At 39.6% G+C, this 60948-nt stretch overlaps 3 protein-coding genes and 1 pseudogene across 6 annotated transcripts in view; 3 read left to right on the top strand and 1 right to left on the bottom strand.

The window, feature by feature from the left end:
- The first annotated feature begins 716 nt into the window (after positions 1-716).
- Positions 717-51814, top strand: acoxl (acyl-CoA oxidase-like). Its single transcript, XM_060871954.1, has 19 exons — positions 717-1073; positions 1351-1447; positions 1541-1627; positions 2730-2816; positions 7950-8048; positions 8717-8831; positions 9294-9380; positions 9474-9546; positions 14406-14538; positions 17160-17194; positions 20945-21061; positions 22164-22317; positions 23100-23189; positions 31764-31873; positions 32769-32880; positions 33095-33182; positions 38440-38510; positions 43206-43307; positions 51052-51814. The coding sequence occupies exons 1-19, from the start codon at positions 958-960 to the stop codon at positions 51241-51243; spliced, it is 1965 nt and encodes a 654-aa protein (XP_060727937.1). The 5' UTR covers positions 717-957; the 3' UTR covers positions 51244-51814.
- Positions 12068-13098, top strand: LOC132846649 (uncharacterized; annotated as a pseudogene).
- LOC132846648 (E3 SUMO-protein ligase ZBED1-like) lies at positions 45322-47687 on the bottom strand. The gene is made up of 2 exons (XM_060871343.1): positions 46942-47687; positions 45322-46616 (listed from the first exon to the last, which is right to left on the bottom strand). The coding sequence occupies exons 1-2, from the start codon at positions 47497-47499 to the stop codon at positions 46305-46307; spliced, it is 870 nt and encodes a 289-aa protein (XP_060727326.1). The 5' UTR covers positions 47500-47687; the 3' UTR covers positions 45322-46304.
- Positions 51815-59052: 7238 nt separating the features above from the next.
- Positions 59053-60948, top strand: part of bcl2l11 (BCL2 like 11) — a 13906-nt gene continuing 12010 nt past the window's right edge. For 2 of the 4 annotated variants that reach the window (XM_060871957.1, XM_060871956.1), the window contains exon 1: positions 59785-60590. In XM_060871957.1, coding sequence (XP_060727940.1) covers positions 60286-60590 — 305 coding nt within the window. In that variant the 5' untranslated portion in view covers positions 59785-60285. Of the gene's footprint in view, positions 59558-59784; positions 60591-60948 lie in introns of those variants that run through there. The other 2 variants (XM_060871958.1, XM_060871955.1) reach the window with 2 other exon arrangements.

Below are 60948 nucleotides of genomic sequence, written 5' to 3'. Positions count from 1 at the left end.
TGATGCAGAAATGAAAAAACATCCAGTGAGTAGCAGTTGTCATTGTAGAACATTGTCAAAGTTTTTTTGGTTTGCCACGTGATTGGCTGATTGGAATATTTGCATAAATAAGCATATATATATATATATATATATATTTATATTTATATATATATATATATATATCATTCATTCATCTTCTACCGCTTATCCGAACTATCTCGGGTCACGGGGAGCCTGTGCCTATCTCAGGCGTCATCGGGCATCAAGGCAGGATACACCCTGGACGGAGTGCCAACCCATCGCAGGGCGCACACACACACACTCATTCACTCACACAATCACACACTAGGGACAATTTTTCCAGAGATGCCAATCAACCTACCATGCATGTCTTTGGACCGGGGGAGGAAACCGGAGTACCCGGAGGAAACCCCCGAGGCATGGGGAGAACATGCAAACTCCACACACACAAGGTGGAGGCGGGAATCGAACCCCGACCCTGGAGGTGTGAGGCGAACGTGCTAACCACTAAGCCACCGTGCCCCCCCCATATATATATATATATAAAATATTAACTTACTTAAAGTACATAAAGTACGGCCTGAACAAAATTTTGCACATAAATTGTTAAGAAGTGTGGTCACGTTCAGCTCATAATTTACATAAATTTACATACATTTACATAAATTTACAAGCTGTTCTCTCTTAATAAGTAAATGAGCATAAAGTAAAAAGTAACAGAGGTTTACACAAAGGTAGCTAAAAAAACTACAATTAAACGGTCCACATGGATCCACTAAACATTAAATTGTGTTTCTTCTGAACCTTCTGAATGAATTTCTGGCTCTTTATACGAATCGTTAGGAGTTTGCGCTAAGCTGACATCATCATAAACACGGAAGTAAAACGCAAAAAAAAAACCGTCGGTAAAGTAAAGCGAACATCTCACTGCTATCTTCTCACAAGTCTGTCCACATGACACCGAAATATTTCGCCTCCAGCCTTTCCAGATATCTTGATGGAGATTTCTGGAAGACAAAAGATATCCTCCGGGAGGAAATTTCCGCATGTGATGTGTTCCAGAGAAGCAGGTATGTACGCAAGCAGTGTGTAGAGGAGCAACAGTGTCTTTAGTGTCTTTAATAACAGAACAGTCTCTTACTGACACATGGAGAGTTTGGTCTCAGCTCTATCATACCGTAATGTATGGAAAATGACTATGATCTTTATAAACAACACAACAACTCTGTCATAACAGCTCAGTCACATTAGCTTGCAGCAGTGTAAATGGGACAAATGCTGGATGAATGAATGAATGAATGAATGAAGCCTTTTTCATTAAAATGCCTTGTTTTGCCTTGTATTTAGCTACAACTTGACTCTGGAGCAGATCAGAGAGTTAACTGCACAGAGGTTGCACTTTGTCTTGAAACTACCCCTAATGAAATACCATCTGGATGATCAGGTGAAGGAACAATGGCCATTTATACACCGAACATTATGGACTATAACATGAGCATCAAGTCTGGGTGTACTTTTTTTTTTTTGTTCTTTATAGGTGGCTGGAAGAAAAAAGGGGTTCATAGGCAAGAGTCTGTGCATCACAGAGATGATCTGTTCTGCAGATATGGCCACCGGAGTAAAGGTGATGCTTTTTAACATTTTTAATATACTCTGTCGCAGCGGTTCTTTGTATTGCGTCACACTAATTGCTTCAAACTCTTGATAATTCATCAATTAGTGTTCAGATTAGAAGAAAATGGAAGTCTGCTGGGGTTGAGAACTTATATTGTAGCGCCTACACCATCAGACCTAAATTTGAGACACTTGAGTAAAATGTCTGCATGCTGTAGCATTACAATTTACCAACAATCCTTGTTCTACACCAAGGACACGTAATGGCTAAATGTCAGGGTATGATGTTTGGTGCTCTGTACTACACTTAATATTGCTTCACTAAGTGTTACAAAAAATATGTTGTTATACACAATAAAATGTTGTTCATCAAATTTACATAATCAAATCTGTTTGTACAAAAAAAATCTACCAGTACCTTATCTATACACACAAACTCACATTACTTTTTCTTTACTTTATGTAATATGGATATATAATTACGTTTTGTGGACACACCTAAACATGGTTCCTCCTCAAACAGTTACCACACATTTCTAAAAACACTAAAATTTCCCTTCAATGAAAATAAGAGGCCTGACCCTGTTCCTCTGTGCACAAAACAAGCTCCATGATGACATGATATGCCAATATTGAAGTGGAACTAGACTGTCCTGACCTCAACCACTGAACACATTTAGGACGAACTGGAACACACACTGCACTCTAGACCTCACTAATGCTCTGGAATGGACAGAAAGTTCAAATGCAAACTCTAAAATCTAGGTGAAATCCTTCCTGACAGAGTGGAGGATGATATGGATATAAAAAAAAGCTAACACCTTTTGAATGGCTTTTTTTTGTTTTGAAAGGACATATGGGCATGATGAGGTGTCCACATACATTTGATCATAGAGTGTATCTTTCAGACTACGGCATTAAACCTGAAAAGCAGAATTTAATGTATGGTGGCGTGCATCCACCTTCACCTATTGTAACATACTGTACATGTCTGTCCCAAGCGTTTCTACTGGCATGTTTAGTGGTGGCTTATTCTGAATGTATTTGCATTCCTTTGGTTTGGTGGAAATTCAGCTATGTGATATTACTGTATCTATTCTTCTAACCTACAGATGGGAGTTGTGTGTGGACTATATGGTGGGGCTGTTACCAACCTAGGAAGCCCGGAGCAAGTGAAGAAATTGTATGTGCCTGTCACAGTGAGTGTCAAAACACCTCATATTGTCCTGCTTGATGAGTAAATTGGTTTGTCTGGGTTTCACATTGAAATCTTGGTAGATTACGGACTATAGTCTGTTTTGATCAGGGGTAAAATGGTATTTATGAGATATAGAGACTCCCCTTTCTATTGTGGGATCACAGATGCCAACTTTTCTGGAGCTTTACAATTCTCTTTATATGTTCTTATACATACATCAGTTCTCAACACTGATTATAATAGTCATGCAAGATATTAATTTATTTATGTATGACGAAGGACTTGCGTTTGCAAACTAGAATTTTGTGGACAGACCTTATGATATGAGTAGTTCCTATTTGTCAGGTTTGGTGTGAAAGGATATTCAGATTATTTTAAGTATGCATGTAAATAAACGATAGTGACATTTTAAATAATAGCTCTAGTACTACAATTGCTAATAAATGACAGTTAACATTTTATGTAGCATGAAATGAAATAAAAGCATTTCTTGATTAACAATTATAAACTCTATTACAATAGTAATATTCCATGCCTTTATTTCTATAAAGTTATAACCCCAAAGATCAGCTCCACTTGTAATAAATAAACCAAAGGTGTATCTTTATCAATCTCTTCCTATTTAACCCCTGGACTTCTGTCCTTCCCTCTGTTTTACTTCACTGTATATCTGTTCTTCACAGAGAATTCTATGACAAAAAGATCCTTCAGTAGTGAACTGTGTTTGTTTTGATTGCATACTTCAGAACTTTGAACTCCAGATATTACGGTTACTAAGAAATGCCAATTCTCTGCTCATGTTAAATGTACAGTCAATATTTAAATAGTGACAACGTTATTGTTCACTAAGTTCATCTGTGTACCACAGTACATCACAGCTGGAATAACCGGAATAGACATCGGAATGTAAAAGTAATTGGACAAACTTTCAATTATAAATTAAATTTTCATTTTTAATTCTTGGTTGTGAATCCTTTGTTGCCCTACAGGCATCACCACATGCTGGGATTCTTAACTGATAATACTCTCTAGGCCTTCAGTTCCTGTTTAATTTTAGGACTTTTTGCTTTTAGCGAATAAAATCTAGCTCAGTTTGATTCAGGTCAGGTGATTGCCATCGATGCATCATCTGGGCATTTGAAGTGTACTTCTTCTTGTTCACTACTCACTGTTTATACTACTAAGCATGCAATTTGGGACACTTTTTTGTACTGGGCAAATATTTAAGGATGTTTTTATTTGCCTTGCATAACAATTTTAGAATAATTATCCAACACTTGACTTCTTTTGGTTTATTTGAGTTGCCCAAGGGGCACGGTGGCTTAGTGGTTAGCACGTTCGCCTCAAACCTCCAGGGTTGGGGGTTCGATCCCCTCCTCCGCCTTGTGTGTGTGGAGTTTGCATGTTCTCCCCGTGCCTCGGGGGTTTCCTCCGGGTACTCCGGTTTCCTCCCCCGGTCCAAAGACATGCATGGTAGGTTGATTGGCATCTCTGGAAAATTGTCCGTAGTGTGTGATTGCGTGAGTGAATGAGAGTGTGTGTGTGTGCCCTGTGATGGGTTGGCACTCCGTCCAGGGTGTATCCTGCCTTGATGCCCAATGACGCCTGAGATAGGCACAGGCTCCCCGTGACCTGAGGTAGTTCGGATAAGCGGAAGAAAATGAGTGAGAGTGGACTTTGCTTTTTTGTGTCTGATATTAAGTACAGGCTGTACCTGTTCGGTACGTTATAGTTGTAGTTATACAAACAAAGAGTGGCCATTATCCAACAAATCTACATATGATAGTCCACAGTTTTCTTTTTTCATTGATTTGAGCTTTAACGTATCTGTTTGATCCAAATTTATCAGAGTGTAAAGAGCAAATTAACTATTTGGCTGTTACTTTTCTTTGAATAGAGAACTATTTATATAAAAAGGAATATATACTATTCATTTTTGGACACCTGATCATTACACCAGTATATGGTTCTTTTACAAACTGTTGCCAGAAATTTGGAACACGCACTTGAATTTCACTGGAATTTAGAGGCGCAAACATGTTCTAGCATGACAATGCACCTGTGCACAAAGCAAGCTCCATGAAGACATGCTTTGCCAACGTTGGAGTGGAAGAACTGTGCAGAGGCATGAACTCAACCCCACTGAACACTTTTGGGATGAATTGGAACACTGACTGATCTCCAGACCTCCTTATCCATTGTCAGTTCCTGACCTCAGCTAAATGATCACAAATCTTTACAGTCATGATCCAACATCTAGTGAAAAGCCTTCCCAGAAGAGTAGAGCTTAATATAACAGAAAGTCCCATTTTACTGTCCTCATTTAGTGGATATGCAATGGGGTATTCAAAAAGCACATATAAAGCACATATGCTGGTCACGTGTCCACAAACATTTACCCATATACAGTATTCTTTTAACTGCTTGCAATGAAGTAATCTATGTCAACGTACATATAAGCACATATTGTATCACTTGAATAGGTAATAAGGCAAATAATAGAAAATCCAACTCATAATCATACCATACATACCTTCAGATAAAAAAATAGGAATAATGACTCAAACCACATCCTTTATTTTAGAACTATATTAATTTAATTTGTGTGAAGTGCTGCTTTGGTTTTCGGACCTGGATTTCAAACCACACATCTGAATTATTCAAAGATGGATCTCCAGTAAAATCATTAATCAATTCTCTCTATTGAGGTATTGATGAAATAGCCCTGATCATGTCACAATTCTCTGGAAGATTCTTGGACTGGACTGCCACCAAATGTTACTACATCTGGAGCAGATGTATTCGGAGATGTATTGATCATCCATTGTCTGAAGTGTCTTTTTTTTTTTTTTTTTAACTATAAAAATAGCTTTACAGAAATAATGGTTGTAGATTTGGCAATGAGCAAAGCTGTCAGTGGAAGAACAATTCATGACCTGAGAAGAGAAGGAACCTGAGAAGGAGCCAGGTTTGGTGGAGAAGCCACTATTTGATGGGTGACACCAAATACATCATTACAGTATACTGTTATAGAACATTAATGACAAACAGTACTAAATACTAAGCACTGAATCGAATCAGAACATCAATGTTTTCCAGAACTTTCTATGTCCATGACATCTCAGATCTGCAGATCTGCATCTTATCTAAGAGAGAACTTTTTTAACAAAATGGTTGACTAAACAAATACGTTTTAAACCTAGATATAAGAACCGAGACTGTGTCTGTGTAGTGAAACAAACTCTGCCCTGTTGTAGTAGTTCATTATTGTTGTTCCTGAGTAAAAACCTGCATTATTTGATTGAAAAAGAAATATAAATTCTGTGTTGTGAGACCATTCCGCTTTTTTAAAGTCATTAGTTTGTCAGTGATGAAATTGGTGTAATATGGTCACTATTACTGGTCACTTGTTGAAATAAACCGTGTTCTATTTATGCACCTAATGTAACATCCTCACAGCAGTGTAACAAAGATATTGCGATGAATGGGAGATAATATCCTAGCAACATTATCTTTATGAGCTTTAAACATGATAATCACACCAAGACGTGACGTCGTGACGTGACATACAGCTAAGTATGGTGACCCATACTCAGAATTTGTTCTCTGCATTTAACCCATACAAGGTGCACACACCCAGTCAGAGTTATTACATAACCATAGAGTTTATTTCTAGTTGTTGGCATCCACTGTTGATTGATTTTTATTTTTTTTTTACTTATTCTTCTGTTTGTATTAAACTGGAGTCTGTCATGTAGTTTTACCGAAACCTACAGCGGTGTGTATTCAGTATAGCAATGGAAGCCGATACCATAACACAAGTAGCGTATACAGTATAGAGGAAATGAGCAGTGGGTCTAGAACATGGCCTTATGGAAGACTAAACTAAACAATTATTAACATGACCGAACAGAGAGCAGTCAGTCAAATAAGTCCTGAGTCAGGAAAGAACCATTCCCTTAACTACACCAAGATGTTTTTGTTGGAATAGATAGTTTTAACAATCTTTAGCCTAAACTGGCTATGTGGCTATGTGGCTAAAATGGAAGTATTAGTGTTTGCTTACATTTGTCCCTCTACTTTCCCTACTCCCACTGCTTTAAACAATGGATATTGCCACATAGTAGCTTTATAGAAATATATACATTTAGGATATTAATCCAAATATTGTTATTTTTCTCTAATGAGCAAGCGTGAGGCGATGGTCGCAAAACTAAGTAAAAACTCCCTGGAGTGACATGAGGAACATACCGTGAGAGGAACCAGACTCAAATTGGAACCCATCCACATCTGGGTGACACTAGAGAGTGTGATTATGCAACTGTTGCTCATGGAGACTTGAGACTTGCAAAACTTGTTCATGGCAATTGCAGTCCAAAAGCTCCAGGCTGTCCATGTGAAGGCATTTTCAGTAGCAGTAATCAGTCTCCAAGTGATAAGACTCCAACCAGAAGTAGGGCATCAGGATAGATCAGACAGTCTAGTTAGTAATAATGTCTGATCATGTCTTATACAGTAATCTATGGCTCTAAACTGTCTTTACTTCATGTGACAAGCTAACTGCATTTCATTGAATTCGTACGTGAACACTACAATGACAAAGTTGAATTTGATTTGATTTGATCTGAACTGATCTGATGAACCTAGACATTGTGTACACATGGGGAGTGAAACATATCTTCTAAAAAACCACTTGATTTTCCTTTCTGCTTAATATTTAACATTTTTGCTTTTACAGACATGTAGTGAGCATTGCTGCTTTACAAGGCTTTAACAGATATCCTTGATTGGCCAATCTATTGTTGCCCCCGCTAGGGGCTTTGAAAATCACTTAAAACCACTAGAATATGGAATGACTTGCTATTTACAATAAAAATAATTGACTACATTTCGTACATTAGATTTGTGAAAATTGATATACAAATCTCGATATTTGACATGGGGTCAGCATGTGACATACAGTAATATGTTGTCATCCGGAAAAATGTAATTATACCTGAGTAAACATTATTTGCAGTCAGGGTGGGGAATATACTCTTGCTTTGTTATGACTGATATTTCTATAGCTTACTAATGAGTGTTTTTGTGCAGCTTAGCATATGTTAAGTTAAAATCTGTTTTTTTTAACATGTAGGAGTTGGAATTCACTGGGATGTTTGCCATGACGGAAAGAGGTCATGGGAGTAACGTTCGGGGGATTCTCACGGAGGCTCACTATGACCCTTCAGCGCAGGTAAATTCCTGTTGAAGTTTGTTCATTGCTCTCTGTATTTTCTAAGCTGTTGGACTAAACCTGCCTTCACATGCTGTCAGAATGATCGTAAACAACAGTTTCAGACTAGACATTTGGACCTCTCAAGTTGTAATTACAACTGCGAAACATTTCTATACCTGAGTTTCTGAGATAGGACCAGAGTCCTAAACTTTCAGTGGTGAAGGAGAGTAGAGTTTCTGTTGTACTGTTGTGATTGTTATTCTTGCTTGTTTTGGTTATTTTCATTTATGTAAATCAGCAACAGCGCTTTACATGTTGTACAAGTAGCTTCTATTTGACCAAAATTACAAATAGTGTTAAAAAAAAAAAAAAAAATCAGAAATCTGTCAGAATGAACCTGGCGCCATCCGTTTCATATTCACTGCGTGTACACGGCATACTCATAAATATTACTTCAGGAGAAGGAAGCAGGATCACTCTGAGAACATATAAAGGCAGCATAATAATCAAAATTGATTTTCTTAGAAAGAAAGAAAGAAAGAAAGAAAGAAAGAAAGAAAGAAAGAAATTTTTAAAATAGCAATGATGTTTATAGATATGACCCAGAGTAATCTAGTATAAGTGTGAACAGCTCTGTTTAAGTTTGTCTTTATCATCACTGATTGTTTCTCCTTTCTCTTTAACAGGAGTTCGTTATCCACACACCGTGTGAAAACGCACAAAAGATGTACATTGGAAATGCAATGAAAGGAAACTATGCCGCTGTCTTTGCACAGCTCATGATCAACGGAGAATGCCACGGTACGTACAACTGAAAAAGTGCATTGCATGTAACTTTATTGGAGGATCATTGACACAATCCATTATTATATCCAACTCAGGAATCAGTAGCCACCATTTAAAAAAACTCATGGGTACTCTGGTTTCCTTCCTCAGTACAAAAACATGCATTGTAGGTTGATTGGGGTGTTTAATCATCCGTAGAGTGTGAATGGGGGTGTGAGTGTGTGTATGTGATTGTACCCAGCAATAAACTGGCATCCTGTCCAGTGTGTCCCCTGCCTTGTGCACCAAGTTTCCTTGGATAGACTCCAGTTTCCCCATGACCGAGTAGGATAAGCAGTGTAGAGAATGGATGGATGCAATGGACGGACGGATGGATGGATGGAAAAGAAGCACTGCATTTTGTTATATACCGAGCACTCACATTTTCCATCCATGCAACATATCAAAAGTGCGTTTTTTGTTCTTATTTGCTTTCAGGTCCACACTGCTTCGTTGTACCCATACGAGACCAGAACGGGGTCATGTGTGTAGGAGTGACTGCAGTTGATATGGAACATAAAGAAGGTGGGAGAGATTGATATCATCTAACAAAGAAACACTAACAGTTCTTCTGAGAATGCTCTGAAAATGTTCTGGTGTTTTTGTGCACTTATCAAGGCCTACATGGGGTTGACAATGGTATTTTGATATTTGATCATGTGAGGATACCACGGGAAAACCTGCTACACAAGTGAGTAAATTCAGCCGCATTCTTTATCATGATTATTAACCAAGACTTGGTGTGGATTAGAGTTAGACTATCAAATATAGAGAATACATGATTTGGCTGAAAGTATGTGGACATCAGCCACATTTGCATTTTTATCAGACAAATTTGGAAGCACAGAATCCTCGCGTCCGTGCAGCTGACGCAAAATTTTGAATACATTTATTCCAATAGCAGTTGGAAAAGTATCTACCTGTATTTCTCAGCATTGAGGACATCATTAATCCTGACCAAATTTACAACTCCATTTGCAGAAAAGAAGCCCCAATCTTTCAAGGATTCTTCCCCATGCTTCACTGTTGCTTGGAGACACTCATTAATGTACCACTCTCTAGCCATGTGGTGAACAGCCTTGCTTCTGCTATGGCCAGATAGATCAAATTTTGACTCCTCAGTCCGGAGCATTTTTCTGGATCCCAGATCCTATGTGTTCATTAATATTTGAGTCGCTTAGCCTTGTTTCCCTGTCAGATGTACAGCTTTAAGTCTGCGATTCATTCCATGAAGACCATTTCTGGCCAGACTTCTGGGTGTACCTGGGTCCCACTGGTTTCCACCAGTTCTTTGCTGAAGGGACGTAAGCCTGAAGTGTCTTTCATCTGCTGCATTTAATTTACTTGACCAACCACTGTGTACTGTATGCGGTTCTCAACATTGTCCATTTCTTTGTGAGTTCTTCAAAATAGCTTGAACAGAACATCTTGAAATCTTGAAAATCTTCAAACAGTGGTGGTAGGTGGGCTCTGGAATTGCCAGTCTGCTGTGAAAAAAGCTGATTTTATCTCTGCTTTAACTTCCCATTACTCTGATTTTCTTGCGCTAACAGAGACCTGGATATCCCCACAGAACACTGCTACACCAGCTGCTTTATCCTCTGCCTATGCTTTCTCTCACTCACCACGAGAAACAGGCAGGGGTGGTGGTACAGGTTTATTGCTGTCAAAGAAATGGTGCTTTACACCTCTCCTCTTGTCACACTTAACCATCTCCTCTTTTGAATTCCATGCCATTTCAGTTACTTCTCCAATTAACCTTGTTATCATTGTTGTTTACCGCCCTCCTGGTCCCCTAGGTGACTTCCTGGAAGAAATGGACACACTGCTTAGTGCTTTCCCTTCTGATAGCTCCCCTCTGACGCTGCTTGGTGACTTCAACCTCCCCTCTGACAAGCTACATTCTTCTTCCCTCCTGTCTCTTCTTGACTCATTCACACTCACACTCAACAGCTACATCCCCACACACAAAGGAGGCAATGTCCTGGACCTGGTTTTCACCCGTCCTTCTCCAGCTACAGACGTGACTGCTACCCCACTACACGTCTCTGATCATCACCTGGTATCCTTCACCATCACTCTCCCTACCCTACCTAAAACTACCTCTCACCCCCTCGCTCTTACCCGCCGCAACCTTTACTCTGTCTCCCCTTCTTCTGTAGCTTCTGGCACTCTTTTTTCCCTTCCTGATCCTGAGTCTTTTTCCTCACTGCCCTTGGACTCGGCCACAGATACTTTCCTCTCATCTCTTTCCTCAACTATGGACTTCCTCTGCCCTATGTCCACTAAACCCAAGAAAACTTCTTGTTCTGCTCCTTGGCTTTCAGATGTGCTGCGCAACAATCGAAGAGAGCTAAGATCATCAGAGAGAAAGTGGAAGAAATCCCAACTTGATTCAAGCAGATCTTGATTCTTACCGAACACTCATGGCCAAGTTCTCCTCAGATGTGACTTCTGCCAAGACTGTCCTTCTACAAGGAAAAGCTTGAAGCTTCCTCACATGACCCTCGGAAATTCCACAACATCATCTCTTCTCTGCTCAACCCCCCGGCTCCACCTTCTTCATCCTCCCTGACTGCAGAAGACTTTGCTTCTTTCTACCAGTAGAAGATTGACGAAATCTGCCGGACCTTCACTTCAGCCCCGACTGCACTTACATCTCAGAGTATGGACTCCCCTACACCTTTGTTGTCACATTTCTCAACTGTAACAGCAGAAGAGATTCTAAAACTCATCCAGTCTTGCAATCCTACCACCTGCCCATTGGATCCACTCCCTTCCACTATGCTCCAGACCATCTCGCAAGACCTTCTGCCCTTCATTACAACTATCACCAATAGATCCATAGCATCTGGTCAGGTACCAACTACCTTCAAGAGAGCAAGGGTTATTCCCATCCTGAAGAAACCTGCTCTGGATCCATCAGACATCAGTAACTACAGACCAGTATCACTTCTCTCGTTTCTTTCAAAAATGAACGCATTGTCTTTAATCAACTGTCTGTCTATCTCTCACAGAACAACCTCCAAGACCCCAACCAGTCTGGCTTTAAAGCAGCTCATTCCACAGAGACAGCCCTTTTAGATGTCTCTGAGAAACTACATGCTGCTAGATCAGCCAATCTCTCATCCGTCCTTATCCTCCTTGACCTTTCAGCAGCGTTTGATACGGTCAACCATAAGACTCTCTTAGCCACCCTCAGGAGTCTTGGGATTTGCGGATCAGCTTGGGAATGGTTCGCTTCCTACCTGGAAGGACGCTCATATCAGGTAACATGGAGGGGAGTGACATCTGCTCCACGCAGACTCTCCACTGGCGTCCCACAAGGCTCAGTACTTGGTCCTCTTCTTTTCTCCCTGTATACTCACTCTCTTGGTGAAGTTATTTCCTCACATGGGTTCTCTTACCACTGCTATGCTGATGATACACAACTTATCTTCTCTTTCCCGCCCTCAGATGCCACAGCTTCTGACCGGATCTCTGCATGTCTGGCAGAAATTTCATCATGGATGACTGCTCATCAGTTAAAGCTTAATCCTAGCAAAACTGAGCTGCTGTTCATCCCAGGTGATTCATCCCCAGGTCATGATCTTGCTATATCCTTGCACAACGATCTGATCTCCCCTTCAGCCACAGCTCGCAACCTTGGGGTAACCATGGACAATCAACTGTCCTTTTCCTCTCATGTTGCTAATGTGACTCGCTCATGTCGGTTTCTTCTCTACAACATTAGAAGGATTCGACCATTTCTGTCCACACAGGCTGCTCAGGTACTTGTTCAGTCTCTTGTCATTTCTAGACTGTATTACTGCAACGCACTGCTGGCAGGTCTACCTACTGTATGAACGCAATCCGTCCTCTGCAAATGATCCAAAATGCAGCTGCCCGGCTTGTTTTCAACCTGCCAAAGTTCTCGCATACCACCCCGCTGCTGCGATCCCTCCACTGGCTTCCGGTAGCTGCACGCATCAGATTCAAAACACTGGTGCTGGCCTACAAAGCCAAAAATGGACCAGCTCCCTCTTACCTAAAAGCCCTCATCACTCCTCGCACTGCACCCCGCACCCTCCGATCTACCAGCACTGCTCGACTGGTTCCACCATCTCTCAGGGTAAGAGGCAAGTATACTACAAGACTCTTCTCTGTACTGGCACCAAGGTGGTGGAACGAACTTCCCCTAGAGGTCCGGACAGCTGAGTCACTGGCTATTTTCAAGCGGCAGTTGAAGACCTACTTATTCAGGAAACACTTCAACTAGCACTTCTTTCATTATCTTTTAATTATTATCTTATTTAAAAAAAAAACAAACAAAAAAAAAAAAACACACCTTTGACACTTTCATTGTAACTTTGAACAAATGTTTTAAACTCATGGTATCTTAAGTATGTAACTTAGTGAGCCAGCATTAATCTATTCAATGTTAGAGATTTAAGCACTTATGTACGTCGCTCTGGATAAGGGCCTCTGCCAAATGCTGTAAATGTAAATGTAAATGTAAATCCCAGTCTGCTTTGAAATCTTTGCCTGGGAGACACAATGCTGATGTTGCTGTGCTCATTCTTCCATGGTTATAGAGTTTGTCTGTTCCTCACCCAGTTTTAAACCTCATACACAGCTGTATTTGTTTCTGTTAATGACTGTGTTTTAATCTACATTTGAAACTGGTGATCATTAGCACCTGCTTTTTATATTCGGTTAATCATACACCTTACTCTGGTCCTACAAAATCCCTGACTTTGTGCAACTGTAAGAATTGATGCTCATTTGAAGCCAAAGGTTTGCCACACCAAATATTGATTGCTGTTTGCTCACTTTGCATTTTCTAAACTGATAAATCTAAATAATTAACATAAATGTTTTTGAAAGCATTCTTACTTTCCATCTGCCTAAAACCTTTGCACAGTATTGTGTCACAGAATATTTTGCACAGAATGTAGAGTACAGGTGAGCCATGGCAAAGATTTGTTGTTGGGTAGAATGCTAGTTGTACCACTCACTGATAAACACTATTACTATGGCAAACAGTAGTAGTAGTAATAGTAGTTCCAATTATTTTTGGAGTGGTGAGAGACAATATTGCCCATGTTGGGAATGCTGAGAGGATAAGTCAAGCTTAAAGATTTAACCTAAATAGTTGGTGATTGTTTGATCAATTCCATATATTAAATATAACCAGAGGAAACCACACTCTAGTACCAACCCTGTAACCCTGTCATCGTCCACCAATTTGACCCCCTTGCCCCAAAAGGCCCACCCACTCCCCCATGTGGTCTCACTTATATAACACATACACTGTATAGTTACATAACAAACACAAAACACAGGGTAATGGTATGCTAATTATAGTAAACATAATAAATAGATACTGTGATGGACAAAAGAGATAAAGAGAAACAAAAGAATGAAGTATCTGTTTACAGATTGATTTACATTACTTGTCATGTCATGACTGGAGAAATAAGCATTTTTAATGTTTTTTAAATCTGATCATGACAATTTGGGCTGCATCCTAATGAAACTTATATGAATATCTCTTACTGTCTCTCGCAGGTTTGGTTCGGTGTCAGCTGACGGTCAGTACACTTCTCCTATTCAGAGTAAAGGCAGTCGCTTCAACGCCATGCTCGCCGCTCTTACCCCGACACGTTTGGCTCTCACCGTGCAGGCCATGGCTGCCATGAAGGTCAGGGCTTCAACAGTGTTAATTATTTTAATCACGTGTGCTGCTGGTTTCTGCCTCACCACAAGGGGGTGCCCTGAACTTAAACATTTAACACAGCACTTTTAATCTTAATTAAGTTGTAAAGACTTTGCATCTTAATCTCCCCGTCCTCTCAGAGCATTCCAACCTAGTTTTAAACCGTTTATACAGATTTGGATAGCATTTCGAAGTTAAAGTCATGATGTCCCTTATTTTTTTTCTGGAACGAGTTCAAGGCCAGGTCTCGAAATTCATCAGATCAGCAGCTTTCAGATAACTTTTCAGGGGAACATTGGCATATGGATAACATAAGCAAATAAAAATGACACACCAGACTAGAAATCTATGAACACTTTTACAAAAGCTGTTACAAAATAAACTTTATAACACTTAAATCTGACAATTGCACAGTTCAAGTCATCAAACCAGATATAACCGGTTATCAGCTTTCCTTTTAAAAGGAGGTGTTAATGAGTGTAAATAAACCCCATTTCCCTCTCACAATCTTTACAATATGTCTAGCAATAAAATTATTATGTACCTCATAGACACAGTGTCTGCACTGACTGTCTGCCTTCTTGTGGAAATATTTTGGATTTATTTCTGATTATTTGCTAGAAAACGAGCTCTTGCTGTACACATAGTATTTAATTTTAGAACCTAACCCAAAATCTGGCAACCCTGTCAGTAATGTTCCTTTCTTTTGCTTGTCCACTGAGCATGGAGTAGCAGGATTATTGCCCCAGTGCACCTCTATTAGCCTTTTTTTTTTTTTTTTTTTTGCAGTTCAGATTTTTTTTTTTCCAGATTGAATTATACCCACTTCACATAACACACCCTAGATAATTTTAATTCAGTTTGCTGTTCTACAAAAGGTCTGAGAGGAATTTATCGCACATGTATAAATACAATAAATTCCAATATATTCTGAGGAAATGCACAACCCCAAAATTACAAGAAAATGGTCTTTATGATGATTTACAGAAGCATCCAGTTGTTGATCCAGCTACACGTAAACTAACCTGAGAAGTAGAAACAGTTAAGGAAGCTGGTAGTTAAATGTATTGAGCAGATTTACATATTAATTTATCAATTCAAATTCACACTTTATTTATCATGTACACATCACACACACTACAACATGCCATAATATGCTTTTAATGACCGTCCAATTAGTCAGAATAGAGTCAAAATAAAAAGTAAAACGTCCAACAAGTGTAATTTAAACGTAAATAAAAATAGAAATAAAGTGGACTAATAGAATCTATTAGGAAAAATAAAGCATGTGAACGCACTACAATGACTGATATTGATATAGGCTTGGTGTTTATGAGTAAAGTGTATATGTGTGTGCAGTTTTACTGAATATTTGTGCAAAAAATCCATTTGAGACAGAGTTGTTATGAGACATGTCTAGAAAAAGTCCGAGCTCTAGGTGTTGTCCTGGATGAAGGTCTGAATGTCCTGTGGAAATCAGCTCTTCATAGGTACTCTGGGTGTCTATAATCTGACGTTTCACACTGTATATTCCTAAACCCTGGCTTAATCTTCTTATTTGCAAAATTGCCTGTTGAAATACAGTCAAGATGTTTTTATTGTCGTTTCGACTGTATATATAGCTGATGCAGTACATAGTGAAATGAAACAACATTCCTCCTGGACCCTGGTGCTATATAAGGACACAGAGCCACATAAGACAAAACAGTACTAAGTGCTAAAAGAGTGAAAATTTAACCTACTAACATAAAGCGCATATGTGTAACCTTAAGGCAAGGTACAGTGCAAAGCAATACAGAAAATACAATACTCTATGGGACAGATCCTCTTCTTCACTGTCCTTTTTGCATCAGTGAGAAAAAAACATGCTATATAAATCCTCCAGTTTCTGATTGGGTGTCTGTTGCTAAGCATCTCACCGTAATATTCACATTAATATTTACACTGTGAAGTTAGCAGTGAAAAGTTGTGCTTAGTCTGTTGCAGAGCAGAACAGGGTAAAAAGCAGTGCTAACCCCGCTTCTACATTACAAGCACTGGCACTGCGAAGGTGGGGCTTCAGGGTATTAAGCCCCTCATGTACTGTAAAAAGCCTCTGGTCTTTTGAAGACATAAAACATTTTACACTAAAAATAAAGTACAAGAATTAGCAGTATAAGAAATGCAGAACAGAACAGTTTCTATTCCGGTCAGCAGGTGGCAATGTTTTTAATCTTCATTTATTTATTCATTCAAACATTTATAGGAAGGTGAGGTAATAATACTGTAATAATGCTACTATTGGTGAGTCATAGTCTCAGGGAACTAACCCCTCAAAACCCTGGCAATGCTGCTGATTACAAGTGTATGACGTTCCTCCGACAGGGGTTAAAAGCAGAGGATTAAGAATGAATAGGAAGTAACCTGGGGTTTAGTGCAGTATGCACAGCACTTGAGTGTAGAGGACAGCAGTTAGTAATGCCAGTGCAGAGAATATACCTGATAGATACGATGTCTATCTTTTCACTTTAGTAAATATAAACACTTTCTATTTATTTCTACCTAGTTTAAAAAGGTTCACTTTTCCATTGTATTGTCTTTTAACTGCCACTCTTTTTGCCCCGCAGTTGGGACTCATCATAGCAGTGCGCTACAGTCACAGGTAAGAAATGAATGTCGTGTGAGGTCCGAATGAATCAGTTTCTCTTATAAATACATCTATGAGCAAGTCAGCAGTAGGTCATGAACAGGACGACATTAATAACAATATAGCCTCGAACAAGTTGCTGTAACAGTCGACAAGCTACTATTGGGTACATATCTGGAATAACATTTTCAGTAATATTTATGGTCATCCAGTCTAACAGCTCATTTTTGTTAAAGTAGGTTTAGATGTACATTTATTCAGATGCGTTTGAGGTAATATCATTAACTCCTTCCAAATGAACAGACACAACAAAAGAATCAAGCCAGAGGTGACTGTGGTGAGGAAAAACACTCTGAGATGATGAGGAAACCTTGAGAGGAACCAGACTCATGGAACTCAAGATCTTGGCTGCTGAATTTTATTTTTTTTTTTTTTTACAAACACAATCTGGCAACCCGGTAATTACTTTACCTAGATTAGGATGGGTTTTCTTTTGATGCTGGTTCCTAGAAGGTTTCTTCCTCAAATCGTCTCAGGGACTTTTTTACTTGCCACCGTCACATCTGGTTTGCTCAATAAAGGATCAATTTAAATAGAACTTATAAAACGTATATTCTGATATTTTTTCTCTTTTCTATATTTTCTTTAGTTTTTTTTTATTTTTGTAACGTTAATGTCAAACCAAAAAACAAAGCAAAATGAAAAAAAAAAGCCATACAAATACAGTTGAATTAATTTGGGGTAGTATGAGTCCTGCCTCAATGGGCCTCTATTTACGCTTCTTGCAGTTCTCCACTGCTAATTGTGAGCAAAATCAATAGATCAACATATATTGCAACTTAACTTTTTTTTTTTTTTTTTTTTTTTTTATAATTATCAGTCACTCAAAAAAGTCGATCAGTGTCCCTAAATTAAGATTAACTAATTACGGACGAGCCGCCCTGAATCGAGGACTCCTGAGCGTACTCGATTTAATTCGATTCTGTTTTGCTACCTTTCAAGTGCTGACATCAAAAACAGGATGCACATACTATAAAAGGTATTTCATGTGGTCATGGGGCAGAGAGAGCAGAAAACAAGAGCGTATAAACAACAGTGACGTGTAGAGAGTGTGCTCACCACAGAGAGCATCCCGTGCAAAGGGGGGACTCTCGACCTCCCCACTGCTGCTGCTGTGTCTCCTCCTTACATGTGGCTTTGTGCATGCATGTGTGTGTGTGTGTGTGTGTGTTTCACATGTGCGTAGGTGGATGAGTAGCAGGGTTGTCTCCAAAGATGGTATCCCCAGAGAGTAAGAAAAAGACAGAGAGAGTCAAAGACAAACATCAATGTTTATTAATATTAAGGTTTTTCCTGCAGTACTGACGGTCATGAGCCTGGCTATGAAAACAGCTTTTAATTAATTCTGCCTTTATTACAAGTATTACAAGTCAAAACTAATACTGCAGTTTAATCTGCCTGTTTCTGTAAATCTTTGTAAGATTTGGAAACAAATTAACTAAGATACTGAAGCAATGGATACCAGTGAAAGAACTGGTCAAATTTTTATTTTGACATATTTAGTATTCATCTTAGTGTCAAATCACACATTTGTCATTTGATTTTTTTTTCCAGTGGTCTGAATATTTTTCGCGCTGTTATGTGGGTTTCTTGATAGCCGCCATTTTGCATAATTGTACTTCTAGTTGTCCTTCTGTTGCTCCTTGTTTGTCACCACAGTGCCACAGTGGATCATCTGATCAAATATTCTTCAGATTTGTCTTTATTCACTTCCTGATGCAACCCTCCAATTTTTTAAATCTGGGTTTAGGGCGGGTGCTGACAGTTAACCACTCAGTGGCTGGGTTCCCTGCTTAGGAATGGGAGCACGGGATCCAGCCGCTGGACTGCTAGGGATATTTAACATAAGAGTGAAATTCACAGTAGATGTTACTAAAGACGAAGCAGCTCAATTGTTAATGGAGATCATATTCGAGCAACACCAAGCTGCCACTGCTGGGCCCTTGTGTAAGACTCATAACCCTCAACTGCTCAGTTGTATAAATGAGATAAATACCTGAGGTTGTCAGTTAATCAGGGGTCACAGGGTCAGCTATGATATAGCACCACTGGAGCAAAGAGGGTTAAAGGCCTTGCTCAATGGCTCAACAGTGGCAGCTTGGCACTCTGTGTGTGTGTGTGTGCCTGTGTGTGTGCGTGTGCGTGTGTGCAAAAATTAGTCCTGACAAAATAAAGTGCTTTGTTTCAAGCTTATATGGCACGTAATAAATAAAAGGTTTAAGAAAACCTTTCTGGTTACTGAGGTTAAGGTTAGAGTTGGGTAAAGGATTAGAATTTGGATTATTTATAGGTAGCTGCATAAATTCTGCAAGTTTACACACACACACACACACAAATCCTGAAATGTTAGAAAAACAAACTTAACAAATAAGTGTGTATATATTTATGTATATATCCAGATCGATCTATCTATCTATCTATCTATCTATCTATCTATCTATCTATCTATCTATCTATCTATCTATCTATCTATCTATCTATCTATCTATCTATCTATCTATCTATCTATCTATCTATCTATCTATCTATCTATCTATCAAGGCTTCTATCCTGAAACGGAAGAGAAAGCTACACATAAGTGTGTGTGTGTGAGGTGTGTGTGTCAGAGAGAGAGAGTCTAGTGGGAGGTCTTTTTCTTAGAGGATTTCCCCTGATCATACCCACACACACACTCGGGCACAGGTGTCATCTCCTGTGTGGTCTAGCTAATGGTCAGAGTTGAAATGGCTCTAAACCTCAGTCAGAGGCTTAATCAACCTGCCATGGCTCTTACTTTGATTGATACGAGTTCCCTGTGTGGGAATCTTGCAATGAGAAAAGAGAGCTTTTTAAAAAAAGAATAAAATGACGTAGCACACTTTTCCCTTACGCACTGCTGCTGGAGAACTTGCTGTGCTCGTACCAAAATAACACACGACTGCCTGGAAAAATCAGACGCTACGGTTACAAGAATTATTCAGTTAGTGCTTCATGTGGCACATAGAGAAAAAAGGATAAGACCCCGTCAGAGTGGAAGCAGCCGCACATTAACACACATCCACCACTTGGCCCTTCTTCACTCCTGTCTTGTGGGAAAGCCACCTGCAGCGAGTAGATTTTAGAGATAGAGACTGCGGTGGTTCAGAGGCAACAGGTGCACGCGTCTCAGTTTTGACACCATATCTTCTAGAGAAACACATCTTCACACACGTACAGCCGCCGAACACTAAGCTGACAGTCCACCACATCAACACACACACAAACACATTGCATTGTTTTTGTCACGCTTGTTGCTACTAGACAAATTTTTAGATGCCCTCATGATACGACTGTATGCATAAGTTTGCGCGCCCCTTGTTTGTTTGGAAAAGGGAAATGAATTTGTAGCGCAGTATGCTTTGTCAAAATAACTAGCAGTTTAAGAAGAAAAGTACTTTTGCCATAAGACGGTTGGTTGATCCGGCAGATTTAAAAAAAGAAAAATGGTGGTGAGGAGGATCAACAGTGGCAGAATTGGGGAGTGAGGGATGAAGGAGCAAATGTATCGTGTTTTCATATCAGAAAGGTTCAGAATTTCTTTGTTTTAATTAACCACTTGATGTATTAATGAAGAAACTGATGAATATGAAGGCAATAAATAACCACTAATGATGGTTAATTGGCCACATGGGAGTATATTACTATTTTCTCTCTCTCTCTCTCTCTCTCTCTCTCTCTCTCTCTCAGTCGCAGACAGTTTGGCCCAAAAGACCAAGATGAGGTTAAAATCATTGAGCACCAGACCCAGTATCTGAGATTGATGCCGCACTTGGCCGCCGTCCTCGCTCTCACCTTCACCACTAGGTAGGTGTGTCAGGCTGATAGGCTTCGTACCTCGGCAAACACATTCAGATATCTAATTTAAGGAACACTCCTGAACTATAGAATTTCTTTATCCTTCAGTATCAAACTATGCAGAAATACAGATTCTGTCTTTTTCTCCTGTATATATTAATAGTAATGTACTACAACAGTATCATTTTTTCCCCTTATCTTTATTGTTATCGTCATTATTTTATCGCAAGGGGGCACGGTGGCTTAGTGGTTAGCACGTTCGCCTCACACCTCCAGGGTTGGGGGTTCGATTCCCGCCTCCACCTTGTGTGTGTGGAGTTTACATGTTCTCCCCGTGCCTCGGGGGTTTCCTCCGGGTACTCCGGTTTCCTCCCCCGGTCAAAAGACATGCATGGTAGGTTGATTGGCATCTCTGGAAAATTGTCCATAGTGTGTGATTGCGTGAATGAGAGTGTGTGTGTGCCCTGCGATGGGTTGGCACTCCGTCCAGGGTGTATCCTGCCTTAATGCCCGATGACGCCTGAGATAGGCACAGGCTCCATGTGACCCGAGTAGTTCGGATAAGCGGTAGAAAATGAATGAATGAATGTTTTATTGCACTATATATTGTACACAACATTGCATACCCTTTAAAGGTGTAAAGAGAAGCTGAGCACGTTAGGTGATGTTCATTCACTGTACACTGTACACTTTTCTGAGAAATACCACAGGATCTAGATGCAGGCAGGAACAAAGAGTTCAGCAGCAGTCAGTTCAGCAGTGATTAGTGATTAGTGTATTAGTTCCTTTCTGTGGGTATATTTAGCTGTTGCTTACAGATGTGCTTTTGAGCTGTGATGATGATTAAAAGAGAGTAAAAAGCGTTTCTGGGTAACTTACTCAGTTTTTGTGCACTTTAGCTGTACTCCAGGATAGGAATTCTTACACTGGGACTCATCTCTTCATACTGTTATACGAGGACATTTGGGGTTTTGTTTTATATCTGCATTGTATCTGATGCTTGGAGGTGATAGCAGTAGAGTTACAATAAAAAATAACACTACTGCTATTAATAATAATGTATAAAGCATATTTATTTCACGTGTCTGTGTGTACGTGTGTGCGTGTATAGACATACAGCAAGGCTGATGGATGAAGCTCTGTGTCAGGGGCAGGATCTACAGAGCTATCGTCCGCTGCAGGCGTTGGTTGCTGGACTCAAAGCCTACAGCACTTGGGCCAACGTGGCCTGCCTACAGGAATGCCGTGAATGTACCGGGGGCATGGTGAGTGTGCGTCTGTGCCCGTGGACACACACTACAGTCCCACACCTATTGTTCTACATTAGGTCATTACAAACTAATCGGCTATATCACTGTTAACGTGCAACATACCTTTTAAACCAAGCTTGTAACTCGCAGAATATCATGCATATTATTGGTAAATTAGAAAGAGAAGAACTTTACCAGGTCATCTAACCAGACTTTAGCCATGCACAACATTATATGCAGCCACGAATCCAAAGAAAATGAATCTCTCAACTCCCAGCGGAGAGCCGTCACTAGCCGAGCCACAAGAGGGCAGCTCTCACTTGTTGTTGCATCGACAAACCCAGATACCTTTGCTCTTGTTTTCAGGTTTCGTTTAGAATTATCGTTCACGTTAATGTATATTAACACATTTCCATGAGAAGACACACATCTATATGGCTTTGCACCGTGCAGCGTGAACAGCAGGGGAAAACCACAAAACTGCACCCCCGTAGTGAATCGAACAGTGCACCATGCTAAAAAGTGCACCTTCTTCTTAACTCATACCCAGTTGACATTTAAGTCTTCTGAGCTCTCACCACATAACATAAAAAAAGGTGACAGAACCACAGAACTATTATCTGCGTCGTTTCTTTTCCTTTTTTTTTTTTTTTAACATTTTGTGTGTGTTTAAAACTACTAAACTTTCTGGACTATAGTGAGTGAGAATATTAAAAACAACACACACACATACACACACACACACACACACAATAATTCTCATCAACATTCTCATTTTTGTCAATTCATTGCATCAGGGCTTCATGATGGAGAATAGGATCCCTTCTCTGAAGTGCGACTCGGACGTCTTTGTGACTTTTGAGGGCGACAACATGGTCATGCTCCAGGTAGGTTAGTGTCCTCTCAGGGGGGAAAAAAGCAACATCTCAACCTTTCTGAAATGTTTATTAACAAGCGCTGACTGAAAGGCTAAAAAGAGGAACGCTTGTATCACAAGGCTCGCTTGGCAAACTCATTTTTGCTTTGGGTTATTTTTTGTTTTCTGCCTAATTTTTGTGATTGTCCAGCAACACACTATGGTTACTGTTTTTTTTTTTTTAAAGACTCATAGGAGTGTTCTTGAATAACTGCTGAACTTATCTGGTGTGTGTGTTTGAGAGATTGTGTGTGGTTTTTTTTTTTTTCTTAATTTTTTTTCCACCTTTCTCAAGGGATTGATGAAATGCCCACCCACAGAAATGTTCAACTATAAGCTCTCTGTTCCCAGCTTGCCTGCAGACACACTAAACATTTTCTTCTGAAGTTTGATTACAGAATCCATGTCAATACTAAAATAGTCTTGTTGCCCAAGCCGTAGCAAATTAACTCCTAAGCATGATCGTATTAAGAGGGGGAGCCCCCTTTTCACTGATTTGATCAAAATGAAAAAAAGGAAACCGTGAGCAGCAGATCAGTGCAGATGTTTCGAGAAGGAAATGGTGGAACACCAGTTATGAGGGGGTGTTTGCAGTGAAATTCAGGGTTTAACCAAAACATGTTCATGGGAAGCCCCTTGAGTGGAAAATGCCTGCTGATCTCGTGTAACAATCACTCGTATGATACGATATAACGTAGTGTGTGTGATTACCATTCACAGCTGTAAAAAATGAGTCAGAAAGTATCATTTATCGAATTTTTCTCAGTCACTGATTCATTGTGTTGTTTTGTGTAGATTCTCCTCAGTGGGAAATATTTCACTGATTACTGTCATATCGTGCTCGATTTTTACCTTTAAATGTAACCAAGTAACAAAAATTGATTTAGTTTGAGAGCATCTTTCATCAATCGGATTCCACCAAGTGCATATAAATCAGGACAAAAGCCAAAGCGTCTTATTTCAATTCAATTAAGTTTACTTGTATAGCACTTTTAAACAATTCACATTCTCTCGAATCTGCTTTACAGAAGCTTAGAAACAGAATAAAAAGCTTGACTTTAAAATTAAGTTACTATTTATTTACTGTACATCTATCCCTAATGAGCAAGCTAGAGGTACGGTGGCAAGGAAAAACTCCCTGAGAGTATATGAAGAAGAAACCTTGAGTGGAACCAGACTCATTGGGAAACCTCAGATTGTAGAAAAAAATATTACATATAGTATACAGAAAAATATTGAATGTGTTTTTGTAATACATGAATTCACTGCTTATACTCAACTTTGTCTTAATGATGAGATTGAATGATGTAGAGTGAGTATTCAATTCATGTATTATTAATGTAAAACATTTATACTGCTAAACCCATGAGGATGGGATTTGGTAGATTAGTGGGTAAGGTGTCGGACTACTGATCAGAAGGTTGTGAGTTGGTCCAGGCTGCCACTACTGGGCCCCTATGCAAGGCTCCTAACTCTCAATTGCTCAGTTGTTGACATGTAAGTCGCTCTGAAGAACAACCAGCTTATCCCTGATCAGAGAAACCCAGGGTTAGGGTTAGGGTTAGTGCTAATATTATTTTATAGCTACAGGAACTCTGTATAATACACAGGTGCCTGAGCAGGCAGGGCTGTGTACACAAAATACAAGAATCTTGTGGTCTGTTTCGAGATTGTGAAGATTGTGGTTATGAGTTGAACGCACATGAAGGCAGCAAAAAGTCTTTATTAATAACTCCAGGTTTTCTTTGAGATCTGAGTTTTTGTGTCAGTTGTGTGTCAGTGAGATAACACTGGGGTTGAGGCAATGTCTGGGGTTGAGGGTTTATTTGTTGAAATGGAACTTAAAAACAAGCAAATTGGTTAACATTTGAGAGTGCTGATGGAAATAAAATATATTTAATCAGGATACTGTTGGTATTTTGTTGTGACATGTTATTGTCAGACTTTTTTGTTCATTTACAATGACATATGGTAAATGTCTGGATAAAATACAACAGAATTATACCACTACGATAAAATCTGTAAAGATAAAGTTTCTAGTGGTTCTTTAACCGAGTAAACACATGAAACCCCCTTTTTTTTGGAAGTAGGGTTTAAAAATGTATTTATTTATTTGTTTATTTATTGTACTGAATTAAGAGAAGGGTAACCTCCATCTCCACCTCCGACCAAGTAATTAATATGACTTTTAATAATCAACATACACATATTGCACTTCATACTAAAAACAGTCCACAGGGAAAAACTTCACAGTTTTAAGAGCTTGGAAGATTGAGCATTGTCCAGGACTGTCTACAAATATCTCCAACATGTCAACTGTGTGTCAGTAAGACAATATGCTATAATTATTTAAGGCAACATTTGGGGTTTTATCCAGTTTAGGGTTAATTTTTTGAAATTGATCATTTCCTTTGTCTCAGAAGCTGATTTCAGTTATGTGTGAGGAGATAGATTAGATAGATAGATAGATAGATAGATAGATAGATAGATAGATAGATAGATAGATAGATAGATAGATAGATAGATAGATAGATAGATAGATAGATAGATAGATAGATAGATAGATAGATTTTGAAACAATCATTTAGGGGAAAAAATATGCATTGAAAAAAAAAATGCACCACTCAGCTACCCAAAAACATACAGGACCTGAACACACAGTTACATTAGAGTCCTTGTTTCCTTGTTCCCACAGTTACATTAGAGTCCTTGTGCAGGGGTGGTGGTACAGGTTTATTGCTGTCAAAGAAATGGTGCTTTACACCTCTCCTCTTGTCACACTTAACCATCTCCTCTTTTGAATTCCATGCCATTTCAGTTACCTCTCCAATCAACCTTGTTATCATTGTTGTTTACCGCCCTCCTGGTCCCCTAGGTGACTTCCTGGAAGAAATGGACACACTGCTTAGTGTTTTCCCTTCTGATAGCTCCCCTCTGACGCTGCTTGGTGACTTCAACCTCCCCTCTGACAAGCTACATTCTTCTTCCCTCCTGTCTCTTCTCGACTCATTCACCCTCACACTCAACAGCTACATTATCACACACAAAGGAGGCAATGTCCTGGACCTGGTTTTCACCCGTCCTTCTCCAGCTACAGACGTGACTGCTACCCCACTACACGTCTCTGATCATCACCTGGTATCCTTCACCATCACTCTCCCTACCCTACCTAAAACTACCTCTCACCCCCTCGCTCTTACACGCCGCAACCTTCACTCTGTCTCCCCTTCTTCTGTAGCTTCTGGCACTATTTCTTACCTTCCGGATCCTGAGTCTTTTTCCTCACTACTCTTGGACTCGGCCACAGATACTTTCCTCTCTTCTCTTTCCTCAACTATGGACTTCCTCTGCCCTATGTTCACTAAACCCAAGAAAACTTCTTGTTCTGCTCCTTGGCTTTCAGATGTGCTGCGCAACAATCGAAGAGAGCTAAGATCATCAGAGAGAAAGTGGAAGAAATCCCAACTTGATGCAGATCTTGATTCTTATCGAACACTTCTTGCCAAGTTCTCCTCAGATATGACTTCTGCCAAGACTTCCTTCTACAAGGAAAAGCTTGAAGCTTCCTCACATGACCCTCGGAAATTCCACAGCATCATCTCTTCTCTGCTCAACCCCCCGGCTCCACCTTCTTCATCCTCCCTGACTGCAGAAGACTTTGCTTCTTTCTACCAGTAGAAGATTGACGAAATCTGCCGGACCTTCACTTCAGCCCCGACTGCACTTACATCTCAGAGTATGGATTCCCCTACACCTTTGTTGTCACATTTCTCAACTGTAGCAGCAGAAGAGATTTTACAGCTCATCCAGTCTTGCAATCCTACCACCTGCCCATTGGATCAACTCCCTTCCACTATGCTCCAGACCATCTCGCAAGACCTTCTGCACTTCATTTCCACTATCGTCAATAGAGCCATAGCATCTGGTCAGGTACCAACTACTTTCAAGAGAGCAAGGGTTATTCCCATCCTGAAGAAACCTGCTCTGGATCCATCAGACATCAGGAACTACAGACCAGTATCACTTCTCTTATTTCTTTCAAAAATTCTTGAACGCATTGTCTATAATCAACTGTCTGTCTATATCTCACAGAACAACCTCCAAGACCCCAACCAGTCTGGCTTTAAAGCAGCTCATTCCATAGAGACAGCCCTTTTGGATGTCTCTGAGAAACTACATGCTGCTAGATCAGCCAAACTGTCATCTGTCCTTATCCTTAACCTTTCAGCAGCGTTTGATATGGTCAACCACGAGACTCTCCTATCCACCCTCAGGAGTCTTGGGATTTGTGGATCAGCTTGGGAATGGTTTGCTTCCTACCTGGAAGGACACTCATATCAGGTAACATGGAAGGGAGTGACATCTGCTCCACGCAGACTCTCCACTGGCATCCCACAGGGCTCAGTACTTGGTCCTCTTCTTTTCTCCCTGTATACTCACTCTCTTGGTGAAGTTATTTCCTCACATGGGTTCTCTTACCACGCTGATGATACACAACTTATCTTCTCTTTCCCACCCTCAGATGCCACAGCTTCTGACCGGATCTTAGCATGTCTTGCAGAAATTTCATCATGGATGACTGCTCATCAGTTAAAGCTTAATCCTAGCAAAACTGAACTGCTGTTCATCCCAGGTGACTCATCCCCAGGTCATGATTTTGCTATATCCTTGCACAGCTCATGATCTGATCTCCCCTTCAGCCACAGCTCGCAACCTTGGGGTAACCATGGACAATCAATTGTCCTTTTCCTCTCATGTTGCTAATGTGACTCGCTCATGTCGGTTTCTTCTCTACAACATTAGAAGGATTCGGCCATTTTTGTCCACACAGGCTGCTCAGGTACTTCTTCAGTCTCTTGTCATTTCTAGACTGGATTACTGCAACGCACTGCTGGCAGGTCTACCTACTGTATGAACGCAATCCGTCCTCTGCAAATGATCCAAAATGCAGCTGCCCAGCTTGTTTTCAACCTGCCAAAGTTCTCGCATACCACCCCGCTGCTGCGATCCCTCCACTGGCTTCCGGTAGCTGCACACATCAGATTCAAAACACTGATGCTGGCCTACAAAGCCAAAAATGGACCAGCTCCCTCTTACCTCAAAGCCCTCATCACTCCTCGCACTGCACCCCGCACCCTCCGATCTACCAGCACTGCTCGACTGATTCCACCATCTCTCAGGCTAAGAGGCAAGTATAAGACTCTTCTCTGTACTGGCACCAACGTGGTGGAATGAACTTCCCCTAGAGGTCCGGACAGCTGAGTCACTGGCTATTTTCAAGCGGCAGTTGAAGACCTACTTATTCAGGAAACACTTCAACTAGCATTTCTTTCCTTATCTTTTGCATTTAAAAAAAAAAAAAAACTGACACTTTTTCATTGTAACTTTGAACAAATGTTTTAAACTCATGGTATCTTAAGTATGTAACTTAGTGAGCCAGCATTAATGTATTCAATGCTAGAGATTTAAGCACTTATGTACGTCGCTCTGGATAAGGGCGTCTGCCAAATGCTGTAAATGTAAATGTAAATGTTGTTTTACTAGAATGATGACTCAGTTCTGGAAACAGCAATAATTTACTAGAGGGAACCAAACCATTTCCATGCTGATCAAGATTCAAGGCTCACACTGGCTCAGCTGTAATGATCAGCTCTGATGATCAGGAGTAGGTTTAACAGGAGAAAATAAAAAGCTAAGGAATTCCATCACTTTCAGGAAATGCTAATATGAAATGCTAAGTGTTTGTTTTTAGATCTGCCATTCTGGTCTTTTATAGAAGTGATGCAAATATACTTTGCCTGGAAGCTCCATTAACTGAACTGCAGAGCTAATAATAGAGACTTAATAAGCTTGTGTGGTAAATATGCCTTGATAAACTGATATTAATGACCTAAATCACTGAGATCTATGCAATTTATTTGTATAGCGCTTTTAACAAGCCACATTGTCTCAAAGCAGCGTTACAGAAGTATAGAAGAAGAAGAGAAAAAATATATATATATAATAATAATTAGAAGAAGAAGAAGAAAAATAAGGATAGAAGTAAATAAATGAATGCATAGGTTTAAAGTTTAAACTTAATTTAAAAATATAAATTTAAAATACTGTATATCTCTAACACCTATCCCTAATGAGCAAGCCAGAGGCGATGGTGGCAAGGAAAAACATCCTGAGATGATATAAGGAAGAAACCTTGAGAGGAACCAGACTCAGAAGGGAACCTCATCCTTATTTGTGTGACACTAGAGAGTAAATAATGTAAATGTAAATAATGTCCTTTCTACAACATTTTATAATAGTGCAACCGAGAGCTCCTGAGGAACTAATGCATCAGCTCAAACTCCAAGTTCACCATGGACCCAACACTAATTCCTTCCTGCCAAAGTCTTCATATGATTGCTGATAAAGTCCAGACCATACAGCTGACTGATGCAACATTTGTTCAAAGAAGGCATGACAGTCTCTGAGTCACTAACTGACCAGGCAGATCAATCTCTGGCATAGTGACCACCGGGTGGCCAGACTCTGACCAGGGGTAGAACGTCAGGACTGACAAAGTAGCTTTGTAAGAAGAGATGATCAGACTAAGAACTCAGAACACTGGGAGCTCGGGAGAGAGAGACAGAGCGAGAGAGAGAGCGAGATAGGAGAAAATTGTTGGGTATGATTGCACATAATTTACCATGTCCATCACATGATTACAAAGTGCAGGCAGGGACTCCAGGAGGACTAGCTATGACATCATAATTGAAAGGCTAGAGAAAGAAGGTGACAGACATGAGGGCTTCCTGGGATGTAAAGTGTCCCACCAGTCCACAGTCAGCAAACGTGAGCAACTTGCGAGGGTGGTAAGCTGACAGCATCCAGACATCCCAGTTTGCCAAACACTCCATGAACACTCCAGATCTGCTCCTTTAACTAAGAAAAGCAATTCATAAAAAGCTAGACTATACATGTGTTTTAGTCTGGACTTAAACACTGAGACTGTGCCTGATCTTCTCTTTACCCTGGGATGGTAGTCATGCAATTTTTTTGTTGGTGTTTGTGTCGATCTTCATCTACAGTTGTTGAACGCGTGACTTTCACAGCAGATTTGCATTCCAGTTTTTTAAATAAATAAAAATAGGAATATAACAACCTGTACAAGCATATGGAAAAACGTTAACAGTATATTGAAAGTAAAAATACATATATGGAAATGTCATATATAATAATGGATACATGGCGGAACAGTAGGAATATTGTAAATAAAGTGCGGATATGTGCAGTGGTGTGCCATTTATAGTGCAATATGCAATATAAAGCAATACGTGCTATGAGGAAATCTGGCTGAGGTAGTGAGTGGGTGTTGTGTAGAAACTTCCAGAAGCTTTAGTTTTAGTTACAGTTGCCTCTTCTCCACTTCTACATGTAATGTATAATCTTTTAAAGCAAAAAAAAAAAAAAAGAAATGTTTTTGGGTAGCTGAGTGGTGCATTTTTTAAATATTTCTATGCATATTTTTCCCTAAATGCTAGTTTCAAAATTATTGGCACCCCGATAAATCTTTCTAAGGTAACAGTAACAGCTGCGAGTCTCTGTACTGTTAAAGCCTCTATCTATCTATCTATCTATCTATCTATCTATCCATCTATCCATCTATCTATCCATCTATGCGTTCATATCCTCCAGTCTTGATTATTTCAAGTTCTTGTAATAACTTGGTCAGAGCAAGATGGAGATTTACCTTCTCTTGATTAACTACAAAAAAACATAATTCTTTGGAGGTGTGGTTTAAAAAATGTAAGAAAAACAAAGTTATGCTGTGTTTTTATGTTTTTAATCAGTTAAATAAGCCACTGGAAACTTTATCATTACAGATTTTATCGTAGTGGTATAATACTGTTGTATTTTATCCAGACATTTACCTTACTGTATATCATTGTAAATGGAAAAAAAAAGTCTGACAATAATATGTCACAACAAAATACCAACAATATCCTGATTAAATATATTTTATTTCCATCAGCACTCTTAAATGTTAACCAGTTTGCTTGTTTTTCAGTTCCATTTCAACAAATAAACCCTCAACCCCAGACATTTAATAATTTCAGCCTTTAATAATTTCAGCATGTTGTCTCACTGACACACAGTTGACATGATGTAGATATTTGTAGATGGTCCTGGACAATTCTCAATATTTCAAGCTCTTAAAACTGTTAAGTTTGTGCATGTGGATTGTTTTTATTACTTCTGGCAAATATTTAATGTTGCTAGACCTTACTGTGCTCAATGGGATATTTTTAACTGAATTTTCAATTTTTTTTTCCTCTCATGAGATAATAATCTTGTCTGTGTTGAAAGTTCTTCAGTTTTCCCAATCCAAAGGAAAGAGATTTTACCTTTTACTTTAAAAAAAAAAAAAAAAAATCAGTCATTTTGTGTCTGGATATCTCAGGAAAGAATGTGTTATGCTGTTTGTTTAATTTTATGTTTGTTTAATTTTTTGGGAATGTTTTGGCTTTTTAAATGTTTTAGACCTTTTTTTTTTGCCTTACATTTATAGGTGGTGGTTCGTGAACTTTTAAGTCAGTACTCCAAGCAGAGTGGGAAAAGCCCGGTGTTTGGACTGATCAAAAACTGGAGCAGTTATGCCTCCGACAGCCTCAGGACCAGGTTCAAATTGTCTGCTTTAACTTTGCATTTCACGTGTTGTCAAAACTCAGCATCTGTAAAATAAAATTAATACATGAAGTTTGCTGTTGCTTTAAATTGGTGGTTAAGGTGTTGGGTTACTGGGCTACAGAATGGAAGGTCAATTAGCTGCTAATGTTGATCCCTTGAACAGGTCCTTTAATTTCTTATCTTCTCATTTGTGTCCTGTCTATGTTTTTAAGTCTGTTTGTATAAAGTTTACATGAGATGAAAAGTAAACTGCAAAGGGTACAATGTTGCAGTCCCCCAGAAGCTCTAGTGTAATCTCACAGTTACTTACTGTAACACATGTCTAGGTTAATCTGGAATAGATTGCATATCGTCTTAACAAGTTAAAACTCACATGAAGAGAAGTAATCATAATGAACAGAGATCAACCCTGTTCCTTGTGCTGGAACATAGAAAACTCAGGCATATATAGAAATGGAGTGGTTTTTGTTTTTCTAGTCATTAGATAAAAGACCGTTGTGGTGTTTTGGAAGGTACAGTATGATGAGTAGACAAGTGTGTTTACTAACAAGAAAAACTGAATGTGTCTACAAATAAGTGTAAAGGACTGACAAATAATAACAGTAAATAACTTCTCTTCCTCCTTCTTCTCTTCCTCCTTCTTCTCTTCTCTTCCGTTTCTCTTATCTTTTCCATTTTTCTTCTCTTTTCTATTGCTTCTCCTCTTTTTTTCTCTTTCTCTTCTCTTCTTTTCTCTTCTCTTCTCTTCTCTTTTCGAATTGTTTTCTCTTTTCTTTTTTCTTTTTTTTCTTTTATTTTCTCCTCTCCTCTCCTCTCCTCTCCTCTCCTCTCCTCTCCTCTCCTCTCCTCTCCTCTCCTCTCCTCTCCTCTCCTCTTCTCTTCTCAGTTTCCCTAGTCTCTTTCTAGATAATGTAGAAGACCTGAGCTTCCTGCTGAAAGCTTTAAGCTACAGAGAGAGGGTCTTACAGCGTAGCCTCGCTACACGCCTTTACACTAAGGTCAGTGTCACTGGGGCCCTCTCAGGGAGAGGGAGAGAGAAATTGCTTCCTGTACATGTTTTTAGCTGTTATTTATTTTGTGGTGGTGGTGGACTGGCTGTTGAGAGGCGTGGGTGATATATACGATCTGTAATAATGCCTAGTTGCATAAGTAAATAATGAGTAATCTGATCATCCGGAGCCTCTGTAAGACTTGTGGCATCATCTTGAGCAGGTCACTAAGAACAAAGAAGAGTTTTTCAGTGCCTGGAACTCCTGCCTGCACCATGTGACTGGACTCGCCCTGGCACACATACACAGAGGTAACACTTCACACCAGCATTTATTGTGGGGCTTCATGGAGGTCACATTAATCACCTTCATGATTGTGTCCTGAACATCTGACATTAAGCACAGCCTTATCAGTTCCTCAGTGAACAACATTCTACTCCATTTCTACACTCTTATTAAGGATTAATTATATTTGCATAATATATGGCATATCATTAATATCCATCACTTTCTCTTTACATGAGGTCAGATATTTTACTTTCTCACCTCTGCCCTGTGTGTGTGTGTGAATGTTTGTGTGTATATTTGTGTGTATATGTGTAATGATGAGTTGGCTAAATCTATGTGCAGATGGTAACACAGTTATAAATCCACATTAATAAATCCACAGACAGGGAAAGTAAACCAAATCGATGGGCAAAAGGGGAGCAACGGTAAACAGGCAGAGAGTTTTGTAACCAGAAATAGCAATCAGAAACAGGCAAACAATCCGACAAGGGCTGACAATGCGTTACAAGATGAAGAATGCGTTACAATAGAATGTCATTGGCGTTTACCCACGACCATCTATCAGGTACTGCAGGTGACTCCCGTGTCTCCTGGAGTTAAAGATTGTTTTGACCAGATATGCTTGTTCCTCCTCTATCTTGATGGGCGGTGGTGGTGGTAGAGGTTCAGTGTTGTCTGATTCCCTTAGGTGAGCTGGCTTGAGAAGGGAGGTATGAAACGAGGGTTATATGCGGTAGCTAGGGTTAGGTAGGTTTTTAAGTTGATTTTGTCTCAATACTTTAAACGGTCCAATAAATCTGTGGTTGAGTTTGCGGCATGTTGTTTTTAGGTGCAGATTTTTTGTGGATAGCCAGACTAACTTGCCTGGGCGATATCGATGGTGCGACATCTTCTCTGATTGGCTTGTATTTGCTGGTTATTGATTGCTCACTTCAGGCGTATGTGGGCGGTGTCCCAGACCTCCTGGATATGACGGAACCAATTGTCAACTGCTGGGAATTCTGATGGTTCTCCTGACCATGGAAACAAGGGCGGTTGTTAGCCTAGGATGCACTGGAAAGGGGTGAGGCCCGTAGCCATATGGGTGATTGAGTTTTGGGCATATTCCGCCCATGGCAGATACTCGCTTGTTGTTGGTTACAATATGTTTGTAAATACCTTTCCCAGCTTCTGGTTAAGATGTTTAGCCTTCCCGTTGATAGCTGGACTTATGCTGACATTGATAGTTAATATTTTGCAGAAGGCCTTCCAGACACGAGATGTGAACTGTGCACCTCTGTCAGAGACAATGTCCTCTGGGATAGCGTAGTTCCTGAACACTTACTTGAAAAGTGCTTTGGCAGTTTCCATGGCGGTGGGGAGGTTCTTTAGTGGGATCAACTTGCATGCCTTAGAAAAAGGATCTACAGACAAGAGAATGGTCGTGAATCCTTGTGAGTTGTGGAGATCATTGACAAAATCTACTGTGATGTGGGCCCAGGGGCGATGAGGTATAGGGAGTGGTTCCAGGAGTCCTGCAGGTTGCTGACGCATTGAGCGTTTCTGAGCATTGGGTGGGCATGCCTCTACGAACCTCTTGACGTCTGCAGCCAGATCTGTAATTTTTAATATGTAATTTGTAATAGAAACTCTATAAAAGTTTGCGAATCCCAATAATCTCTGCAATTCCTTGAGACTGGTTTGCGTGGGCGATTCCTTGACTGCACTCACTTTACTGGGGTTCTTTTCCACCCGCCGGCCATTGATAATGTAACCCAGAAATGAGATTGTATCCCGGTGAAATTCACACTTCTCCTCCTTCACATATAATTTATGCTGCTAAAGCCGCTGAAGGACCTGGCATACCTGAGTAATGTGGGTTTCCAGAGTGGGTGATTAGATAAGAATGTCATTAATATAAACAATTATGCACTGATTCAGGAAGTCTCTTAGTATTTCTGTTATGAATGCCTGAAAGACAGCTGGCATGTTAGTTAAGCCATAAGCGCTCCTCTTGAGTTGTTCCAGGGCTGGTGGGACTAGTGGTATGGGGAATGGGTATTTCACTGTAATGGTGTTCAGTCCCCGGTAGTCAATACAGGGCCTTAGACCACCCCCTTTTTTCTCCATGAAGAAGAAACCTGCTGCCGCAAGGGAGTTTGAAGTCCTGATGAAGCCTGCTGTGAATGCCTCCTCAGTGTAGTCCTCCATAGCTTTCGTCCCTGGTCTGGACAGGGGTAGATTCACCCCTTGAGTGGCACTGTGTTAGGGAGTAACTCAATGGCACAATCCCAGGGTCAATGGGTGGGTAACTGGGCCGAGTGTGTTATGCTGAATACCTCTGTCATTGTACACTGGTGCAGTGTTCCTCTAGAGGTTAGTTTGAGGTCTATCAATGGATGTGCTATGGCCTGGAAGACTCTGGGGGCGCTTGAGGCAGTGGGTGACACAGTGCGGCAACCAGCCAATGAGTTTCTTGTTGCGCCAAGATATCTGTGGGTGATGTAACTGGAGCCATGAAAATCCTAGAATGATCTGGATAGCCGGAGATGAGGTGATACACAAAACAATGTCTTCAGTGAGAAACTTCCAATTTGTAACGTGAGGGGAGGTGTGTGATAAGTGATAAGGCTGTCCCCAATGGGTTGACCGACCACTGCCGTAATCCTCAGAGTAACGGGGTATTCGGTGTGAGGGAGTTGTAATTTCTCTGCGAGCTTGCCTTGGATCAAATTTACGGTTGATCCGTAACCTATCAGGGCTGAGACATGACAGGCAGGATTACCATTGTGAATCACTAAACAACATTGACTAAGATTTGAGCTCACCTTAGTTCCACTTGAAGTGGGCTTCTCTGGACAGGTTGTGCAACGATGGCCTGCTCCTCCACAATAGAAGCAGAACTGAAGGCGTACACTGCACTGGCGCTCCTCTGGTGATGCTCTAGTCCAGTCGATCTGCATTCAGGCGTTTTGTCACGGAAGTAGAGCAGTACCTGTGATAGGGGTTGAGGTGGATGTGGCCTGTTCCGAATCAGATTGTCCAGACGGATAGCCAGCATGATGTATTTAGTTATACAGGTGTTCTCAGCTCAACAAGCAAGTTCAGCCTGGAGGCTGGGATTCAGACCTTTAAGAGCTACGTTGTTCGATCTGCTTTGTGCTGCCAGCATGCGGAACTTAACCGTATATTTGACTGCAGAGTCTTGACAGAGCTGTATAATTTGAACTGCCATGTCTCTCCCTCCAGTGGGGTACTCAAACACTTGTTTGTTGAGTAAAATGAGTGAAGGAGGAACGTACCAGTGCATCTGCGTACCAGGACAAGCTCGGCCCATTCCAGTGCTTTCCCCATAAGTAGAGTCATGAGTATCGGGTTGGTGGTTAAACAATATTTCATGTTGCCGTAAAAAACCCTTACAACAGTCGGCATAGCCATCAAACTTCTGTGGCAGGTCCATGCGTAACGGTTTAGGCTGAGGCATAGTTGGATTGCGCAGGGCCTGGAGGAGGTTCGCATTGGTATTCTGCAACACCGTGAGCTCCTCCTGGTAGGCAGCTAGCTGCTCGCCTTGGTGCGCTACAAGCTTCTGTAGCTGGGCTAGGTCTGCTGGATATGCTGGAGTATTCTGTAATGATGAGTTGGCAGAATCCATGTGCAGATGGAAACACAGTTTTAATAAATCCACAGACAAAGAAAGTAATCAAATCAACCGAGGCAAACAATCCGACAAGGGCAAGGCAAAATGAACACGGAACAAGGTGATACACGAAAAAGCATTTCTTGCTCAGTGTCCCTCTCTTCTGAGCCTGGTTCCTCTCAAGGTTTCTTCCTCATATCACCTCAGGGAGTTTTTCCTTGCCGCCATCGCCTCTGGCTTGCTCATTAGGGATATGGATAGATATGTAGTTTTTTAAATTAATATTTTAAAATTAATTTTAAACTTTAAATGTATATATTAATTTATTTATTTTTATTCTTATTTTTTCCTCTATTATTCAATTATTATTATTACTCAATTCTTTTTTTCTCTTATGTTTCTATATTTCTGTAAATCTGCTTTGAGACAATGTGACTTGTTAAAAGCACTATACAAATAAATTTAATTTGAATTTGTATATATGTGTGTGTGTATGTTTGTGTGTGTGTGTGTCCGCCCCATGCCTCAGCAGTTTCCACCCCTAGATCGGAGACAAGGGCTATAGGCTGATCAGCATCTCTAAATTGCCTGTGGAGGGTCTGCGTGTGTGTGTGAAAACTGTATGAAATCTGTAACAAAATCTAATAGTATTGTATTGATTGGACACCACAGCAGAGTATTTATACACGCCTCTTAATTCAAAGCCAAACCTTCTTGCCAGTCTGCACACTGCACACACAAATCGCACACTGCACACAAATCGCACACTGCACACAAATCGCACACTGCACACAAATCGCACACTGCACACACAAATCGCACACTGCACACACAAACCACACACATACACACACGAACCATACACACTATACATGCACATGCACACTGCACACACAAACCGCACACCGCACATGCGAACTGCACACATACACTGCACAAGCACACTTTACACATACACTGCATGCACAAAACGGACACCGCACATGCATACTCACACCCAGGCACACTGCACACATACACTGTACATTGCACACGTACACTGCACATAATGTGTACCATTTCATTCTGTTTCTGAACATGCTGTGTGTGTGTGTGTGTGTGTGTGTGTGTGTGTGTGTGTGTGTGTGTGTATGTGTGTGTGTATGTGTGTATGTGTGTGTGTGTTCTAAAATACACTTCAGTTCGATGTTAACCAAAGAGCTATACAAAGCTGATATCCCCCATACCAAATTTCCATTCTCTCATCTTCCTCCCACACACACACACACACACACACACACACACACACACACACACACACACACACACACACAAGAACATGAATCTCATCTGACAGATGTTACAGAGAGACGGCTTATTCTGAAGCCACAAAATGCCATTTCTCTTCAAATCAACTCCTATTACACAGGTTTAAGATTTAAGAGCATATATTTGTTGAACAGAGAATGTTTTAGAAATATACACATTATTCTCTGTTATATTCTACACAACAAATGGTTTTAAAGTGCTAATGTGTTGTAAATTAGCTGTTCTTAGTCACAGGTGTATGTTTAATAAGTTGTGCAGGAAACATGACATCCTTTGGTTTGGTTTTTGTTTTTGATTTTTTCACCCTTTACATTGTAACCACCTCATGTTCACACAGTTTAATTTCCATCTAGTGACTCTGGAGCAGTTTGCGCTGGCAGTGCAGGAGTGCCAAGTGAATGAAGACCAAGCTTTGTTAAAGCAGGTATGTGTGAAAACAAAACAACAAAAAGAGGTTTCCATTTATCTGTTCACGATATCTTGCGCCACTCTATTCGTCTTCTGACTTGTTACACAGAGTCTATGGAAAGTTCTCAGAAGTGCCACAAACAACTTTCTCATGCCCACAATTGACAGCTCAGGCTTCTGTCTGAGTTTTTTGAGTAGTGGAACAAAAATTTCAGAGAACCACCGTTGACCAGACAAAAAAAACAAAAACATTTTTTTGTCTTTGTAGTGATGAAGGCACAAAGCTCTCGATTCTGTTGTCTGTATCGTCTCTGGGAATTTCTCTACGCTGCTGTACTGTATTGGCATTACAAACGTTTACACATCTTATTTACCACAACACTGCATGCTGAAATACACACACACACACCTCACCCTGTATGCAGAACTCGAGTCAAATTACAAAGCTTTTATTGTTATTTCAACCAAATATCAAAGGACCAGTATGCACTGAGATAAAACAACATTTCTCCAAGAATATGATGCTACAGAAAATACAGAACTATGGGAGACAACACAGTACAGCGTACTACATAAAGTGCAAGACAGACTGTACTATACTATATAATACTATACAATACTATATGGTACTATACTATATAATACAATGCAATGCAATACAATACAATAGTATACTATACTATACTATATAATATAATAGTGTTCACAGTGTAACACTGACCATTAAACAGTTCTGTAGTGAGGAACATGCAGTAATTAAAATGTTATGAATGTAAACATAAAGGACAGATAGCTCTAGATTGTAGCAGCATAAAAACATCACGTGTAAGAAAAGCAAAGTAATTGCAGAAAAGTTCTGTGTGTCTGTGTGTGTGTGTGTCTGTGTGTGTGTGTGTGTGTGTGTGTGTGTGTGTGTGTGTGTCCAGTGAATATGATGGTTTGGGGGAAGAAACTTATATACTGTCTGGTTGCTTTGGTACCTTTTTTCAGACACCAGGAGGGTGAATAGAGAGAGAGAGAGAGAGGGAGAGAGAGAGAGAGAGAGAGAGAGAGAGAGAGAGAGAGAGAGAGAGAGTGTGAATGAACAAAATATGTACAGCTTTATAAAATGTGCTTTGCAAAAGTATTCACCCCTTTAAGAGTCATCAGAATCATTTCAATGAAATGATTTGTCCAAAAGTCTAAATAAATTTTTATAAAAGATTATCAAATCTTTTTTTATAATAAGCACAAAAGAATGCTGCTTGCATAAGTAGACTAATAATTGTTGGTACCTTTTTTGTAATTTTGTATTTTTTGCAGTTTTCTCCATCTCACATACGTCCAACACATAAAGAAGTACAGCCATAAACCTCCAAGGTTCCAGTCAAGCTTAAGAGAAAAGGGTCTTGGGTTTTTGCTATCTAGCTAGCACTTAGCAATCAGTCATTTCTGTGATTACTGGAAGTGTTTAATTCTGAAATTAAATTGCTAGTAAAATGAAAACTTTTTGGTCAATTATTGTTAATTTTTGTCTCTACCATTGCAAAACTAGGGCTAGGAGGAAAACAAATTTGTATGAATTTGTATTTTTCTCTTCACAGTGAATCACCTTGCTTGATTGAACTCGAGTAAATTTAGTCTGTCTAAAGTTTACCAGGAAAATCAGCTTGCTAGCAGACCTAGATGAACTACAAGCTAAGTGCTTAAAGTTAAAAAAAAAACTTTTATTGGTTTATTTGCTGTAACACTAAAATTATTTTTTTTTAAGTTATTAAATCTGCTCGATTAAATCTGGAGCATGGTTACATAAAAATGTTTAAACACTAATGTACAAATTAAACAATACTAATACTTTGATTAAAGTCAGTTGTGTAGCTTAGCAGTATGCGCTCATAGCGCCACACTGGATCTATAAAAGAAAATTACACACATCAGTGTCAAGACATTAAAGCTAGCTAGCAAGAGAAAATTACCTAGCTAGTTACTTTCTGCTAAAAAAAAAAAAAAAACACTGGCACAATTTGAATTATAAAATTCAGAAGCATGATGGTTAATGAGACATATTGTGTGCTAAAGTGATGTTGGATCTCAAGCTGCCAACATTTTACCTTCATGTGCATCTTATGAAATGAAACGCTGAACGATTCACATCCACAAGCAATAACAACAACAGACAAATGAGGAAGAGGATTCAGAAAGCCGCTATGTTTCATGCTGTGAAATTCTACTGAAAGTCAGCATTCAGCCCTGGAATAATTACTGTACACCGCTGTAGAGTTCAGGACATGTAGCTTAGTGGACTGATATGGTGCACAGTAGTGACGGATACTGACTAGTGCCTCGGTCAAGAATCCAATTCCCGAGTCCAATTCCCAGATGGATTGATGATAGACGCAATACAGACATCATAATATAATATTGTTAATGACTCAATTTTTTTCTCTCTGCTCTTTAAATACTGTAATGTTTATCACTTTTGTGGCTATGTTAACATGACAGTTATGAAGTTGGCAGTTCAGATGATGTGTGCCTCCTTTAAAGTTCAGGGTTTCAAATTTTTTAATAAATGTAGATTTTCTCATCATTTAGTCAGGCATCATAAGCCACAAACACAAATAGTTCTGAAACCTTCTGACTGGATGTGGAAAAAGGGTGGGTGGAGGCTGGTCCTTTTCAGTCCAGTCTTGTGAAACTGTTCTTGTGGTTCAAACTCTGTAGAATTGGCTCGTGACCGGCTTCTGGTACTCAACTGCACTCTCAGTTTCATTTTTGCGATGCCTTATTCTGTATTTAGCGAAACCCCAGAAAAGTTTAATGCTTAATGCTTTTGTGGCTTATGTCAGGCTCATGTCTGAGGAAGAGCAACATTATACACGGTTACTGTGAGAAAGAGAAGGAGATGTTTGTCACTAACTGACTTTAGTTGCTGTAGGAATAGTTGCAATGTTTAGCCTTTAGCAAGAATACAGTTCTTCATGTCTGACTAGTAATGTAGTAAGTAGATGGTGTTGAAGCATTAAAATTGTCTTTCATCACCCATCTAAGGATAAATACATGTTTGTCCACCAATTAGACAGAACATTAAAACCATGTACCTAATATTGTAACACCACCAAAAAAGCTCTGACTCGTTGAGGCAGGGACTCCACAAGACCTCTGTATGTGCTGTTGAATATGGCACCAAGACTTTAGCACCAAGTCCTGTATGTTGAGTTGAGGCCACCATGGATCTGACTTGTTGGTCCAGCACATCCCACAGATGGAGTCCAAGTCAACATCCAGCCAACTTTTTGAGATGTTCCTCAAACCTTTCTTGAGCTATTTTTGAGATACTCTGACTCAGTTATCTAGACATCACGATTTGGCCTTTGTCAAAGTCACTCAGATCTATTTGTCATGCTTTCGTGACAAATCAACTTTGAACTGAAGTAACTATTCGTTTTCTGCCCGTTTTCCGCTCGCTTTTGAGATTGTAACGAGGTAATCTATACTATTCACAACACCTGTCTTAACCTTATTTCTGATCCATGTATGTGAATGTATGTTTTATGAAAGGAATTAAGTGCCATCCTACATTACAATCATGTTTCAAGAGCTTTCATTTTTGTCACTATATTGTACATTTATCAGGTTTAGCCATAAAGCTTTTGCTATTTTTATCAACACCGTTGAAATATTAGCAAGCGCTAATTTTGGAACGTTAACATCATTTGAGTGAACAGCGTCTCTACGGCTTTAGTTTGAGTGAGAGATAAATACAAAGTCTACAAGAGGTTTGCACAGTTTAAACAAGCTGTTCCTTATGATCCTTCTGATTGCTTCTTCTTCTGGACCTACTTCTTCTCCAATCCTGACACCCTACCCCTGGTTGGAGTCTTGTCGATTAGTGGTGCACTCTGCTGGGTTAGATCTGCATGGACAGCCCATGACCCTTGGTTGCATAATTCCACTTGAAAGGAAATTATGAGGTTCCCTTCTGACCCTGGTTGCTCCCAAGGTTTCTTCCTCATATCATCTCAAGAAAGCTGCTTTGAGACAATGTGGATTGTTAAAAGCGCTATACAAATAAATTGAATTGTTCCAGACCCCACACAGATTGCAGGTCCAATTACAGAAAGAGAGAGAGTTCCTCCCTCCTGCAGGGACACACGGCTTACATTACTTCTCTGTCCACTTAGTAAAGCAGACCCCCTACTCAGTGTTGCTGCTGCTGCTGCTGTTGTTGTTGTGTATTTTTTTCCGACCAGCTCTTTGATGCTATGCAGTGGTTAGTTCTCACCTACCGAAGTCGAGTGGAGATATTAACCTGCAATATCTTTTTTCCACTCCCTTTTGTTTTCTGCAGAGCATCCTGCTGTCATTGACCTTAAACCACTAGAAACATGTTCCATTCGATCACAGACCTGCACACAGAGCCTCTTTTATGGCAGAAAAATACAGTTCCTACACTGTTAGAGTTTATTCTAAAGAATTAAAGTAGATCCTACTTAATTCTGAAGAATTAAGAATCCTAGTTGAAGAATCCTAGTACTTCAAGTGTTTATTTTTTTATTAAAAATTCTTTCACTTAAATACATTAGGCTGTGTTGCCTGCAGCTATGCTTGTATTTATTTTATGTTGTATGCTTGTATTTATTTTATTTATGGAATATTACCCATCCATCTAAATACACAGTTCTGATGCTAAGCAATATCAGTGATTAGTGTTTTTGTCTATTTTCCGCTGTAGTTCTGCCTTCTGCATGGAACCAGCCTGGTGTATCAAGAGCGAGGATGGTATCTGGAACACAACTACTTTAGTCCCGGTGCTAGCAGACAGATCCGTACCCAGGTACATGATCTGCAAGACCACACTTCATTCACCATTTAACCACAATGCACACATAGATTGTAAAATCTATGCTAGCAGTAGGTTTGGTAATCAAACGACACAAACCCAACTTCAAAGGTGTAAACTCTCAGATGTTGCTTGCTAATCCACATGCAATGGTATGAAGAATACACAACAATGTTATATTAATTGGTTATATTATGGTTATATTAATCTGCACAGATATAGCCCAAGATTCCTGCACTTGGATGACAAGCGTGGTCTTGTGCTGTTGTAGCTCATCCTCCTCAAGGTCCTATGTGTTGTGTGTTCTGAGATGTTTTACTGCTCATTACATTATACCATATACTATATACTTGCTGTCAGCTCAAACCAGGCCCTTAATTTGAGGTTTGTATTTCATTTTTGCACCATTCTGTGTGTAAAAAAATCTCACGAAAAACCACCAGTTTCTGAAATACTCACTCAAACCTGTCCATCATCAACAACCGAAGACACTTATGGTGCGTCTCAATTAGCTCCACATTTTAAGGGCTGTCTCTCTCTCTCAATCACTATAAAATCCCACAATGCATTGTAAAATTCAGGAAACACCAATGTTCCCTTTCTGGAAATAAGGACTGATGGACAAACCAAACTCTCAGCCGATTCTCTCTACAAATATAAGTAGATTCTTATCTTTGTTGTAGCCATCGATTGATTATTTATGTTAAAGATTTTTAACGTTATTTGATGTTTTAGATATAGATTGTTTGTTTCATGATTTAAAAAATAAATCCGCTAGTTTGCTTAGGATACTGCTTGAAATACCATGACATAAATGCATGTAAGTAAATAAGTACATTTATGGTGTAAAAAACTGAAATATTCTCTATGTTTGGTTTTCACAGTGACTATCGAGGAAGATTGAATGTTGCCGGAAACCGAGTCATCAGTGACCCGGTTTAGTGTAGTGAGTCAGGGTATTTATCTGTGCCTGAACTCGTGTACACGATGTAATGATTCTCTAACTAGGGAGCTAGAGAACCAATTAAAGATTCCTGTCACTTTAAGCAGTGTACATTTGTAGTAAGAAAGAGGTTGTGATAATGGAGTGAACATTAAAATTGTTATTTTAATAAGCAACAATCCAGATAAGAAAATGTTTTTTAATATAAAATCTTCTACATTTGAAGATGATAAAGCAAACGAAGCCGAGAGCTAGTGACAGAATGTGTCAATAACAGGTATTGATTACATTCCCTTTAGCCGACAGCTCTCACACACACAGTGTATGGTTTGTGGTTTGACCAGTTGTTCACAATTAGTTGTTACTAAATACAGCGGCAGCCTTATCAGCACGCTCCCGCGTTTAGGAGCAGAGTTAAGCTAAGAGGATGGTGGCTTTAACACCAGACTGTCAGTGTGCGATCAGCAGCATGTGTTTGTTGTTCTTCCAGAGCTAACACAGCCTCTCGGTGCACAAATAATCCTTTCTTTGGTCAAGATTTTTTCCGACCACATGCTAGTTTTTTGCTAAATTCTTTTTTGCTTTTGTACTAGCGATCACCAGCATGATATGATGTGTACAATTTTAAAAGGTTAGCTTCATGAATCTTTCATGACCTTTGCTTTGAGTTTGTGGATTCAGCACTTTGGTTTCTAACAAAAAGTATCTAAGGGTTGTATAGAGTTCAGTGTGTGTGTGTGTATATGGTGTATTTATGCGCTGCTGTATATTTACTACTGGTCAGTAGGCTCTCGAGGAGGCAAGTGTCTATTCAGCAGAAAAATTCTCTACAAAATATCTATAGAGCAATGATTCTCAAGCAGGAATGGCCTGAGCATCACACAGGTGCATGTGCACTTTTTATAAACAAATTTAGGACATGCATAATTCTAGAGTCTAGAATAACTTTGTATGCTGTAGCATTAAAATGTCCTTGTTCCAGCATGACAGTGCCCCTGTGCACAAAGCACAGAAGAAAAACACCAAGGTTGCTGTGGAAGAACTAGAGTTGTCTTTAGGAGAGCCCTGACCTCAACCCAACTCCCTCTACCATATCTGCTCCTGCTAATACTTACTAATACTAATCCCCATGTTCATGTTCAAACATCAAATAATATACCAGTCATTGCAATCCCATCTGTCTAGGGCTGTGTATTGGCAAGAATCTGGCGATACGATACGTATCACGATACGGGGTTGCGATACATTGCGATATTGTAAGCAAGGCGATATATTGGGATATTTCTTATTTTAGTTATAGGATAAAGTTTTAGGGAATCTGTCAAGAACACCACCATATGCAAACCTTAGCAAAAAAATGTTTTTTATTTAACCAGAACACAGTGGGAACTGCATTTGCATTAATTAGCCCCTGTAACATTCAATATGATTGAACCACTTTATGTGCAGTATGAATAAAGGGGGAAAATAAAGTGCTTGCAGGATTTCTTAAATGTATTAAATGTGTTAAATTAAATGTATTAAATGTTAGCTGTTATAAACAGACCATATATATTTTTAGACCCTGCTTTTAAAGCTTCACAGTTTCAGTTTACAATTGTAGCATGCAGTGTCCTAACATTTTGATCTGAACAAAAGAATTACATCTGCTTTATATCACTGAAAAATAAATTGCTTGCAGGATTATTTATTTAAACTAAATATAAAATATAACATTTTGATCTGAACAAAAGAATTATATCTGCTTAATATCAATGAAAAAATAAAGTGCTTGCAGGATTCCTAAAGAAAACAAAACAAATATAAACAATAAAATATTTACAGATGTTGAACATTCTCAGAACCTTTAAACTTGGATTTTACAGGTTTCTTTCATTTGTATTTGTATTTGTCTTTTTATTTAATGTCAAGGTTTTTCTGAAGAAAGATAAGCTGGTCAATATGCTCAGATGTCAGGGCACTTCTATGTGCAGTTACAATGTCTCCTGCGGTGGAGAAAACTCTTTCCGCAGAAACACTTGTGCCCGGAATGCACAGGAAACCCTTTGCTAGTTTGGATAGGTCAGGGTACGCATCTTCATGTTCTTTCCACCAACTGAGTGGGTTTTCTTGGAGGGGCAAGAAGGTTTTTCTTCTCTAAACCTCTTAATCTCAGATGCAGCAGTATCATGTGCAGATTTTGGTGCCATGTTGTTTTCAGAAGTGGCAAATACCATTCCAAGCAAGTCAGCCAATGCACATGATTTCCTTGGCCTCTTTATGGCTTGCAGGGAGGTGGAGGCAGAGCCATCTATATTGTCATAAAGGTGATCTTCAACATCCTTTGACTGGTCAGTCTCCTCTACTTCTCTATCTTGCTGCTGAAAAAACATCAAAGCATCAAATAGAACTATTATTATTATTATTATCATTATTTTTACAGTAAATTGTCATTAACTTTCACAACACAATCTAACCTGATATAAGGATAAATTAGCCTATTGCATATTTTTTAATTATTTACAAAATAGAAATAAGTACAACTATTTATTAAAACTTAATTATTTAACCAGTGAATGTTATTATATTAACCATATTATAAATATAATATGAACTAATGTTAGATACATTAACTGATACACTTAAAATTGTAATGTATTTAATAAAAACAAGTAGACTAATTTATTAATGTATTTATTTGCTTACATTCTGTTGCTTCTTTATGGCAGCCACCACAGCATCCGTCATTTTGGAGTAGGTCTCTTTGATCTCCATTTCAGAGAGAAAGGGTAGATCCTTAAACCTTGGATCCAGAGCTGATGCCATGCACAGTGTCTCCCTCTCATTGGCATATCTCTTTCCCAGATCTTGTGCTATAGCAGCCTTGATGTCCTTTGCTGTCTTTATATCATCTGGGCTTTCTTCTGTGCCCATGACAAGCTTTGAATAAAGTGGTGCAATGACAGAAAGAGTGGGCATGCTCTCTTCTGACATTACTAATGTGGCATTCTTCATTGGCTTCAGTGGTCTTGCTTTTGTTTTAGCTGGTGGCTGGCTATGGTGCTGCGTCTGAAAAAGCTTGTAACACGTCTGATCCTGCCTAGGAGTCGCTCCACTGCTGGCAACTTTAGTGCTTTCTGTGAGGCGAGATTCAGGCTGTGCGCAAAACACCGGATGTGGGTCATGTCTGCGAGTCCAGCCGCGACATTCATATTGGATGCATTGTCTGTTACAATCACTGGATGTTTCTCTTCCAAACCCCATTCAGTGACGGCCTCCTTTAGTAATTCTGCAATGTTATTCCCTGTGTGACTGTCATGCATCGCTCTTGTCTGTAGTACATACGAGACCAGTTTTCACTCAGTCGTTATGTAGTGCGCTGTTATCGTTACGAATGATTCAGTGGCCCGGGATGTCCAAGCATCACGTCAACGTGACTCTCTCAGCTAAGCTAAGAGATTGTAGTACGCTCATTTTTACCTCATTGTACAAGTTGGGCACAGCGATGTAATGTATCGTGTAGCGAGTCTCCTAAGTTTTCAGCATATGACGGAAGCCTTCGTTCTCTACGACACTGAGAGGGCGCATATCTTTGCAAATAAAATAAAGTACTGACTGAGTTATTTTGGTTGCACGCGTTGAGTTTGGTGGTAACTTTGATCTGTGAACTTGCTCCAGGGTGAGTTGACGGGGATCCTCTCTTTTAACGTTAGCCATTTGCTGCTGTTCTGTTATCCGTGCATCCGCATGGTGCCTCGTTATGTGCACTCTCAGATTTGTATTGTTCTTTGAATATTTGACGTTGGCATTGCACATTTTACAAACAGCAATACTTTTGTCAATCTCCTTCGTGCCTGGTCTGTAAGGAAAGCCGAAATGACGCCACACATTGGCTTTGTACACTGAAGCGGGAGCTGGAAATATTCTTTCAGCCTCCATTACTAGCAGCGAACTATTTTAACGTTAACATTAGTATCACGCCGTTATGCTAGTACTTCCTGTCACTGTTTAGTTCAGAGATAAGAAGACTGCGATCTAGCGGTTGGGATATAAACGGAACAAAATGAAACTGCCATGGATCTGTATAATTTTTTATTTTTTTTATATATAAATATCGATATTTTGTTTTTGAGAATCGATACAGTATCGCCAAACAAAATATCGCGATACTCACGTGTATCGATATTTTCTTACACCCCTACATCTGTCTGTTCCATCCTGATGCCCTACTTCTGGTTGGAGGCTGATCGCTGCTGCTGCTACTGAGGATGCTCTTACATGAATCGACTGGAGATACATGAGATTGCTGTGAATGTTTCCACTTAGAGACCATGAAGATGACTTTGGACTGCAATTACCATGAACAGATTTAAACTCCGTCCAGGGTGTATCCTGCCTTGATGCCCCATGACGCCTGAGATAGGCACAGGCTCCCCGTGACCCGAGGTAGTTCGGATAAGCGGTAGAAGATGAGTGAGTGAGTGAGAGAGATCTCTCTTGGAGAGAGAAGTCTCCATCAGTAAACATTTCAGAATAACTTCAACAAGAACTTTTTGACCATACAGTACACATGTCTAGAAGAGAAATGAATTATAATCACACTATCCAGGGTGAAGCAGATGAAGTTTTGAGTCTCCCTTTTGAGTCTGGTTTCTCTCAAGGTTTCTTCTTCATTTAAGTTTTTTTTTCTTGCCATCATCACCTCTGACTTCCTTATTAGGTTTAACCTTTTTTTCATAAAATGTAGAATTTCTCTCCTGAATTTCTATATTTCTATAAAGCTGCTTTGTGACTAATGGATATCCTTTCCAGAAGAGTGAAGGTTATAATAATAGCTATAAAGAAGCAATGACAACTGGAATGGGATGTTCAGAAAGCACATATGGGTGTAATTAGACCCGTCTATCAATCCATCCATCAACACATTTCTGTCTATCTATTCAACTACATGAGTATTGGCACCCTGTCTATCTGTCCCTTCAGCACCCCAAGTATTGACTATCTATTCAACAACATAAGTATTGGTACCCTGTCTATCTACTGTATCTATGAAATCCCCACTATATGTCTATCCACTTTATATGCCTATGTGGGTGACCGGAATGTCGTGTGCAATGTCATTCACAACCACATATGTGTTGTTATTGGGTATGTGTCTGGTTGTCCCTGGGGAGCCTGTGTGGTGTTGAGACAGCAGTTGTGACAGGAGGGTGTGAGTTTTTTTTTAAAGGAGGCCCCTAGTCTTTTAGCATGCTAGTGCTATTGTATTCTTTGTGCTCTCATTACATTTGTCAATATTAGAGACAGCTTCACCAATCGCACAGCATGGGAACATGGGAAAACAATCTCTCTCTCTCTTTCTCTCTCTCTCTCGCTCTCTCTTTCTCTCTGATATCACTATAATCAGTAGCATTTACTTCCAATTTACTTTACAATCTAATAGATGTGCAATTTTTTACACCAAGCTTCAAGCAAATTATTACACTGGACTGTTTCTTTTGATTGATTGATTTATTTTTTATTAGAATTATCATCCTTACCATAGAAAATGGCTTCAGTAAAATGGTTTTATAGTACAGTTAATGTTTTTTATAGAATAATTAGTCATCTCTTCCACTGGCTTCTTAGAGATATCGAGCACCGAAGCATGAAGAAGGGATCGAGCTGTTTTTATGAACTCAATAAGTCTTCTGAGTCGGTTTGCATCTCAACTGTTGAGCTGTCGAACAGAAAGCCGAGGTGGTGAAATGTTAAATTAGCTGTTTGTCAGGGAGGAGGTGGGAAGACTGTAGTAACCCGAGTGACTCATGCAGGATTTACCATGAAACAAACAGAGTGTGAATGAGTGTGAGATGAGTAATGTGTAATAAGTATAATGTAACTCCCCTCCCTCCCCCCTCCCCCCCTCAAATTTTAGGCAAAGAAGTGTTTTTCTTTTATGTGAAAGGAGCAAAGCTAACAAAGCTGCATTGTGAATGCAGTATATAGTATGTGGACAAAAACTTAACATTTTTTTGTTTTTATTCCTTTTTCCTTCTTCATATACTTCCATAATGACTGGATGGTGGTTTATCACTAAACAAATAAATTGTAGCACTTGTATGAGGTGAACATTTTAGTTATTCATGGTGTATGAAGCGGAACTTCTCTGTGATGTATCAATTATCAAGCATCAATTAAACTACATAATACTGGTTTATCTGTTACTTCACTGTCTGTGAAAGTGCCAGAACACTCAAAGCTGTCACCGAGATTACCCAAGATGTGCTCCGATATCCAGATTTTCCAGTTCAGTTTTTTTTTACTGTAGTGGGAATCTGATGGCATTCCCCTAAAAGTTTTTCAGAGATTGCCCATGTCTAAAATTTCGCAAGTAACATTGGTTGCACAACTGTTGTCTAAACACTTTCACCCAACTTCACGATCACCACAATATCTTCTACTGTGTAATTTTACAGAGTCTGTCCTGTTCATTCATTCAGTTGCTGCATATAATTTATTGCATTGCTGAAGTTGCAACATAGAATATTTTAAATAGGTTTTTAAAAATTCGATTTATTTTTATTCTTGCCACCCATCAAAAAATAGTTGTATATACACTCTAACAAAATGTTGCAAAATGTTGTATATACACTCTAACAAAATATGAGCCACTAGAGGGCATCCCTGTAGGCATGTTCTTCTTATAGGTACTATACTCATTTTTCTATAGAAAGAAATATTTACCTTTTGAATATTAAAATGTTAGACCAATTTCTATGTCTCAGAGCATTTGAAAAAAAAATATGTTTTTTTTGTTTTTTTTTGTTGCTGTAGTTGCTGGAGTTGTGCAGGTCAGTGAAGGATGATGCTTTGAAGGTGGTGTCAGACTTCAACATGCCTCCTTGTTGCATACAGGCACCAATCGCTGGAGTGCCCAACTCCAGGGCATCTTGGGGCTTCTACCCACAGCCTGAGAGCCCTGGTCCTCAGCCCCAAAGCCAGCAGAGAGCCACATCAAAACTCTAGGTATAGAGAACCTACACACTTGAAATCAATTGTACTGCTTCCTTTTGGTAAAATAGCTGGCTCTTTTTCCCCTACAACAGATAAAATTAGGACTTGGAATGGTGTGTGTGTATATATGTGTGTGTATGTTTGTGTGTGTGTGTGTCTTTTGGGTTATGTGATTTCTGCTGTGAATCTTTATGCTTTATGATTTGCTTGTTCTGCCATTAGCAATGTTGTTATATAAATCAGACATTATTATTGAAGTTCTGTTATTATAGGAGGCTATTTATATTTGCTCTTGTTTTTAATAAATAGAAGTAATGTTAAGATAAAGGGCCAAAAGATTTTAAGATTGATTTTCATATACATATATATATAAGTGCACCAGAGATTATTAACAAGGAAATGATTGTTGTAATAAACTTTTGTTCATTATCTGATTCATACAGTGTTGATATTTTTATTCTCATTAATCATAGCCTATGTTTGAAACTTTCAAACACACATGCTGATCATGAACATACTGCACCTCCTAAATCTATTGCTGGAAAAAAAAAACAGGTTTAAATAAAGCTCAAATTATTAATATCATTTTTATTGCATCAAAGAAAGTGTTGTTTACTATCGCACGAATCAACCGTCTTGTTTGAGAGACATCTCCGAGACCTCGTCAGCTCCTTCGTCCTCATTTGTTGTCTTTGATGAGTCATCGCGACTCATGATGTCCACTGTAACACATGCTCAGAGATTCGCCCCGCAGCCAAACACCTGGCCCTCCGGTCCTCTCTACAGTTGTATTTTGATACAAATCCAAATTTTGTGTTTGGATCTCTTCCAGTCTTCATAGTAAACCTTGAGTTTGGTGATGACTCTTACTTTGTAGAACAGGTCTTGTCTTGCCAGTTTCTTTGAGCTTTGAGAGAATATTGAGCAATTCCTTTAACTGCCCCTTATCGGTGGTGGCAAGCAGACCAGTTGGGTGGGTGGGTTTACTGTGTTGTGTTCTCTCTCACTAAATGATTCTAACATTACATTTAATAATATATCTAGTACTTATAAGTCTTAGTGGCTACACTCTTTACAACCAGCCACAAAAAAAAGGCAGCATCAATGAAGAAACCCTTAAGATAGCGATGTCCAGCCTTGTCTGCTGAGGACCTGAAGGGTTTTCTTTTTAAAACCAAGCCAGTACTGGCCACAATCCTGGCTTTTACTCAGCTATCAGGTTTTTCTATTGCTTTGGTTCTTGCACATAACCCCTGCTCTGGGATCAATATGAAGAGTCTTTAAAACATCTTCAAGTCTAGTCACATAGACTATTTGACATTCAAAAGTACCTGAAAGTCATAATAACTGTACTTTCTATATTGTACCAGCTGTTGAGTATCAGTACAGGATATGATTTTCAGCCTGCAAATTCTGTTGTAACCCTGCACATTGTCATACTGACATCTTTCCTTGTTATGATGCATCAATGTCACCTGCTACTGAGCTAATTTAAGCCTTCGATGAGTTAAAGGACATGAGTTAGCAGCAAAGACTGTGGAACAAAATAGAAAAACTGGTTTTACAGGCATTGTGTCAAGCTCTGTAGCCTTGATAAATGTTCTAATCTAATTTTTCAATGTACAGATTTTCTATATGTCATTATTCAGAAAGGGAATTTATACAGTTGGTAAACACTGTATTATACAGTAATAACACCTGACCATCACACATACATAAACACCTCATTCTAAGGCCATGTACATTAATATATATTTGGTCCCCTTGTTTGGGTTTTGTAACGTGGCTCTAGGTTTTTATGTTCGTTCATCAACAAAGAGCTTTAGTGAGACTGGGAACTGAGGTCTGGTGAGGAGGCCTGGTGCACAATCAGCATTTCAATTAAACTGAGGTCAGGGCTCTCTATAGGCCACTTGAGTTCTTCCAAACCACCCATGTCTTTATAGAGCTTGCTTTGTGCACAGGAGGATGCTGGTTTAAGTTCAGCCTATTAGTTTTTCAGTAAAGGGAAATTATTTATGCTACAACATAGACTTTCTAGACAATTGTTTTGTGGCCCATATATAGATGCACTTATCAAGTGTAAACAAACGTTTGGCCATATACAGTATATACTGTATAGTGTAGGCAAGTGTTTATTTTCCAGGTGACCTGGTTAGCAGTGGTTAATTATCAGTACTTTCCAAAGACTCAGTACTTTACAAAGACTTATCACTACTTTACAAAGACAAAGTTCTAAGTGGCTAAGTAAGAATAATAAACTATATGGTAAAATGTTTGTGGACATCTGACCATCACCTATAATTAGGCATTGTCCAAATTGTTGTGTATGTGCATAAAAAGACTGGATTTAATTGTATGCTGAAGCAATATATTTTCCCTTCGCTTGAAGGTTTCAGCATTATAATGCACAAGCAAGGTCCATGAAGATGTTGGTGTAGAAGGTTGGTGAACAGAAGCCTGACCTCATCCTTAAATCTAACCCCTTTTGTGTTGGATGAACTGAAACACCGTTGGCATCCCAGGCCTCCTCATCCTTCATCAATGCCCAATCTCACTACTGCGCTTGTGTTTGAATGTGTCACAAATGTGTCACAAATGCTCTATACATATTTATTTATTTATTTATTTATTTAACAGGTATTTGCATGAATGAAGAGCTGCCAGTGTTCTTGAAATCTTACTTTTTCTTACGTGTTCTTGAAATCTTACGTACATCTATACTTTTAAACCATATCTGTTTAGAAGCCTGTTTTTTAATTATTTACCTTCTTTATATTCATTAGTTCATCAGATCACTTAATGGATAATAAAAGTGTTATAGTACAAAACATGTTTAAACAATTAAACACTTTAGTATGTTTTGCATAAAATATATAGATTTATACTGTGAATTATGTAGTAAATAATTGAACAAAGTAGTGCCAAAGAAGTTCACTTGAATGGAAAAGATTTATATATCAAGGTTTTTAACATATACATGTTTTTTTAATATATAAATACATTGCATATATGCATACATATTTTTTATATATAGAGAGAGGAATATGATTTATTTACATAAATATTGAAAATTGTGGTTAGATTATGTGTTTTTATAATCTTATTGGCCAGAATGTGTCGTTCTAATTAAATCTGACTGACAATTTACAGCTTTATATTAATGCACATGTTCTGAGGTGCCCTTGAGCAAGGCACCGAACCCCCCAACTGCTCCCCGGGCACCACAGCATAAATGGCTGCCCACTGCTCCGGGTGTGTGTTCACATTGTATATGTGTTCACTGCTGTGTGTGTGCACTTTGGATGGGTTAAATGCAGAGAACGAATTCTGAGTATGGGTCACCATACTTAGCTGTATGTCACGTCACGTCACTTTAATCTGTTATCATTCTATAGTAACAGTTAGACTCTTGTTTTTGTAACAAACTGTGTATTTATACTTATTAGCATAAGGGATGGACTCTATAGCTGCAATTATGCCAGTAATAATGATGTTTCATTGCATTAAATGTAACTATAAGTGTAAGTGTAAAAGGTAAAAGTGTATGGATTTAACTGCATGGATTAAGGTTACAGTAACACACCTCTTTAGCCAGGCATAGGGTCAGATAATGGGGTAACCAGGTCATCTGGTCAGACTCACCACATGCAAGATGAAGGGTGATGGTCAGATGCAATCCGTCAGGTGGGCAGCATTTTATTTCACAGTGGAAAGAAGGTTTCTTCAATAGGACTTTGAATCTCAGAACAGCAGTTGTCGACTTGTTTGTGGATACACACAAAGTGGCCTTCTTGTAGGAGGTGGAACAGATGCCCAAGATACAGCCCAAGGTACCTTATACTCACTCACATAGTGCTCCTGGGTTACTTGCAAACCACAGATTACAAACCACTCATGTCAATAACAAACCACTATGTTGCTCATAAGTGTATCAAACACATTTGGCCAAAGGTCAGTCATGAGGTCCTCACTTTATGAGGTTTCTGGCACTGTTTTGGTGTTTCAAATCTTTGTGGGGTTGGCAATGGACCTTAGCAGCCAGGCAGCAGGTGTTAAAGGGATTATAGCAGAAAAGTCTGTGATTTTATCACACCGCTTCAGAATGTGGGCTGTGCATTTGCACTGGGAAGGTAGTCATTCATTCATTCATTCATTCATCTTCTACCGCTTATCCGAACTTCTCGGGTCACGGGGAGTCTGTGCCTATCTCAGGCGTCATCGGGCATCAAGGCTGGATACACCCTGGACGGAGTGCCAACCCATCACAGGGCACACACACACACTCTCATTCACTCACGCAATCACACACTACGGACAATTTTCCAGAGATGCCAATCAACCTACCATGCATGTCTTTGGACCGGGGGAGGAAACCGGAGTACCCGGAGGAAACCCCCGAGGCACGGGGAGAACATGCAAACTCCACACACACAAGGCAGAGGCGGGAATTGAACCCCCAAACCTGGAGGTGTGAGGCGAACGTGCTAACCACTAAGCCACCGTGCCACTACCCCGGGAGGGTAGTCCTTGCTTGTAAAAAGTGGACTAGATAGTGTGTTTGAAATATAGGGAAATCACACTCCTCTGCCTCCCAGGGAAATTCTAAGCCAGGGATCTTGATCCAGTACTAGATCGAATTTAATACGAAGGTTGCAAGTACATGCAGTGGAAATGAGATTCCTTTGTAGGTTTGCTGGGTTTACTCTCTATGATGTGAATCTGTCTCATCAGATTTAAAACATTCATACTTGCCTAGAACAGACTAACAACCACTTCAAAGCACTTATCACACCCATACTGCAACACACTCCTCTATCAGATCTGCTCCACTGGTAACACCAGGGTACAAGGAAAGTGCACTTCAATACTCCTGTCTGTTCTGGCACCTGGATGGTGGAATAAACTAGATGAACAGCTGAATTCATTGGCTGTCTTCAAATTACACCTAAAGACCTACCTCTTCTTTTTAGACCGCTGGTATCAATATATTCATCGATGAAGACTTCAAAAACACTTTTCTAAGTCACACTGGTAAATGTAAATGTAGAGCCTCTGGAAATAGGAGGAGCTAGTTGTGGTTCAGATACCTTGCAAGGATACTTCCTGGTTGGCTTCTGCTAATCCAGAGTTGTTCAATCTTATCCGGAAAGGGCTGGTGTGGGTGGAGGTTTTCACACCACCTAAGCATGAGCCACACCCAATTCGACCTGTTTAATAATTTTTTAATAGACTCGGGTGTAACTTGATTCTGAATAAGATTTCACTTTTTTTCCTGCGCTAGAGATTTATCAAACAAGACCCACTAAAAAGATTATTTTGAAATGTTGACTCAGTATCATACGGTAATTCCACAGGAGAAACTGGATTCTGTTTCAGGTGATAGAGATGTTTCAGCTGACCTTCTCAACCTGCTGACACCATGACCCCCAGCAAGAGAATTAGTGTAATGAATGTATGTAATGTGAAGTATGAAAAAGAATGTGTATGTAAAAAGAATGATGTCATTTCTTAACAAGAAACCGCCGGCAAATCACTTTGGCATAAGCCAAAAAAACATTTCATTGAACAGCAAAACATGCTGTTATAGGAAAGTAATTATCTTCTGGAACTTAACCACATCACATCAGACTGTTGTTGAGTACTTCCTGTAACAGCTTACCCCATCATATTTTATTACTTAAATATCCGGACCTTCATTTTGAAACTTTGTCATGAAACAACTAAAGTTTGGGAGAAAGAACGTGGCTCCATCCTAGCTTATGTCCTGTATGGTGATTAAATTTCCATTTCCTTGCCACTTCTTTTCCATTCTTCAACATCTAAATTTCTATTATGTCTTCTCAGGTGTCTAGCATAAATAACTAGCTGCCCAAAATTCCAACCCAAGCCCACCACCTGCTTTTCCAGTTCCACATAATCAGATTGTATACCAATATCAGATGAAAGAGTGGTCTGCAAAAATAATACAGAATTTGTCAAAATCTCGGTAGCTATCTAACTGCATAAATTAGGTAATTTGGTACGGTATAAAACAGCAACAGCAACTAGCCAAATTTCACCTATTAAAACATATGGTTTAGACCCCATACATATAGCTAACGTATCACAAAAATAATGCACTGTTATACATCAACCAAATGCTCTGAAAAACATCATCCAGGTTCATTAAAAAACTGATTTGGGATTTAACATGAACAGCCTTAAACATTTATCTTGTATACAGCATCTGAATTTGTAAACTTGTTCACGCCAAACATTACGCAAGTCTTTCTACATATGCAGCTACAAAACCAGATTTAATCATTTATTATTCACTAATAATTAATTATAAATAAAAAAACTAGCTGTGTTTCATGCCACAAGGGGTGAATTGATTTGAAAATGATGTCAAGTCAAATCACTCAAGCATCGATGGGATGTATGGCCTGTAGAGGACAAACCATGTATAATACTGTTAAGGGTATTTAATTTACGGTTTCTACATAACGGAAAAGGTGGACATATACATTTTGCAATATCAACAAATGAATATAACAAATGAAACAGAAAGAATGATAAACAGAAAAAAAAAACAGATCAAACTCTTTTTCCCCATTCATTTTCTACCACTTATCCGAAATACCTCGGGTCACGGGGAGCCTGTCAGGGCTCATCGGGCATCAAGGCAGGATACACCCTGGACAGAGTGCCAACCCATTGCAGGGCACACACACTCTCATTCACTTACGCAATCACACACTACGGACAATTTTCCAGAGATGCCAATCAACCTACCATGCATGTCTTTGGACCAGGGGAGGAAACCGGAGTACCCGGAGGAAACCCCCGAGGCACGGGGAGAACATGCAAACTCCACACACACAAGGCAGAGGCGGGAATCGAACCCCCAACCCTGGAGGTGTGAGGCGAACATGCTAACCACTAAGCCACCGTGCCCCCTTTTTCCCCATTATACAGATTAAAATCTATAATGTACAGATGATGTTTACATATGCATTGCAGAATCTGATGGCTCGTAGGTTCTGAGATTCTGACTTGAAGAGTGTGTTTCACATAAAATATGTTTACATATAGTCCACAAGCCACATAATAAACGAATGTACACAAATTAACTAGGTTCGAAAGTTTACATAAGCTTAATTCTTAATACTGTGTGTTATCTGAATGATGAACGACTGGTTTTATGTTTTGTGACAAGTTGTTCTCGAGTCTCCTGTTTGTCATGAGCAGTTTAACTGAAAAACCCTCCAGGTTCTGCATAACTGACCCCTTTCCAACGCTGACTATATGATCTTGAAATCCATCCTTTCACAATGAGGGACTCGTACACACATATTACAAGAGGTGCAGACATTTACTGGGACTCTTGAAGGCACCACGATACATTTACTATCCGGGGAGTAAATTCATGTTTCCCAGAAGACATTATAACACCCCCCCCCATGTTGTCCTGTCAGTATTAAAAACCTTTATTTCAACATCATATAGCCAAAAGGCAGTGCAGAAGATAGTGGAAAAGCAAATAATGATTTTTCTAAAGAACTGTGTTCAGTTTATATGCTCAGTACAAACAAGGGAGTAATGAACAACTGTCACAAAACATCAAAACCAGTCGTTCAGCATTCAGATAAAAAACATGACAGTATTAATGATCAAACCTGTGTTCACTTAATGGTTCGTTTGTGTAAATTCAGTTAGTTTGTGTCTTTGACTACATGTAAACATCTGCAGTGTGATATTTCTGAACAGAATTTTAATAGAAATGATTAACATTTTGCAGTTTCTGCAAGGCGGTAAGTACACATAGGACGTCCCCTGCACGTATATGCATATAGATAGAAACGGTCCAGGGTCTCAGTAGAAAAAACCCCTGTCTTCTTTACAGCGTTTGTTTTAGGTTACAGATCCCACCCTTCTGGGCGGAGCCAACAAAAAAAGCGCTTTACTGCGTGACCATAACGCAGAGCTTCCACACAGCCGCGTGCGCGCGCTCGGAGTCGCTCTGAGGAAGTTTAAGAAACGGAGAGGGCTTTTCTGTCGGATCGCCGCAAACAAAAGACTCGAAAACAAACCCGCACGACGCTTCATATCGACAGCGCGAACCGAAAGACTCCACTTCCGCCTACACTAACAGGACAACTCGGAACATTACGCCTTGTTGAGCTGCCTGCAATCAGAGAAAGTTCTAAATGCGACTGCTTCTCGCTTCTGCTTGCGTTTGTAAACGGTGGATTTCTGTTGCATGGTTTTTACACGTCGTCCTCGTCGGTTTTTCTTCTCTCCTTGATGCCATAAAGGCTTTATGCTCCAGGAACATGTCCAGGTGAGTATGACACAACATTGCGTCGTAATCAGGAAGGATTTTTGGATTAAATCTTTTGTTTTGGTCGGAAAAACTACCAGGTCCAAGAAGGTATTAGTGATTTTAAGTAATAAAGGGAGACTAATATATATATATATATATATATATATATATATATATATATATATATATATATATATATATATATATATTTATATATATATATTTATATATTGCGTGCAATTTCAAATGCATTCCAGCCTTTTGGATCATTCAGGACTTTCTAGGGCAGTTAATGGATGTTAATATTGTTTCTGAAGAAAATTGCAAAATAACTCGCTGGGCTTTAGTGTAGAAATAAACCGACAAAGCGGCGCGGCACCATAACGCGCCTCTGCAAGACATCTGTCTTAGAGATAAAAGTCGAAAATAGAAAAAAAAATAACTAAAAAAAAAGCCGTTGTCGGTCTGCCGCTTGATCATGCTGAATTATTTAGCCGTGTTGTGGAAAACACGGGAGCGCGAGCACCTGTTTGTTGTTGTTTTGCTCTCTGTTGCCCACACGCACGAGCGCCGGATCAAAGTCGTCGGGATGGTAAAATGATTCTTTTTTAGCTTTGATAACCTTCACAGAACTTCAAACGAGATTCCCTTCATATGACTTTAACGCAACACCTATAAAATCACTATGGTATGAAAACCAGAAGGTTACCAAATATTGTTATTTATGTATTTTCTTAGTCTACATTATGCGGATGCTTGAATATTTTTTTCGCTTATTTCCGAAGGGGCAGTTGCTCAAAGTTGAGCCACTAGGAGGAGCTCAAATTTCCAGAAAACTTTATTTGTGGATGAATTTTTTTTTGGCTTTTTGTCTGCCAGTCAACTGCACGGCAATCCAATCGTTTGTGATGCCGAGGACACGCGCTTCCGTCTCGCGCTTCGTGCCGCTTATATACTCCGTCACATCGCCGTGGGCACGAGCGCCTCTCCTAATGTTTACAGCAGTGTGGAACATTCCGCAGCGTGGACTCGACTGCGCACTACATCGCCCGTGAGTTATCGCACGGAATGACATGGTTTAGAAATGCTGGCACACGAACATATAAACAAAAAAGCAATGCGTTTACATACAGCGCAGCGATATTATAAAGCAGTTTCCTCTTGAGCACGAGACACGGTTTCTAAGCGCGTGCGTGTTCTCCGGTGGCGCAGTGCGTGACTTTTTGTTTTTATAAAAAATCTTCAAGCGCCGTTAACAAGCTGCCAGATTGTAAGATTCGTTTCAAACACAGCGTGTTTCGGACGATTCGCGTCGAAGAAAAAAAAAATAGGAAGTTGTCTCGGAATGAAGAGAAGTTGTGACGCAGTTTGACCGGAGCTTCTGCCTCGCGTGACCCGGCCATCAGAGA

This window comes from Tachysurus vachellii, chromosome 6 (assembly GCF_030014155.1).
Source record: "Tachysurus vachellii isolate PV-2020 chromosome 6, HZAU_Pvac_v1, whole genome shotgun sequence".
NCBI lineage: Eukaryota > Metazoa > Chordata > Actinopteri > Siluriformes > Bagridae > Tachysurus > Tachysurus vachellii.
This window is presented reverse-complemented; position numbering and strand designations above follow the sequence as displayed.

Excerpts from the sequence above, each read along its gene's own strand:
- acoxl (XM_060871954.1), top strand. The coding sequence starts at position 958 with ATGACACCGAAATATTTCGCCTCCAGCCTTTCCAGATATCTTGATGGA. Across the intron at positions 2,817-7,949 it reads AATTGTATGTGCCTGTCACA|GAGTTGGAATTCACTGGGAT; the intron begins GTGAGTGTCAAA and ends TTTAACATGTAG. Across the intron at positions 43,308-51,051 it reads GCAGACAGATCCGTACCCAG|TTGCTGGAGTTGTGCAGGTC; the intron begins GTACATGATCTG and ends TTGTTGCTGTAG.
- LOC132846648 (XM_060871343.1), bottom strand. The coding sequence starts at position 47,499 with ATGGGGTTTGGAAGAGAAACATCCAGTGATTGTAACAGACAATGCATC. Across the intron at positions 46,617-46,941 it reads CCATAAAGAAGCAACAGAAT|CAGCAAGATAGAGAAGTAGA; the intron begins GTAAGCAAATAA and ends ATGTTTTTTCAG.